The following is a 72,089-nucleotide window of genomic DNA, read 5'->3' as shown; positions in this document are numbered from 1 at the left end:
GTAGCATATAATCCTGTCAATCTGAAGAAAATGTTTTGTACATTTTAAAGCAAAGGAAAAACTTTTATACTCCATCCATCAAAAGTTACTTTTAATTTATTCAGTAGAATGCCATGGTTAATAAAAACCAAATTATTTTTTAATATCCTACAGCTTTGAGATGTGCCTAAAGCCTCAGCAGAGATATTTGCCTGATAATATGAAGTTCATGGTTTATTCAACCACAGCAGCTGTTGTAAATCCTAGGTTGTCATTTATTTTCCAGTTCTTGAAAAAGATTTATAATCTGATTTTAAATGCAACACATATTTAGCCCTCAGATCTCCAGGAAAAAGAGCCACATTGATACTTTACTAGACACAGAAAAAGAAGGAAGAAAATGTTAACAAAGCAACAAACTGAAAATAACTGGATTTTGTCATTTTTTCCTTTTAAATACTTCTTCTAAAGTCTTTAGTAAAAAGAGAACAAAAAAATCCTTAATCCTTACATGTCTTTCCTTTTCTCAGATTAGAATTTTCATGTATTTTCAGAAGTGAAGAAACATCTGTCTAAGAGGGCAGTCTTTCTTTAAGGTGGAAGGAAAGATTTAGTCTTACAAAAGAAATGTCTTGTCTAAAATAATAAATGTTAGTGCATGACTAATGTTAGAGGTCAAAATTTGGAACCAGTAAAACAAGTAGTATACCATGAGCAGACATTACAGTGGTTATGCATATCCATCACAGTGTGCTGCATACTAGATTATTTATCATTCTTTCAAGTCGTGGTACTGAGGTTTTAAAAGACCAGACACACTAATTTAAAAATAATAAGGTTTTACATATTTATTGACTGATCTATTCCATTAAAACCTTCTATTGAATCTAAGTAAATGAAAATTATAACATGCACAAACAAACTCCTCTTTAAAGGAGGTAAATTGTCCTCTTGAAATACTAGACAATGTGTAGAAACTGCACTGTTCTCCATGTGGAGAAGAGTTCAGTGCCAGGATCTCAATATTTAGTTCTGCACTATTAGCGTATATAAAACTCCAGCTGACAACTGAAATCAAACAAAATTTGGAGAACTGGAATTGCAAAGGAAATTTTTAATGAGAAGGAATATGGCAGGGCACTGAGGGCACCACCAGGCCTCGCTGTCCCAGCCTAGCCCCCCAGAGTTTCCACAGACCCTTCTCAGGGCCCATGACCCCAAATCAGCCCCTAGGTCCATCAGGCCCTGCCCCAGCGAGGCCACAGCAGGGACAGTCTCCATCTCCCCAGAGACCTTCCCTGCCCAGCCATGGGTCCTGCTAGCCTGGACCCACCTGCAATCCAATATTCCAGCACAACCTCAGCCCATCCCCATCCCCAGGGAGGTGCCTGATACCCAGGGCTTGTCTCTTTTCCTCCTCATCTGGTTTAATAGATGTAAATTAAAAAAAAAAAAAAAAAAGTTAGCCTTTCCATACCTACTATATTTTCCCCTAATAACCAGATGTATTTTTATGTTTAGCTTTAAAATGAATGAATCTCCATGTCCTGATCCATGTTAAACAGTATATAATTCTATTCTTTGTCTTAATGCATCCTCAGTACATCTTTTTTTCAGGATTGCTCTGCTTCACAAATACCACAAGATCATTTTTGTTATTTTACATTCATTAATGTTATCAGAAGGTTTTCTTTCTATTCAGCCTTTGATCTACATGAATCCCACAAAAATTTAGTTATTTAGTGGCATCCCCAGACTAAGGCCATAAAGTTACTGAGTTTAACCCCCCTTTACAGCCAGCATAAGGGGGGAACCAGGACCAGTCTTGCTCACTTAACATCTGAATAGCCTGTTGTGTGCTGGTGCTTCTTTCTGTTGACCATACAGGAAAAGTATTAACTAAAATTTAACTTAGAATACTTAGGGAGTATTTAACTAGAATTTATCTAGAATAAGTTAGGTACCTCCTCTAAGTGCCTGAATTTAGAGGGGCTAAAGCTTGTTCAACTCAATGACAATTTTACATGACAATTGCACGTGGAAATTTTTTTCATTCCTTTTAGATTAGGTCAGGACTATGTTTAAATGCAGAACATTCTTAACTAAAAGGAGGGGTATGAATACTATGGTTTCCGTTAGAGTAACTATACTGGTTTTAAAACTGTCTAGAGGAAATCAATGCAAATTCCATGTTCAAGAGGTCCACAGTATCCCACTTCTAAATTGAACACTGTTATGTGCTTTCCCAGCTTCTTTCATAACTTCCAGTGTGTCATTATTCTTTTCAATAATAGCAAAGAATCATTTTTTAAACTCATATTTAATTTGTTATAAAATTTGAAGTTCAATAATATTTAATACAAATGGAAAGGTGGTGACGACATTACATTGGAAAAATAAGATTTTGTCAAAATCAATAGAAAAATAGTGAGTGATGAGATATTTATGTGCATAATTAGAATTCCTCACCTTATAAGGTTTCAGAATATGCAGGGGTGTAAGAATGACAAAGGGAGACAGAAGCATTACTGTAAGAAATTAAAGTATTGCCTTACTATTCAAATGAGAGTGAGAAATCTCTTCTCTTGTAATCCCTTGGAATAGAGAAGCCTACAGAATAGTGGAGTAAAGTTAATACAGAGCACCAAAACTGTGCAAATAAACATGCCATATAATACAGTGAAAAATAATGAGGGGTAAAAAGAAGTGAACTCTAAATTTAATGCTGGTCTACATCCATCCCTTTACCACCTTTGCTTTCCTTCTTTGTAAAATTGATGGTCTTAGTCTGTTTTATTTTGTTTCTTTCGTCTCTAATGCCTAAACTAGATGTTTCTTTTCACTTAGGTTTTGTTCCACACTCATTCTGTCCAGGCTTTCTGCCCAGCACATATCACACAGTTTTGTTTTATTCTCTTAAGGGTTATGCTCCAATACCCAAATTTATTTTCATGGATTTCTTCTTGTTTTGTGGAGATTGCACTGTCATCTAGAAAAAGTAGAATAATAGAGGAAACAGTAGGAAATGTAAGCACATTATTGTCCTGGTTTCAGTCAGGACAGAGTTAATTTTTCATCCTAGTAGCTGGTAGGGTGCTATGTTTTGGATTAGGATGAGAAGAGCGCTGATAACATGCTGATGTTTTAATTGTTGCAGAGCAGTGCTTACACCAGGCCAAGGACTTTTCGGCTTCTCGCTCTGTCCTGCCAGCGAGCAGGCTGGGGGTGCAGCAGGAGCTGGGAGGGGACAGACCCAGGACAGCTGACCCAAACTGGCCAAAGGGGTATTCCATACCATCTGACGTCATGCTAAACAATATATAGGGGTGGCTGGCCGGGGTGGGGGGCCGGCTGCTCGGGGATAGGCTGGGCATCGGTCAGCGGGTGGTGAGCAATTGCATTGTGCATCACTTGTTTCTTACACATTATTATTATTAATACTATTATCATTATCACTATTATTATTATTATTGTTATTATTATATTCCTGTCTTAATAAACTGTCTTTATCTCAACTCACCGGCTTCACTTTCCCGTTTCTCTCCCCCATCCCAGAGAGGGAGGGGGGAGGGTGAGAGAATGGCTGTGTGGTGTTTAGCTGCCAGCCGGGTTAAACCACAACAATTATGTAACTCTTTAATCAATAATTTCACATGCATTATTTATTCTAATTCAAATGTATATATTTGCAAATAAGTCTCTATAGATGTTGGATTATTTTAAAATGTACTTTAATTTCTTTATGACACTGATATTTCATTTACCTTTTCCTCACATTTTGTAATATTTACGTGAGGATCTGTTTACAAAGTTTTGCTGTGCTTTTCCAGTGATTAGTCCTTGACATTATTGTCCTGCTCAATAATTAACCTTTCGTTTAGTAACAGCAAGTATAATTGAATTATCACACTGAACTATATAACATGCCAAGCCTGAAGCTGTTGGCTTTATTTCAGTTCAAATATAGCCAAGGTACTGAAGTAGATTTTCCCCCATATCCTCTTATTAGAATAATTGTAAGTGTCTTTTAAAAGGTACAAACTTAATGAACATTAATTAACTTATAATTTGAACAACTGATATTGTCATTAATATATTACAGATGTTATGGTTCATAACGAAACAGCAAACATCTAAGGAATTAAAAGGAACACAATTTTAATTAATTCCTACATATTGAGTAGATATTCAGTTGACTCAGCTTTAAAACATTGGTAACGTATGCTGTTTGTTTTTTGTCTATTCCGTTATAATTTATTGTTTTTTCTTTTTCCCTTGTAGGTTTCATGACACTCACTCATTTAAATGTCTGTTTTTAAGATTGTGCTCCTTAACTGTCCGTCAAGTTAATCTCTTAAACAATCTATTATGCTGAATTAGGTAACAGTTCTTGCTCCTTAAAGGAGTATTTAGTTCCAATCTTTTCATCTGTTTTATTCTATAACACTTAAGCTGTCATTCACAGTCCACACATGACTTCATGTCCTCCAGTAATCTGCTTCTACTTACATGATTTTCCCCATTCCAGTATTATGAATGAAATATCTTGTTTGAATGAGCCTATTAATTCAAATTTTAAAAATACAATTTATCACACCCACAAAAAGATACTATAATCCCTTCAAGCATTGGTTTGACTGCCACATAGCAGGAAACTAAGAAATATGTTGGATTAATGCTAATTACAAAACACATATTCCCAAATGGAACCTTCTTTTGGTGTGTAATGAAATTATCTTTTCAGTTCTCTGAGCCAATCCCAGTCATCTGAGTTACCTACTTTGCTCTTTTTGCCATGGTAAACTTCTTGTATATAAGTTTCTTGCTTAGTTGAACATCCACTGAGACCAGTCCTTACTTACTGACACAAAGCATGGGATTCATCTAACTAAACAGAAAGAAACAAACATTTGGAAGGGTTAATTCATCTCATCTTAGTATAGAAATCTGAATTAGGTCAGATGTTTCATAATCTATTTCTCCCATTCAATACGAAGGGATTACAAAGTGACCAGCTTTTATATAGGCTTGTTAGATGTAGAAATCTACAGTCAAATGACATTAATCTTATGCAAAGTAACAGATGATATATAAAACAAATTAACAGCAAACAACTTGATGGAAACATATGGCATTCTACAGCCATGGTTTTAGTTGTATTGGAATGACAGAGGAGATAAAGAGATTAGAGGAGGGGTAGAGATTGAGAGAGGAGGAGGACAAGAGAGAGAACGAGATTGAGAAGGGCAAGGATGCGGAAAATGGGTCACACATACTGACTGTAAGGAAGGTGAAAACGTGAAGGAAGTGACAGGAAAAAAATTAATACATATATATATAATCGAGAGCAAATCTAAAATAGACAGTACATGTCACTTGAATTACTCAAAAGTATTCTGCTTTGGCTAATTCCACAGTAGTATTTATCTGCTGGAATCTTTCCCACTGTGATGTGTGCTGACCCCAGTCAGCAGCTAAGAATCCACAAAGCAACTCACTCACTGTTCAGCAGGTAGGAACTCTAGCTGTTCACCAATAGCCAAAACACTGATGTGTTATAACACTGTTTTAGTTAGAAATGTGAAACACAGCACTATACTAGTTGCTGCAAAGAAAGCTATCCACATCTCTGACAGACCAAGTACACACAGAGATCTCCATAACATATTACTTTGGCCCTTATTTCCATTCACAGCATTTTGCAATGTAGGAAGGGGTGAAGCGTTACCTTAAAAACTTATGTGTCCGTAGAGAAAGCAGGGAACAGTTTTTGCCCTATCTATGTCATGTTGTCTGCCTTCTCCCATACAGAACATTTTTGACAGTGCACTTGCCTCTACTAGCAAGAGTTATGTTTTTAAGCATATTACCATTCTCATCTCCTCTACCCTTCCCTGAATCAAATATATATATGGCAGTAATGACCAACCAGTTTCCATACTGAAATACAGAGAAAGCCTTTAGTGCTTCAAATATAACTGTCATTATATAGTTATTGTTAACTGGGTATGCTTTCTATGTAAGCTTGGCTATAAACCAGGTACAATTTCATAGCTGAGTTATAAACCTTGGAAACTAAAAGCAGGCGTATCAGGTGCCTATAGAGGAAACTTTTCAGACTTGTACTTCCTCTCTCTATTTGCTATGCAATGCTCTGTGAAGGTCCTCAGCAATGCATCTCTGCTCCTAAACAATTCACTAGTAGCACAGCACTCCAAAATAATATTGTGCTCCACAATATTTTTTCAGTAGAAATGTAATCTACTTTGGAGCATGGGCATAATACTACCAATTGAATAAAAAGATACTGAGTGTTCCAATCCCCTTTTCTAGCTCTTTAAATCTCCAGTGGTCTTCGATGACCACCCTAAAACAAACAAACTAAAAATACACTTCCAGTAGGTTTTCCTTCTCTGCAAAAGTTTCATATATGCCTTCTTTGGATGTAAGTTACCCATTTTTTTCTTAAGATTTGTTTGGGTATTTAATATATGCTTTACTTTTAGACATCTATAAGTCTAGTGGACTTTGATAAATCACAGTTAACATTCAGGCTCTGCATCCAGTGCATAAAGAGTTAAATTAGTAAGAAAGGAGTTCACAAGACTCTGCGCATTATGAGAGTCACCTAAATGGGACAGTAGGGGTGGAATTCATCTGCCTTATGCCCAAGATATCCACCCATTATAATCACTAGAGAGAAATAGATGTGTTCAGAGGCTAATTCACCTGTCTTGTCTCAGTTGTTTGTCTTATGAGGATATGTATAACCCCCTAAAGATGACAGTTTGTCTCTTCTGAATTTAAAGGATGACTGGAATGACCAGCTAGCTTTTAGACAGTGAATCAGAACAGAAGATGCTTGGACTTAAGAATATACCTTACAGTACCCTCTGTCTATACACAGAACTCACAGCTTTAAGAGCAGGACCACAAGTGATTGATATCTCAATCCTTCCTTCTAAAAGGTGATTTATTTCATCCCAAATATTACAGGAGCAACTAGAAGTAATAATTCAATTCCATTGCTTAATCCTCTAAATATTTTGTCTTTTCATTTACATAAACACACACATATATACTGATCTGTTATTAAATATATAATGTAGCATAAAATTAAGAACTTGAATCCTGATATCACACTCAGGTTAAGAAAATGCTTCTTGAAAAGTAAAATAACCTTACCAAGATGAATCATAATAGATTTATAGCAGAATATCTTATAACAGATTACATACTCTGGTGGATAAAGTATTTTCAAACAAACAGTCCAAAGAGGAAGCTGGACTCCAAGCTCTGCAATTTTAAGTGGAAGTATTCCTTTTGCTGTGGCATATTTTGTACAAAACAAACCACTGGCCCAGAACAAAGAAAAAATTTGAATGAGAAGAAGACTGTCCTGGATGCTGTAGTAGTTGATCCCATTACTGGAATCTCCACTTGGCTCTTTTCATTGGATCTCTTTCAACAAAAGTCTGTTTTATTAGTGTCTGAGAGCATGGGACAGATCTGACTTGGCAGACAAGATATGCAAATGAGCAGGCTATAAATGTTACAGTATAGACAGACCTTTTCTGCACTTCTAGAAGTAAAATGTTTCTGGCACACTGAGATTCTGATATTAAAGCAGTGTTCTGAAGCAATAAATATTTTCAGAGTCAGAATTTAATGGGCATTGGGATGGAAGGGATAGTAATTTTGGACTAGAAAACCATGTAGAGATAATCTCATACAAGTTCCTATGTGGATTATTTATACTTAAATCCCATACAAGTCCCTAGGTGGATTTAGCCAGTAGGCCTTTTTCAAGATTAGACACATAGAGGCTTTGATGTGTATTGACTAACAGTTTATCCATTTCCATCTATAATATTCCTCAGAAGGAATAATTCCTTTTGAAGACAGGCACAAACAATTGTTCAGCCAGACTTTGACTAACAGCCAGGTTTCTGTAAGTTCTTTCTAAAAACATTTAAACAACTCAGGCCTCCAACTAGACACCTGGGAAATTGAGTACATGACTACACTGTCACATCTGTCACACCATAACAGAAAAATTTGTTGCACCACACTCTTCCTGCCTTGTTCTTTTCCTTCCACAACTAAGGGTGTCATTGCATCTGGTATATAAGAAGGGACCATTCATCTTTGCATTCAGACATCACCGGCAAGCCCCCCACAACCAGACCCGTACTTTCTAGACATCACGTCACATGATTTACACATATCTCACTGAAAAATAAGAACATACTTTTTGAAATACGTTATTCTACAGCTTCTTCTCATTAATCTATTCATTAATATACATTAAATGTCATCCTTAAATCAAGCAGATTGTTCCAGTTGGACTATTAAATTGCATTTAGAAAAACTGGACACTGGTCCAGTAGCTCAAGTGACTTGATGTAATTATTCCTGATTGACATCAGGATGACTGAAATTAAAGCCAGTCTAGGACATCAAATTTTAAAGGATGGTTTGCCAGGAGGACAGAACTCTATTGTTGGCAAGTTCTTCAAAAAAAAAAAAATCAAATAAACAATGCTGTTTGAGGGAAATTTCCTTACTAGCTAGTTTAAAGCATAATTAGATAATATAAGTAATCGGGACTGCTGTTTATATAAATACTTGAGTTTAAAATAGCATTTCACACTAATTATCTGCAGTTCAGGCTAAGAAATATCTTGGAAAAGAAACAGCTTTTCAGATGGTATAAGCTGTCATGGTCCATTAATATCAGTACAGATAACTCTGTATAGATTTCCAGATTCATAGCACTAACAAGCTTAATTCATTTTTTCTCAGTTCTCTAGCATGGATGGGTAGATTTGAGGTCACTAACTAGCATTGCCTTGTACTCTGTGTGAAGATGAGTTACAATGTACAATGAAATTACGCTGATAAAGAAGAGACATCACATAGCCTTTTGGGAAATTGTTTTGTCATGTCACCCAGATTTAATTAGGCAAAACTAGAAGAAGAAGAAGAAGAAGAAGAAAAAAAAAAAACAGCTGACATTGAAAACCATTCACACATTTCTAAGATTAGAATCCCATGTGACTTTATACTGAAAAAATTAGGAAGTCATCTCATACTTCATTATGATTCAATTTTAAGAAAACATTTTATTTTCTCACTTTAATTAGTTTAATAATTAAAGAGATATGAATCAATTCCTTGGTGTACGTGTGTTTGCAGCTCTACTATGATTCAGACTGTTCTGGTTCTGCAGTATATGTTACCAGTTGTGGGGTTCTTTTGGTGCTGTTTTTCCCTTTCTTTTTATGATTTAGATAAAACAACTGCAGATATAAGTGGCTAGTATCCTTTTTCTTTTTTTCTTCCCTTATGGAAAAAGGATATCACTGAGAACTTTATTTCAGTTCAGAACATTTGCATCTGTACTTAACTTTGGTTTCCATAACAGCCTGATTTCATTCATGTTAGCAGTGAAATTTAGTGTAGATAAATCTTTAGTGATGATAGCTGTACGCAAGAAAATCATTATATAGTGATGGGCTCTGAGGTGACTGCTGCCATACAGAGACAAGATCCCAAGGCATGGTTCTCTGAAATGATCAGCCTAGTGTTCAGTAACAAACAAAAATTCAGTTAAAACTTAGAAGCTACAAGGAAAGACAACAGACAACAAAGATAAAAGAAGTGCCACTAAAAATTCATGTTCCACTTGCTCATTCACGCTCTTTAATACTAGATGGAGTTCTTGTTCTTCTGTCTCAAAAAGGACATAATAAAATGGGAAAATGTTCAAATAGAAACTTGGAACTGAAAATCTGGGCTTTTAACTAGAAAAGTAAAAAATGGGGAAAGACAGAGAGACAAGTGATGGTAACAATGATTGATGATGATGAAATCTGTGAAGTCATGAATGACACAAAGAAGGTGAACTGTGAATGTCTGTTCATTGTCTTTACCCATCAAGAACTAGAGGGTTGTTTGACATGACTTTGCTAAGTTACATTCTCATGCAGAATCCTGAACATTTATATTAAAAAAAAAAAGAAAAAGAATGAAAAGAAACACAGGAAAACAATTTCAAAGGGAGTGATCTCATTAATAAACTGTACACTCTAGACAGAAGTAATTATCACAGTATAGTCAATGTCCTAGTAAATAATGGAATTTGACTTGTTTGAGAGCTATAATTCCTGAGTTCCTTCAAACACCTGCGAGACCCTCACTTTTTCTATTGAACTTATGGAATCCAGACAGATTCAGATCCAGATTTCAGATACTAAAGGGAATATGAAAATCTCATACATTAGGACTAAATTTTAGTGGAAATTATTTGCAAGATCTTTATTCCATTTCTTTATTCTATTTCTGAAGGAAAACATATTTTTCTTTTTCAGTCAAACATTGTGAAATTTAAAAAAAAAAAATCATATTGCACGGCTTGGCTTAAGGTGCCAGACACGAGGACATACTGGAAGAATAGTAAGATAAGGACATTCTGAAATGGTAAATTCTGGAAAACAGGCCATAACTTTGTAAGTGTTTTGCCTACCTTTTTTTTTCTTCTTTTACTGCTATTTCACAAGCAGTACATAGTGTCATGATTATGGTTCCAAGGCCAGCTGTCCATGCCACTGGGCCAGATGCTGAGAGTACTCAGTTTTACTCAAATCACAAAAATAGTTTCCAACAGAGAACTGTCTTTTTAATAACATAATATGTTTCATGTTATATGACCGCTATACGAGCTGTGAAGCCTTTTAGGAAATATTTTTTTTTTCATTTCATTTAAATATTTTCAAGAGGGAAGATAATGAAATAAAATTTACTAATCTGTGTCACTAAATGGAATTGTTTCTGCCATAAGCTACAGTAGTTACTGTTACAGGTAATGCAATAACAGCCACTCTCAGCTACAAACTGAAAAATAAACACTGCAGAGTGGTTCTGTTATAGGAACTGTCAGATCTTATTCATATTCAAACACTCTTGTGTTTTTTGTTTGTCAGAGTAAATGATCTGTGCTGAGTATCCAATGAAATTCACATACATAAATGAAGTTTCTAAAAAGACAAATTAACAATATTAAATAACATAATATTATTTAAGAACATACCCTTCTTATTTTTCAACATTTTAAAAAAATTTTATGGGAATCAATTTGTATAGCTATGCTAAGTGTGACCATTTTACTTTGCTATTTCCTTTGTTATATTACAACTTCTTCTAGAAAAAAAGAAATGAATGATTAAGATTCCTTGCTTGACATGGGAGGTTGGACCAGATAACCTTCAGAGGTCCCTTCCAATCTAAACCACTTTGGGATTCTGTGAATGCTATGTAAATTGTGTATTTGTGTCCATTTATATGATGCTTTGTATCAACTTTTTAAAAAATGTCACCCATATACTTACAGAACCTTTTCCACTTTTGTCCCTACCAATGCTTTGTAGTGATTCTTTTCTATTGCTTTTAAAAACTGCTTTGGAATTGGGTAATTCTGACCTGAGACTTGCTAAAGTTGGTGGCTATTTTGCAAGCTTTCCTTGCAAATTCTGCCAGTACTAGTCCATTCAGAGTGACAGCCCCAGAGGCTTCTTTGTATACTCAGATTCCAAGCTGTCCTCTCTATTTAAAACCAAAAGCAAATCAGAGATTCAGACATGGATAGCAAAAAATCCTGTTGACCTGATGTACTGTTTGAAGCTAAATGCATAATTTGCAGGAATGATCCATGTGTCAGTTTAACTGAATTTCATTAAACAGCCTTTGTAGGCTACCATGTGCTGTGCAGTTTGGAATAAGTCAAGTTATGCAAGTGTGCAAAGATTCTTTGTAACTGAATGGAGGCATGCTGTTTTTCTGCTCTTCCCACACTCTTCATGGGCTTAAATATTTAGGTTGATAACTTCAGTCTTGGCTTATCCAATGGTCTGCCTCTTCTGCTAAGTAGAACAAGCTCAAGCACTGGAATGCTGACCAGATCTACAACATTAAAAATCAGGTCACTCCTTTGTCCTTTCTGGGCTGCTCCAATGACCCTCCTGTTTCCAGGCAGGGCACAGTCTGGAGAAAGTTCTCAACACCACTTCCACATGGCATTTTGGAGGAGACTAGTCCAGCTTTGGTTCCCTCTACCCTCAATAGCTCTCACACACTATGCCAGAAAAAACTGGACCTGCAAACAGCCTGTTTGCCTTAATGCCACACAGATAGCAATGCTTAGTAACTGAACCCAGTCCTTAAAGTTAAGGAGTAGGATTTAGCTCACTTAAACGTAGGTTATTATGCCTTATATTTTCCCATATTTGACCACATATAAATAACTGAAGTCTATATTTCAGTTTAAATTAGCTGTAAGTTATATGAATTTCAGACAGTAGAATCATAACATCATAGAATGGTTTGGGTTGGAAGGGACCTTAAAGATCACCTATTTCAAATCCCCTTGCCATGGACAGGGAGACCTCCCACTAGACCAGGTTGCTCAAAACTCCATCAGCCTGGCCTTGAACACTTCCAGGGATGGGGAAATTATGGATATAAAATATAGATATATACATATATTAAAAAAAAAAAAGCTACAAAGATTTACTGTCCCCATATTAATATATTAGATTTTCACTTAAACTGTTCAATGGAAAGTCAAAGAATTTTGGTGATATAAAATTGCACAAGCCTAAATTCCGGTGATAAAAATTTAAGAAACACATAGCCAAGATCCCTAATAATTTATTTTTCAAGAGCATTAAAATCACTACAAATTTCAGAGGGAACAAAAAGTATGTTTCAGACAAATCTACCTGGAAGCTCCCTTATATGAATAAGTATAATACCCAATGACAGACCCACAATGTTAATAGGTGTATCACACATTAATCAAATTCTAAGTACATTCTTATGGTGTTGAATGAGTTATTCTATGAGAGATGAAAAAAATACATTTTGTTCAGGTTCTCACAGAAATGACAGAGTTAAGCAAGAAGCAATGAATTGCAGATTTGACAGAAATACCCACTGCGTATATCTGAAGATAATTTATCATTTAAATAATAGATTAGATGAATTTGAAAGGTCCTGGAAACCATTTCTGAAACAGAAGTGAAGGGGTTCACTTAATTCTAGATCCAACACTTAACTAATAGCATACATCTTAGGAGCTTGTGTAATATACACAGGTGCTATATGAGATAAAACAATTTTTTGATTTTTCATTAATTTATGACATCATATCTTTCAAAGTGTACATGAAGAAGCATTCAGAACAATTCAAAAAAGATGGCAGTAAAAATTATGTATCTTATCTTGCTAACACTTATTTGTGGCAATAATGTGTTATCTGCTCGCTACACAAAATGAATAATGAGAAATCTACCTCTAAATTGGAATTTAAAAATATTGATTTCCTTATAAATTATTATGGCAGCTATGATTACTCTGGTCAATTATTTCTAGCTGCAGCACCATTATTTTTATTAGGACCTTTGTTTTTGAAAATATTAATGCAAATTTTAAAACTGAACTTCTTTGTTCTTCTTTCAGGTTGGGGTCCTAACTGTATCTATTTAATTTATAATGCATATTTTCCACTGACTCTGATACTCCTGAACTGGATATAGGATTGTATTGTGTTAAACATTTTTTATTTCATTCAAAAATATTCTTTCATGCTATCTTAAGTCATTCTGGCCTCTCAAAAATTGTATCAGGAAACAGACCTTGAAGAACTTATTAATGTCTTATAAAAAGTAATGTAATCAACTTGAAAAAAAAAAAAATCATGCCATTTGGGCAGAATCACATTCTGCTGCACTGTGTACACAAAAGCATTATGCACTTGTGTTATCGTGTCACATCAAAAGCACAGTCTTTTTCCCAAGGTTAATGGGAAGTGAACTGTGGTTTCATAGGTATCGCTTGGTATTGCTTGCTCTTCTATTGATCTTTTCTGTTAAAACTGCACTTTCTTAAATGCATAAGATTAATTATGTTTGCAGGAATAAGCCTTTGTAAAATACAGCAATAGTGCTTTATTTGAGCCTTTACCAAGTTAGCTAGAAGCTGTGCCAATAAATTATTCTAACTAAACCCCAACTCTTTGGGTGAGGACAAATAAAGTGTGGGAGGTCTCAACTAGTTGGTTAGTAGTCCCTATCAAAACCTACCTTTTTTTATATGTGGTATAATCACTGGAATTAACTTATTGAGACTAAGGTATGTCCACACGTTAAGAGAAGGTACAGCGTTGAGAAAAATTCCACGGTGAGATGCAGCAAATATGCAAGGAATCTATTCCATGATAGTCCCCTTGGCAACATAACCTGCAACCTTAGATATTGGTGACACCAGGGGAGCTTGGTGTGCTGACTCTAAGAGAAATAGCACAGAAGGTGAGGCAGAGGGTAAACTCTGCTGACAGGCTCTGTGCTATCACCGCAGGGATGGGGAACTTGATGGTACTATGGAACTGATAGGCTGCATGGCCAGCCCTGAGTCTAATTGATAACAAAATCATGTCCTCTGGATGAACTTTGCTCATTATAATCTCATTATAATGCTAAAACATACCTCCATCCCAAAGGCTACCTGACTCCAAGATATGACTACCTTTCATTGAGCATGTGCTCTCAATTTCACTGAACCTATACCTTTAAGACAAAGTGAGAAAATTTTATAACAAAGGTATGTATGACTAAAGTGACTCATGCTCCACCTAAAAGTAAGGAAATAGTATAAAAAAGGCTCAAAAGAGGAAGAATTTTAGGGAAGAAACTATCTCAGACAAGTCAGAAGGACATCATTGACTTTTGGGATGTGCTTTGCAGACAGTGTTTGTCACCATCAATCCAAAAGAACCTCTACTCCTGTTGCTTCAATAAACTGCACCAGTCATTAATCTACTAGACTGAAGGTGTATTATGTTATTTATGCATCCATGCTCATGATAATTCAATATATTGAATGCAACTGGACTTATAGTGTTGAATTGGGCATCACTCAGAATCTAAGCCCAGCTGCCCCCAGCCCCTCTGATATGTGAGGACAAGCTGGAACACAAGGAGGTTTAGTTCCTGTCAAGCTTCTTTACCCTTTAATGTAGCAGCATGTTATCTCTTTTAACTTCAGTGAAATCCATCAAACATAAGCCTTATTTTTATTATCGTTAATGTTAAACTGTTAAATCTTATGTTCATTTTCAAAAGGCAAAATAAAAGTAACAACCTAGTTTGCCAGAGCATAGTTGTTCAATGAAGATTTCATATTGTCGATATTTTTATTTACATTCCTTCCATGTCTCTTTCATCTACCTGAGTATAGTCTCTTCTGATTTTATCAAGTTACCAAGCAATGGATTTTTATACCTCAGAAAATATACACTTCTTCTCAGAAACAGCATGAAGTTTATCTGGGAGCAGAAGTTCAGGTTCTGTTATCTCTTTGATAAAGCCTTCCTTGATCTGCTTAAAGTCACTCTTCTCAGTTTGTGTCCTAAGGTTAAAATCTGCAAACTAAAAAACCCATTTTACTTAAATGATTTCTCCCTCACTTCTGACTGCCTATAAATCCTCCTGAGGTATTTGCATTGATTAGCATGTCAATAAGTATTTCACATGTATATCATGCAAGTCTAATTGCCAATATCAGCATGCAAAAAGATACTACAAAGCAGAATGGATTTTCTTTTATATTTAGATTTACTTATAAGATTTCGCAACAATTTTAACCTTAAAGATTTTATGTGTGAAACTATACACTCAAATCATCCAGCTAGCCAGTCTATGTCATTTATAGCAGCATTTTCAGTCAGGACAGATGAATACTTTGGGGAGAGAGCAGGGATACTTATGCTAGCACAGAACCAATTAATTTGAATTTATTCTAGATAGAAAAAACATTTTTAAACTTTTTTATTTTTATACAGGAATATGCATAGATATTATAGTGCCATCTTGATTCTGACCTCTAGAATTTATTTTCAAAATCTAAGCAGAGCTTAACATAGATCTTGCTATGACTCTGTTTCTCTTTAGTAAGCTAATGGAAATAATCAATAGATCCATTTTTCCTCACATTTCACAGGATTTAAACTATATATTGAGCACATTTTCAAATTCCACTATGGATCATGTTTCCAGATTTGACTTTTCTTCAACACCCCCAGGGACGGTGACTCCACCACCTCCCTGGGCAACCCATTCCAATGCCTGACTACTCTTTCTGAGAAGAAATTGCTCCTAATCTCCAACCTAAACCTCCCCTGGCACAACTTGAGGCCATTCCCTCTAGTGCTATTACTAGTTATCTGACAGAAGAGGCCGACCCCAGCTCCCCACAACTTTCGTTCAGGTAGTTGGAGAGAGCAAGAAGGTCTCCCCTGAGCTTCCTCTTCTCCAGACTAAACCCCAGTTCCCTCAGCCACTCCTCACAGGACTTGTGCTCCAGGCTCTTCACCAGCTTTGTAGCCCTTCTCTGGACATGCTCAAGGGCCTTGATGGCTTTCTTGTAGTGAGGGGCCCAAAACTGAACCCAGTACTCGAGGTGTGGCCTCACCAGAGCAGAATACAGGGGGACGATCACCTCCCTGGTCCTGCTGGCTGCACTGTTCCTGATACAAGCTAGGATGCCACTGGCCTGGGCAAACTGCCGGCTCATGTTCACAAGAGCAACAATCAGTACCTCCAGATCCTTTTCCTCTGCACAGCTTTCCAGCCACTCTCCCCCAGGCCTGTAGCACTGCATGGGGTCATTGTGACCAAAGTGCAGGCCCCGGCACTTTGCCATGTTGAACCTCATCCCATTGGCCTCTGCCCATCAATCCAACCAGTCCATGTCCTTCTGCAGGGCCTTCCTATTCTCTGGCAGATCAACACTTCCCCTCAACTTGGTGCCATCTGCAAACTTACTGACGATGCACTCAATTCCCTCATGCAAATCATAAAGAAAGATATTAAAGAGAATGGGCCCCAACACCGACACCTGGGGAACACCATTGGTGACCGGTCACCAGATGGATTTTGCTCCATTCACCACTACTCTCCATGCCTGGCCATCCAGCCAGTTTTTAACCCAGCAAAGAGTGTACTTGTCCAAGCCATGGGCTGCCAGCTTCTCCTGAAGAATAATGTCAAAAAAATCTTTGGTTTGATCTCTAGTTTATCTGCTTCTTTTGCAATGCTTGCCTCTCTTTGTTTCCCTTTTTTACTTCCACCAGGTCCCTAAAAATTATTAAGATTTTATTTTTACACAGGGTTAGAAATAATTTATCATTCCTGAGATTAAATTCAACAACTTTGCTGTATTATGGCAAAGTATGGGTTCCTTTCATCTTCTTCTTTATTCAACAGCATGGTCTTGGAAAATAAGTTTAAGAGATGCCTTACATTTTAACAGCAAAATGCTTCGGGCTGTATTGAAAGCTTGTACAGTGACCTCCTGTGAGATACATGTCTCAGCTCAGCACTGAAAATGTTTCATTTGCATAGACATTTCACCTTATTGATTGCAGCAGAAAAGACAACAGATAATAAATATGATAAAAGTCAGTGCTGCTCAGATTAATACTTATTTTTACTCTGTATGAATGCTCAGTTGGAGCTTCTGTGATGGGACTGGTCTCTGAAAACATTTATGTCTCACAGACATTTTGTAGAAAATCTGCATGAAGTGATATAGAAAACCAAAGGAAGTCACAGCTTTATATTCATGACAGTGAGACAGCACTGTAATTTGAAAAAGTTTCCAAGAAAATTTGAATGTACTTTCCTTGATCTGACATCTTCAAAACTTTTCTGGTTACTGTATTTTACAGATATCCTGTGGCATGTCACATACATTTTTGGCATTTATCACAATCACATCTTTACATTTGCTGCAGGTTTTACAGCATTTAGCTAGATACAATGTGTTATCCTATGCCTTGCTGTCTTTTATTACCTTATCTAGCAGTTGAAAATGATGTCCTGTGCCTGCACACATAACAGGCTTTGAATCTTAGATTCAAAGGAGAAAACTTGGAGGATATTGGATAAACTGTAGTGTATTATATTGTATTGTATTTATTTAATGCATGTTATCACATTTGTCTCTAAGATTCTTAATGGCAGGAAAATAATGCTTCTTTAGTAACACTCTTCAGTGTTTCTGTTCCAGCAATTCATAATGCCAATTAAAGCCATAGACAAATGGACTTGGGTTCATCTGCCCTCATTTAAGCATCTGCAAATTGGATGCTTAAATCTGAGCTAGTCAGCTCAGATTTAGTTAGATAGTCAGCTCAGTCAGCCAGATTCTCCTTTCAGACAAATGAGAAAAATATTTACCTCCTAAAGGTGATTCATTCCTAAGGAATATTTAAGGTAGATCCCTTAGATCTCTGAGAAGTGTGTTGTTGTGGTTTAACCCGGCTGGCAGCTAAACACCACACAGCCGTTCGCTCACCCTCCCCCCTCCCTCTCTGGGATGGGGGAGAGAAACGGGAAAGTGAAGCCGGTGAGTTGAGATAAAGACAGTTTATTAAGACAGGAATATAATAATAACAATAATAATAATAGTGATAATGATAATAGTATTAATAATAATAATGTGTAAGAAACAAGTGATGCACAATGCAATTGCTCACCACCCGCTGACCGATGCCCAGCCTATCCCCGAGCAGCCGGCCCCCCACCCCGGCCAGCCACCCCTATATATTGTTTAGCATGACGTCAGATGGTATGGAATACCCCTTTGGCCAGTTTGGGTCAGCTGTCCTGGGTCTGTCCCCTCCCAGCTCCTGCTGCACCCCTAGCCTGCTCTCTGGCAGGACAGAGCGAGAAGCCGAAAAGTCCTTGGCCTGGTGTAAACACTGCTCTGCAACAGTTGAAACATCAGCATATTATCAGCGCTCTTCTCATCCTAATCCAAAACATAGCACCCTTCCAGCTACTAGGAGGAAAAATTAACTCTGTCCTAACTGGAACCAGGACAATTAGTTAGGCATGATTCGCCCTTGGTGAAACCATGTTGACTATCTCTAATCAACCCCTCAGCCTCCATACGTTTCAACACGGTTTCTATCAGGATCTGTTCCATGACCTTTCTGGGGGATGAAGTGAAATTAACTGGTTAATAGTTTCTAGGGTCTCATTTTTTATCCTTCTTTCAAATAGGTGTGATATTTCCTTTTTCTCCAGTCACTGTGGACTTGAGCTGACTGCCATGTTTTCTCAAATATGATGGACAATGGCTTGGCAACTGTGTCTGCTGGTACCATCAGTATCCTGGGATGCACCTCATCACATCCCATGACTTGAGTATGTTCGGATTCCTTGGATGGTCTCTAACGAAGTCTTCTCCCATGATGGGAGAGACTTCATTGACCCAGGTTCTGTCTTGAGGTCTTGGGAGTTTAGAGAAGACTGATCACCAGGGAAAACTGAGGCCAAAAAATTGTTGAGTACATCAGCTTTTTCCATGTCAGTCATTAGATCTCTCGATTTGTCTAGCAGGATTGGAGGGTGTATTCTCTTTGGTTCTCCTTTTCTGATCAACATACCTGTAGAAGTCCTTTTTTGTTATTTTTCACATTCCTCACAAGGTTCAGTTTCAGACTTGCCTTGGCTTTCTTAGTCCCATCCCCTACATGCCAAAGAAGCATTCCTATATTGTTCCCAAGATGTATGTCCCTGCTTCCACTGCCTATGCACTTTCTTCTTGCTCTTCAGTTCTACCAGGAGATGTTTACACAGCCATGCTGATCTCCTGCCTTCCTTGTCCGATATCTTGCACTTAGGAATTGAGAGATCTTGTGCTTGAAATTAAAAAAAAAAATAAAAAAAATCCTCGAACTCCCAATGTTTTTTCTGCTTCAAAGTCCTGGAAGAGAGTTTTCCATGGCACTGTATTCACCAGTTCCTTAAACAGGTGAAAGTTTGCTTTCTTAAAGTTAAAGGTTTTAACTTTGCTCTTTGTCTAGCTCATATCTCTGGAGATCATGAACTGTATTATGGCATCATTGCTGCAACCCAGGCTACCACCTAGACTAATGTCGCTATGAGGTCATCTGTGTTAGTGAGCAACAAGTCCAGTAAAGCTCCTCCTCTGTTTGTAGCATCTATCAACTGGATAAAGAAATTGTCTTCAGTACAATCTAAGAGGCTCCTAGACTGCTTGCTGCTTGCTGTGCTGCTTTTCAAGTAGATGTCAGGGTGGTTGAAGTTCCCCAGCAGGACCAATGCTTGTGAGCATGATACTTCCTGTAGTTGAAAAAAGAACAATTCATCAACATTCTCTCATTGATCAGGTGGCATGTGGCAAACACCTACCACAGTTTCCTTTGTTGGCTTGGCCTCTAATTATCACCCATAAGCTCTCTACATGCTCATTGCTATTTTTCAATGACAGCTCTATGCAGTCAATCCTTTACTTATATAGAGGGCAAATCTATTGCCTCTCCTTTCTTGCCTGACTCTTCTGAATATTTTATAGCCATCTACTGTAGCACTCCAGTTATGTGAGTCATTCCACCATGTTTCTGTCATAACAGTTATGTCATAATTTTCCAGATCCACAATGGCTTCCAGCTGCTCCTGTTTGTTACCCATGCTTTGTTTATTGGTATAGATGCACTTCTGTTGGGCCATTTATCCTGTCACATTTTGGGGGAAAGAAGTCTGAATTCCTTTGTGACATTTCTCAGGTGTTTCCCTGGTTTCCTACAGATCAGCAGTCCCTGAGTCTTTGCTATCACACAGTCTCTATGCCCTGAATCTAATACATCTGTGTATATTCATGACAGTCACAGAATCACAGAATCACAGAATCACAGAATTGTAGGGGTTGGAAGGGACCTCAAGAGATCATTGGGTCCAACCCCCCTGCCAAAGCAGGTTCCCTAGAGTAGGTTGCCCAGGTAGGCGTCCAGCTGGGCTTTGAATACCTCCACAGAAGGAGACTCCACAACCTCCCTGGGCAGCCTGTTCCAGTGCTCCGTCACCCTCACTGTGAAGAAGTTCTTTCACATGTTGGTGCAGAACTTCCTGTGATCCATTTTTTGACCATTGTCCCTTGCCCTATCCCCACAAACCACTGAAATTGGCCAAATCCCACTGTCTCCCACACTTAAGATATTTGTAAACACTGATAAGATCCCCTCTCAGTCTTCTCAAGACTGAACAGACCCAGTATTCTTTATTTAGACAGATTCTTTAATTACATTGCTCTACTGTATTTTAGTAGTTTATATTCAGACAGGCACTGCTTTATGATTATATAGATTTTAAGTATGAAATGCTCTCTTTATGCAAAGTGAGCAAAACTTATCCAGTTGACTAAAGAGATGCTTATAAGTCATCATGGTCAGTGAAATGGATTTTCTGGCCATCTGTGGGAGGAAATTTTAGAGTAATCTTTTATAACAATTTTTTAGTTTTTATTTTTATTTTTTCAAATAGAAGTTTTTTTCTTCAATGGAGACTATCTAGTCAATTGGTACATTTTGAAAAACATTTAAAGAAAAAGAAATTAAGATTACAAGGAAGATGTAGCACCTGCACTATGTAAGCAACTTTTAATTTCTATACTCTGGTGTCACTACCTTCAAACAGCAGTATTAAAAACAGATCAGAAACCTCTCTGAAGTGCTCTTCTGTGAAAGCTGAAGAAAATAGGTTTTCCATATCAAGATCCAGCTCCTTTCACATATGCTAAAGCATGGATGAACTGCAAAAAAATTCATACAGATTACATTAACTAAATTACTTGTATACAGGAGACAAAAAAGTTCTCACAATTGTTCGGTTACAATCAGTAAACCAGGAAGAAAAAAAAAGTATTAATTATTTTTAATTTTTTTCAAAATAGTAAATTTGAAAATAACAAGCATGCTGTTACAGCTAGAGCGCTAAAAAAGGGCAAAATCTAAATGAAAAAAGTCTCATCACAGCTATTAAAGTCAGAATAAGAACATAGCTGTAAATTTTAGGTCTGTAAACTCTTTATCATAAACTAATGTCTGGGATGAAGTTGGATTTGATGATCTTTATGGATCCCTTCCAACTTAGGATGTTCTATGATTCTATGAAGTTCAGCTCCAGGCCAAGACAGTCAGGTTTCTAAAGGATGTAGCACAAAGAAACACAATCCTTGGTGTCTTCACTTTATAAAATGTAGTTTTATTGGGAGTTTCTTTAGATTATAGGTATAGAATTTGTTTTTTGCTCTTCTGTATAGCTTTTCAGGGGATGTAGTTATAGATCTGATTTTGGTAATATGATTCTTTAGTTTGTATTACCAAAACCCATGCAACTATCTCTGGAAGTCTCCAGAATCCATGTTGGCTATGACCAATGACTGCATTGCCTTTCAAGTGCTTTTCAATAACTCCAAGAATAACCTTCTCTATAATTTTATTAGGCACTGAAGCGAGACTGACAAGCCTGTAATTACCAGGGTCTTCTTTCCTGCCCTTCTTGAAAATTGGTACTATGTTTGCCAGCTTCCAGTTCTCTGGGACCTCTAGAGATTCCCAAGACCGTTGAAAAATAATTCAGAGAGGTCTTGCAATGACATTAGCCAGCTCTTTGAGTACCCTGGGGTGAATCCCATCAGGCCTATAGACTTACAAACATACACATTTCGAGCAGCAAATCCTGCATGGGAGTTTATTGCTTCTGCAGTCACAGTCCTCCAGCTCAGGGCTCCAGGGGTCCCATGGCCCATCATAGATGTTGAAGACAGAGGCAAAGAAAGCATTAAATGTCTTTCCTTTGTCTACATCCCTATTTGTGAGGTGACCATCCTCATCAATCAGAAGACCAATGTTATCTCTGGTTCCCCTTTAGCTCTTAATATTTTTTTAAAAGACCTTTTTATTTTCTCCCACAGTACTGGCCAGCTTTAACTGTAATTGAGCTTTGATCATAAGAATTTTCTCCCTACTATAGCAAAAAACATTTCTGTGTATATCTTATACAGCATCTCTGTACATATATCTACATACAAGCACTCAGAGCAATCAGTGGAGATCTAAGGTTCAATTCTATCATTCAGACACAGACATTTAGCCCCATCTGGGATACACTGAGGTGTCCAAGATGTCTGCATGGATCTGACAAATACAGAAGAGAATTTACTGGAGTTGCCAGCAGCCTTCTGGGTTGCAGATGGAGGCCAGATGGGGTATTATATGCATCTCAAATGGTACTTAGTGCCACACATTGGTAACTGAATCCCATCCCAAAAGCAGTTCATTAGGAACTGAAAGGGGTGGCCATCTTTGGAAAGTGTTGAAACAAGTTTCACAAACACAGGTAGTTAAAGTCATTTGGAGTACTCTCAGGTACCCTTCCTGGCTCTTGGATAGTGCTACAGATGAGCACAGGACATACATAGAAATTTTGTCACACAAAATCCCCAACCATATGTCTTATACAGTGAGATACTGTGGGAATAGAAATGTTGTTTTTGCAGTGTTACATTGTATAGAAGGAAGGAATGTGGTATTGAGATATGCTTACAGTGATAAGAAAGCTCAGCAGGTGACCTCCTAAAATGCAGACAACCAGACTCCTTAGAGCAATCAGGTGAAAATCACTATGTTAAGTCAAGCCAGATAAGGGGAGAAAACATTACCATCTCAAAAACAGGCCGGAAACTGAAGGCCAGGCATTGTCTGTGAAGCATCAGATAGATTGTGAACCTGGATTACCCACTCCAGTGGGGAAACAGGGGAGGGTCCTGTCATCAAAAAGTATATAAACTGTGTTTTTGGAACTAGTAGGTGCGCTCTCCTGCTTGTGGGGCGCCCGCCATTGCAATCGCGAATAAATTACTACTTCACTGAGATCCTCGCCTGAGCCTAAGTTATTGGCTACGGAGTGTTTCTCACAGTTGCAATCAACGTCTCTTATTGGCTAATCTCTGGGCAGCAGCAGGTCTCTTTTGGAGCTGGCTGCAACTAGCTCTTATCTGATATGGGGCAGTTTCTGGCCCCTTCTCACAGAAGCCACCCCAGCGGTCACCTGATACCAAAACCTTGGCACATAAACCCAATACAGGACATTAAAGAATGACTGCAGCCCTTACCAACACAGACAGCAGACTAAACAATAATGTTAAATTCCAGCTATGAAATGAAAGGATATGTGTGAAAAAAACAAGCAGAATATAAATAACATGCTGTTTAAAGTTGTCAAGAGTTTATATGCATGCAGGAATGTACTGCCAATATGCTCAGAAACATTGAGTATTCTGTCTGACAAAAATATTGTAAGAGGTACATGTAATGGAAAAAATGTTTTAAAAATCACTTAGAAATCTAAACATGTAGACTGTATAACTAAAGGGATTCAATAAATATATCTTTGTGTTTAAATCTTTTTCTGAGATACAATCATAAACTAAGAGTAACATGTACAACCTCAGTGGAACAATTGCCAAAATTACAATTATTCTTACGTACCTTTTAGCAAAGCATGATTTTCTTCAATACTTTATGTTTTTCCTAGAATAGTATGCATAAATCATAATATTCTGTATTGCCATTAAGAATGAGTGGAATAAATCCATAATTTGGACAAATAAGTGATGTGATGTTTAAGTTCTCTATATTTAGACTTTATAGATTGTAAGACCTAATAGCCTTACTTTATGGCAAAGGCAAAATCTGCTTCATCATTTCTAAGTTACCAACATATGCTTTAAAAACAAATAAAAACATATTTTTTTCATCTCACCTGAACATGATTCAGCAGTATGCCCAGGTAGCCAAGAAGGCCAATGGCATCCTAGCTGTCAGGAATAGTGTAGCCAGCAGCACCAGGGAGGTGATTGTTCTCCCGTACTCTGCTCTGGTGAGGCCATACCTCAATTACTGTGTTCAGTTTTGGGCCCCTCACTACAAGAAGGACGTCGAGGCCCTGGAACGTGTCCTGAGAAGGATTACAAAGCTGGTCAAGGGTGTGTAACACAAGTCCTTGGAAGAACTATGAGTCCTATGAGCTGAGGGAATAGGGACTGTTTAGTCTGGAGAAGAGGAAGCTCAGGGGAGACCTTCTTGCTCTCTCCAACCACCTGAAAGAAAGTTGTGGGGAGCTGGGGTCGGCCTCTTCTGTCAGATAATTAGTGATAGCACTAGAGGGAATGGCCTCAAGTTGTGCCAGGGGAGGTTTAGGTTGGTGATTAGGAGAAATTTCTTCTCAGAAAGAGTAGTCAGGCATAGGAATGGGTTGCCCAGGGAGGTGGTGGAGTCACTGTTCCTGGGGGTGTTTAAGGAAAGGTTGGAAGTGGTACTTAGGGACATGGTTTAGTGGGTGATATTGATGGTAGGGAGATGGTTGGACCAGATGATCTTGGAGGTCTTCTCCAACCTTAATGATTCTATGATACTGTTAGATATATATATTAGAATATATATATATGTATATATATATATCCATAAAATCTAGAGAAAAACTTCTCTGAGACAAGATTCAAAATATGACTTACTTAATATGACTTAATTTAAATTTTTCTCCTTTTCTTTTCTTTTTTTTTTTCATTTGAAATTTTAATATGATGTTGTGAATAAGCAAAGTTTTCAGGCATTTTCCTTGGTAGCTTTGAAAAATTTGTCAAAGATTATTTGTTCTTTCTTGTACCATTAGACTAAAGAATTTGCTTTCCATAATTTGTCCAAATAAAGTGATCCCATGAAAGTGTGTGAGGCTTTACAAAAACATTTAAATTTCTACTGTTTTTCAAAGACTATCTAGTGTTCAAAACTTTGGAGGTCTATATTAAATCCAAGGGAATGACATGAACCTGTGTAAGGGGAGGTTAAGATTGGATATTAGGAAAAGGTTCTTCACTGAGAGGGTGATCAGGCTCTGGAACAGGCTCACGGGAAAGTTGTCAAGGCACCAAGCCTTCAGGAGCTCAGGAAGCATTTGGGCAATTAGTATGTATACATATATATATAGAGAGAGAGAGAGAGAGAGACTTAATCCTGTTAAACCCGTGGGACTTCTCCATAATCTTCTGAGACTTTGGAAGAAATCTTATAATGTCTGTCTTCGGTATCTGTAATATTCATACCATGCCCATACTATACCAATATTCATTCATACCCAGGAATAACATTTTTATAATCAGATGAAATCTGATTTTCTCCCCTTACTTTTGAAACATACCCACTCTTAGATGCAATTTCATATGGGTAAGAATGTCAAAATCTTGCCGTTGGCATTTCACAGTGCTAGTTTTGGATTTTTTATTATTATTCTGTGAATAAAAGAGGAAGAGGATGTGATGGTCTCTATTGCTTGTACAGACTGACAGGCAAGAATTTAAATTTTATTCAAAATCTAAGAACAAGAAATTAAGGTCTGATCCATTATTAGCACTACTTCTACCAAAGATGGAAAATTATGCTAGGATTTAAGGATTTACCAATAGTACAGTTGTGAGAAAGGAACCAAAACCAAGAAAGAAATCACTTTTCCGTTTAAATATTCCATTTTTATAGTATGTATGGCTTGAAAAAGCTAGGTCAGTAATTTGTTCATCCCTATCCCTTCTATTTTCATAGAATTATGGAATGGTTTGTGGGTTGGAAGGGACCAAGGGACCTTAAAGATCATCTAATTCAAACCCTCTTCCATGGGCAGGGACACCTTCCACTACACCAGGTTGCAGTATTTAAGCAAGATCATAATGTAATCATAGCATGGTTTAAATCCTTGGGTGCCTAGCTAAACCTACAGACATGTAATTCTATATTAAAGATTCCAAAATCCCAGTCTTGTTTCTCTGCATGCTCACAGATATTTATTTCTTTTGTAAGATATGTTATTCTCAACAAATTTAGTCTACATCTAAGCTTCCCCAAGAAGCTTGATCTGGAAGGTATTCTGTTGAATACAGCATTCTGTACACAGTGTTTAAACTGTTTTACCTCTTCAAAGGACTGATTTTTCTGCTTCCCGATAGGCATGCTCTGCCTATTGTGTATTTGGGTTTAGTGGGATAGCTAGCTGATTTAGTATGTGTATAAGCATGGTGGGTTTGTGCTTCTTTGCAGGACAGGGGAGAAAATATGATGAAAAAGACTGTGGATCTAAGTAAGGACAGGGAGATCACTCACTAATTACCATCATGGGCAAAACAGACTCAATTTGTGGAAGATTATTTTAATGTATTGCAATTAATAACAGAATAGGATAGTAAGAAATAAAAATAAAAATAACAGCAATTAAAAAAAAAAAAAGCTAAAAACTCCTCCTACCATCCTTCCGTTCTTCCTAGTTTAAACTTCACTCCCAAGTCTTCTACCTCTTCCCCACCCTGAGCAGCAAAGGGGAAATGGGGAATATGGGTTGCAGTCAATCCATAATGCTTCATCTTTGCCCATTCTCCTCACATTCGTCCCCTGCTCCAGTGTGGGTTCCTCCCAGAGGATACAGTCTCTCATGAACTGCTCCATTATCAGTCCCTCCCATGGGATGCAGTTCTTCAAGAACAGTTTCAATGTGGATGCTTTCTACGGGGTCTGTTCAGGAACAGACTGTTCCAGTGTGGGTCCCCCACAGGCCACAGTTCCTGACAGACAACTTGCTCAGGTGTGGGCTCCTCCCCACAGGTTGCTGTTCCTGCCAGGAACCTGCTCCTGCATTGGTTCCTTTCCACAAGCTGCAGATTCCTTGGATACATCCACCTCCCTTGGCATGGGCTCCTCCATGGACTGCATTGTGGATATCTGCTCCAATGTGGTCCTCCATGGGCTTCAGGGGGACAACCTCCTTCACTGTTGTCCTCTCCATAGGCTGCAGAGGAATCTGTTCTGGTGCCTGGAAAACCTTCTCCCACTCCTTCACTGACCATGTTGTCTGCAGAGTTGTTTCTCTTCCTTTTTTTTACTACTCCTCTCTCTCAGAGCTGCTGAACAGCATTTTTAACCCTTCCTTAAATATGTTATCACCAAGGCAGCACCATCATCACTCATTGGCTAAGCTTTGAGCAAGGCAGAACCAGTAGCATCTGACATGGGGGAAGCTTCTGGTCTCTTCTCACAGAAGCCAACCCTGCAGCCCATCCACCCCACACCATTACCAAAAATTTACCACATAAAACCAGTACAGCAAGTGATGATTTATTGAGCCAAAAGGAGTCAGGAAGAAAATACAAGACTGCTACTTTTGGTATGAGTAACTGGAAAACTGCATATAGGCTTCTCTCACTTCACCCAACACTGTTATAAAATCGTGGAGAATTCACTTTCAGTCCTTCTTGCTAAATAAGTGGTAACAAAAGACCTTAAATACTTCACAAAAGATATGAACCTTCTGTGAGTATCGTTGACTGGATGCATCAGACTACCTGCATATCTGTCTGTTATACTTTAAGATAAATATTTTTAATCTGAAAACAGCAATTATTTATATTTGATAGTAAATAACACCAGGAGGAATGTAAGGTGTTTGGCAGGAAGGATTACCCTAAATAGTGCCAGAAATTGCACTGATGTCTTAGAGGTGCCAGAAAAGAAAACCAGGAAGTGGCACCACAAAATGCCAATGATTTGCACTTAGGAGTGAGCTGGGATCTTGCAGAACACCCTTTTCTGCTGTAAAGTGTTGGCACACAGCAAGTCTTCTTTTAGGTGGTCAACAGATCTCCAAACATCAACACACAGAAATTAATAAACTAAACAGAAAAAGGAACCATCCTCTGGCCCTGAGACCGAGTGGTGTGGCATGGCCACCTTTACACAGCACAGCTACAGATATTTTCCAGGCCTCATGTAGGGCATTGGTGGCCACCAAACCTGGTTGTTATATTTTATCTATTTTTATCAGTTCAAAGTCTCTGTTAATAAAAAATAAATAAAAAAATGTACAGCTGGCACTGAAGTTGCATGATAGCTGCTACACCGAAAATCTGTAATGTGACATAAAAATATGTGGGGAGTTTGAGAATTCAAAGCCTTCTAAGATAGTGCTAGAGCGCTAAACAGAGCAGAGGGACAAAAACACTGGAGTCTTGTCTATAACATCTTTTGGGAGTGTTCCTTGGCATCCACTCTCTGCAATTTGTGTTCAGACAAAATTTGAGAGAATGCTGTTTGGCACAACCAAAACTGTACCAGTGATGACACTAAGAATGAAGCAGTCAAAGCAATCACAAGTTAGTGATGAAGAATGTGCTCTGGTCCTGATTTATTTTTTAATATAGTCAGCAAAGATTTATTTAAAATCACAAAAAGAAGCTGGTACGAGCTGCCCTATATCAGCTAGGAGAGTCCTTATGCCAAAGACAATAAAATTGCCAGTCTAGTGGGGATTTCAGGTTAAACCAAATGTTTGTTACTATACATTGGACATAATCAGAGTATGGATTGGATACATGGAGGTGGCTAGTGTAGGTATCAACACCCTGGCCTTTCTTCACAGTGTGTAAGTACACAGTTGTTTCAATACTAATAGGTGCCACAGATCCAAGATATCCCCTCATTCTCATAATGACATCCTCGATCTTGCTTTTTGTCATTATTATTTATTTATTTATTGGTACACTCGGTGCATGAAAGTAGTTTGCTCTGGATCACAGACTTAAATCTACCCTCTATAAATATGGTAAATTTAACACACACAAATTCATGCAGCAACGAAACAGAAGTTTTTGAGGGACTGTAAAATCTATCTAGATTTAAAGTACCTGTAGAGTTAGCTGGATGTTCCCTCCATTACAAACTAAATGGTCAGAAACAAATATATTTTCTCTACAGATTCTAACGTGGTGTTTGCAAAGACAAATCTTTTGAGCTTCCAAAGCTTTTAGCACTGACACAACAAATCCAAAAAGAGCTGATCCACAGCTCTAATACATGTTGATTCATCAGATGCTAAGCTGACAGCTGCAGCAGAAATGGCCTTTGATTTTAGTAGCTCTGTTAGGTTTTTTTGTGCAATGGGATTTCTGCTGACACATAGTAACATTTCTTAGATATGAGTTTTGTACCCCACTTAAAAGTTCATCCCTCTTTTTCAAAGCTGAAAGTACAGATTCTACAGATTCTATGGGCATTCTTTATCACTTTTCAGGTCTTTATTATCAAATGCTTTTCCACCTACAGTAACTGTCCCTGCAATTTGAAAAATTAAGTCTTTGCATTAGTCCAGCTTAAAGTATTGTACAATATTTTTTTCTCCCTGTTTAGTGTTCCCAGAAGAGTTCTCCTTATTAACTTCTTACCTCAGACTTCTCAGAATATCTTGCTCTGTTTGCTGTACCTCATCTTGATTTTCAACATTAGCAAGTAGCACATATTTCAGTGACAGTTTGGCCCAAGTGACTAAAATGGCTTCCTTTTCAGCTCAGCAACAACTGCTGAGTAATCAAATACTTTTGATTTGTTCTTTAGATTTCTCTTATACTTCTTCATAAGTTACAACCGTTGCTTTCCTCTGCCTCAATTCACCGACAGTTTCTCTAGACTAAGGGTCCTCTTCATATTTTCTCCTCCCTGAACTGGAAGGAACCTTAGTTTCCGTTTTCACCTACTTCATTAAGCACATCTAGTGTTTGTATTTTGAGCACTAGCATACAACAGCACAGAATTATAAACAGTTAATTTATTTTGCCAAAGGATAGGAATTGCTCAGGTAAGCCGTAGGAATAAAGACTATGGGGGCAACTAGCACTGCACAAGCAGGTCATCTGTACTGTTGCTTGAGATCACTTGTATTGAATCAAACTGCTAGCATTTTGGAACAAGCTATTTGGCCTTCCACCTTTTCTGATACAGCCTCAAGTAAGATGAAAATCATTCACCATCCAGCACTGTGCCTATCATAAATGAATGCTTAGATACACAATGTCCTAAAAGTCAGAAAAGTCACTTCCATTTAACAAATAATGACATGAGCTGTAACTTTACACAGAAGCAATACACACTGTTTTTCAAAACACCCCTCTATGTCATCTTCTTTGTTCTTTATCATTCCAGACTCCTCATGATTTTGGACCCTGATATGGTCCCATTTCTAATAGCTACCTTTCCTGTCATATGAGAGCAGTGCCCTGTTAAGACTGTGTGGGTATAACAAATCTCTCCCAAGAAAAGCAATTCTCAGCAGCAGAGAAGCTGCAAAGTCACAGCTGCCTTGCTGTTTGATAGCATGAAAGTTTTCCCTTTCTCTAGGAATAATCTCTTATTGGTTCTTAGTTCTCATGAACCACCATTTTTTTGTTGCACAGATCCTGAAAATTTTAGACCTTAGGAGCAATTCAGAATTAATTTGAATCCTGATTTAAATTTACACAACTGCAAAATAATGAAGCCCAAAATATTTGGCTTATGAAAGCAACAGCTGTATTGTACCAAGGTCCAACAATGTTCCTGATTTACACACATTTTATCTCAAAGCTGAAATACAAGTTTATGGATTGGTGGCCCTGCTTGAGCAGAATGGTAGGACCAGATGACTTCCAGAGGTCCCTTCCAACCTCAACTGTTCTGTGATTCTGGGATATACCTGTTTATTCTGGACCTATGTGGCTTGAGTATTAAAAAAGCTGTTTTAAATAAGAGTCAGTGACAAAAAATGTTCTAGAGAACACTAGATGGAAAGAAACTGGGAGCTCTGAACCTTCAAAGAAAAGAAAACTGTAGAAAACAATTTTGGAATTTATGGATTCTCCCCTGATTTTCTGTTTATTGACAATAAATAGTTGGTAAGACAGAATTTTCCTCAAGCTTTTGAGTGTGCTTTCTGACCAACACATGAGCTGCATATTATGTGTCCTCTCTATTGGAAAAGTTTCTGGAAGTGACTGGATTCTTTCAGAATCTATTTTTAAGCTTTATGGGAATTTGAACTTGTATTCATCCAGCTCTAACAGTACCAGGGGGACATCCCACAAGGCTTCTAAAATGTGTCACTTAGCTACAACACACAAAACTGAAGAACAAGATGTTTAAATCAATGCTAGTGTGGAAAAGGAGCAAGAGTTCAAAATGGTAATTGAGCATGGTTGTGTTAAACCATTTATACGAGAGGTAGTTCCTCCAGTTGGTTCCTATTCTCTCTCTCCAGTCAGATTTTACCTAAACTGGAGATAGGTTGCAGTTTAGAGTCATTAAGAGCCAAGAATAATCTGGGATGTGTGCAAATGCAGATAATTGTTATGCCGTTCCTGTGAAGTCTATAAAATAAAACAGTAAAAACTGTAGAACTTTAAATGCCATGACTTTGCCAGAACTTTAAATGGAGCCGAACTTTAAATGGACCCTTTCATTTTGATTCCAAAAAATGTAAGAGTTTCAGATTAAAATATCAAAATATTCTTTGAAATTCAAAGGATTTGTGATTAAAATTCATAGGTTTTAGAAATGTAGGGGTTTTTCCTTATTGTCTGTTTACAAGGTGTGCTGATCACATCAAGATTAATAAAGCAAAGATATTTCTTCAGATCACATCCATGTGTTATTTTAAATTGTAATTTTACCAGTGTTTTACCACTATTTTAACCATACTGTTTGTCCTATACATAGAGATATACCGTTCTTTCTTTACGCATTTTTTTTCACCAGATGATTTCTTTTCATTGTTTCTTCAGAGTTTAAGGAAGACATGACAGTTGCAGCATACTTTTTGTTCATACAAAATACATTCAGATATTCAGACTTTTCAGATAACTGGTTTATATGTAGAAAGAAAAAAGAAAAAAAAAAGCAAGATTTAAGGAAAAAAAAAAGAAAAGAAAAAGGAAAGGGAAAGGAAATGCATACTAAGTAGCCTTGCATCACACATGACATGAGCAGATAAAGAGAATACAGTGAAATGTTCTTCTAAAAGAGATTGAATTATAAGGTTTTTTTTATATTTCTAGTTATTTCTGAGAAAAACTTACTAGAAAGGAAAATTAACAGTAGGGAACAAAGGTTAACAGAACTCAGGCTGTTGTAATAACTATCCAAAAGTTAAAAGTCTGAATAGGAACAAAAATGTGTGGTTAGCCTATTCATGTGGTGGCAAAAATTTGAAAACCGCTGAAATTACTCTGAACCTTTGTGATGACTATTATGTTCTATCAACAAAAGTTACAGAGAAGACTTTTTAAATATTACAAAATATTTCCAAATCATTTATGCTCAGGTTTGAAAAAAATATGTAAGCACTGACAATCACAAAGGAATAAACTGAGATTATAGTGTATAGATCCACACAGCATATGTGCTTCTTCGTTCAGATGCACCACATTTCTAGAAGTCCACCTTTTAAAAATATAGCTACCATTTTGTGAGTAGCACAGATGCAAACTCTTAAAAAGAGGATAGGTCTATACTATATTATATTCATTTGTCTGAGTGTTTGCTTTCCAAACCCAAACTCTTTTTATCTCAGTTCTTAAACATGAGAAAAAGAAGAGGGTGGGTGTCTGGATACTTGCCCTCAGCACAGGCACCTGTTACTTTACAGTTTGAAGAGGACACAGTCAGGTACATTCACGCTCCCCAGCAGAGTCTCCCACTTTCTGATGCCTGTCCCCGTATCATCCCATCACTGACTGGGAAGCAAATCAAATTAGTTTTTATCTGAAAGAGCTTCCAGCAGCATCAAATATGGAAGAAGGGGTGTTTCATGCATGTGAGGACACACTGGCTGTATCTACAGTGGGAGGTAAGAAAAAAGCAAGGGAAGATCCGAAGCTAATCAATCGATTCCTATCCACATTGCTTAACTTTAGATCCCTGTAGACAAGCTTTGCCTTGGAGCAAGCCAGCCCGTAACAGTACCAGGCAGCAAGATAACATTCAGGCAGTTAGGACAGTCATGTGTCCAGCCCCTAACTGCTCTTTATTTAATGATATTTAATACCTCATGGAGAGCAGGTCAGAGAGGCAACCATTTGACTTTCTAACAGTGTAACTGAAGATCAGTCATAAGCAACTTTATTATTTGAGCTGGGCTGTATTACAATGCCTTTCTCTCCCCTTAAAGGCACAGTCCCACAGGAGCTGTTCTTCCTAGGATTAAACCATGTGTTTTTCCATACTTTCAGAGTACAGCCATTTACAAGTGCAGGTTTTGTAGAACTATGTCACTTCAATGAGTTTGTAACTAGTAGCAAAGACCAAAGGACCTATGTCTGAAGATATATATAAAGAAAAATAAGTTGATTCAAATTAGAGGAAGCTGAAGAGCTGGATCCCTAAACTCCTTCCATTAGACCTGGTTAATACTACAGTATAGAATTACTCATACTACAGTATAGAATTACTGTGGCTTTGAAAATTAAAAGTATCAAGATGTAGTTGAAATATACAGCTCTATTTGGTAGAAGGAAAGAAAATGTAGACATAGTCTGTTTTTATAACTTCATCTGTAATTTAAAATAGACAGAGAAGTGCTATGTATATTGGGTTTACACGACAAGGTTTTGGTAATGGGGTGGGGCTGTAGGGGTTGCCTTTGTGAAAACAGACCATGTTGGACATAGCCAGTTTCATATGGCTCAAAAGGGATTCCGTGTTGGCCAAAGCTGAACCAATAACTAATACTGGTGGCACCTCTGTGATAACATATTTAAGAAAGGGTTAAAAATGCTGTACAGAAGCAGCAGGTGGAGAAGAGTGAGAAAGCAGGACAGAAACAACCGTCAAGCCACCAAGATCCATGAAGAAAGAGCAGGAGAAGGACCCCTAGGTGCTAGTGCAGATTTCCTTGTCCATAATGCTTTGTCTGTGCCACTCCTTCATCGTCACCCTCTGATCCCACTCATTCCTTCTCAAACTGATCCTACATGGGCTTCCTACATATGGCAATTCTTCAAGAACTGCTCCAATATGGGTCAATACCACAGTGTGCAGTCCTACAGGAACAGACTTTTCCAGCATGGATCGCCCATGGGCAGCAGCTTCCACAGGGCTTCTTGCTCCACCATGGGCTCCTCTCCAGAGGCTGCAGCTCCGGCCTGGGGCCTGCTCCTGCGGGGGCTCTCCATGGGCCGCAGCCTCCTCCAGGCCACATCCACCTGCTCCACCGGGGGCTCCTCCACGGGCTGCAGCGTGGAGATCTGCTCCGTGTGGGACCCATGGGCTGCAGGGGGACAGCCTGCTCCACCAGGGGCCTCTCCACAGGCTACAGGGGAGCTTCTGCTGTGGTGCCTGGAGCACCTCCTGCCCTCCTTCTGCACTGAAGGAACGGCTGTGTCTGCACGGCTGTTTCTCTCACATTTTCTCATTCCTATCTCCCAGCTGCTGTTGCACAGCATTTTTTCCTTTCTTAAATACACTGTCACAGAGGTGCAACTACCTTGACTTGTTGTCTCAGCCTTGGCCAGCAGCAGGTCCTGTTTGGAACTGTCTGGAACTGTTTCTTATCTCACATGGGGCAGCTTCTGGACTCTTCTCACAGAGGTCACCACTGCAGCACCCCCTGCTACCAAAACTTTGCCACATAAACCCAATACATTGATCTAAGACACTGAATAAGATTTAGAATTTTGCCTTATAAATTCAAATAGAATATTTTTTTTTTGTGCACAACACTGCTTATATTCATGCATTCAGTAAAAAAGAAAATGTAAGTTATTACCCATTATTATAAAGATAAGAGCTTACAAAATTATTTATTTTCCATGAGCTACAACTGAAACTGTAATCATAGTTAATCACTTCACTATAGATTTTAAGGAAGGCTTCAATTTTGCTTACAGTGATGATCTCTTGAACATCAAAGAGGCTATTCTGATATATAAAAGTATTCATAGGCTTAAATGTTTTTAAGATTGAGGACTGAGTCGTATTTTTTTCAATAACAATTTTCCTTTTGTTTCTGTTTTACCATTTGCTTAGTTACAGCTATAAATATGATGTTTTAACTGCAATTTTTTGCTAATCTTTGCTTCTTTGTATTTGCTAGCAGCAAATATATTTTTTTAAAAGGGTTCTAATTTGACAAGAGGTGAGAATTCACAATTTCTTAAAAATATAATGGATTTTAATGCCTGTCCATGGAAAATATGACAGGAAAACAATTCAATTGCACCTCCATCCCAGATGAAAGCTGGGGGAGATGAAAAAATGTCATGCACATTATTAAACAGATTTCATCACTGCAGATTTAATGAAAGATGCACTACACTGAACCCTGGCATTTCATTACTTAAGAAAAAAATAAAAAAATAAAAAAATCTTCCATTAGGGAAATCAACAGGAGTGAGACAACCAATAATGCTGCAGCTTTAAAAAGTCTAGAGGAGTAAAATCATTTTTTTTCACTTAGTTATATGTGCACAATAATGGCTTTTACCAATGTTTTATTAATCTATGTTTGAAAAGAATTCATTTACCAAAGTGATAAGGACATTGATTGTTTTCTGTCAAGAGTAAAACCGTACAAAAATGAGAGAGAAATGCATAGATGAAAAATGGAAAAGACACCTTGGCTAGTACTCATAGAATGTATTGCTAAACAAAATATCATTTTGTTGGCCATGAATCAACTTTCTTGAACAGAAAACTCAGTTAAGGATATCTATGAAAGAAGAACTGGATTTGCTTTTGTTATGCATCTCTTTGTTCTTTTTTCCTGAGGTAATATACAGAAGAAAGAACACCGTTGTTCTATACTCTTAAACAATATTTGGTATGATTTTTCCTATTTTTAATAAAACAAATCAATCTCCAGCTGAAAACTTGAAACTGCTGTGTGCTCAATGCTTTTGCTAGCTGCTTCTGCAGCAAGTATTAGGTAAATCCATAGTAAATCCATAGAAGAAAATTTTTTATGATGTTAGAGAAATCCGTTGATGCCAGATAAATTTCATCACATGGAAACAAAATATAATTAAAATCTTGACACTTAACAGAAACAAAAAGGATATTTCAAGAGCAAGTAAACTATACATATTTGGAGAGAAAACAGCAAAAGATGAAAACATCATTGGTGTAAAACAGCAATGGAGACATTTAACCCCTGCATCTTCTAATGATATATCTAGTCTGAATAGTCTCAAATACAACTAGTGTATCAACCTTACTAAAGGTACAACACAAAAAATAAATAAAGCCAACTAAGAAAGCCAAAATGGTAACAAGACCAAAGAAAAATAGAAGTAAAAAGATTAAATTTTTTTCCAAAGCAGCAACATATGGAACCATATTAGACTCTGCAAGATTTAATTCAGTTGTGATAAAAAAAATAAATAAATCAAGCATTTAAATAGAAATGGTAAGTGAATCATAAATTTTCTGTAATTACTGTTAAATATTAGTGCAAAACAAATTTTGAATTTGTAATTTTATTTGAAATCACCTAGAAAGTTGAGATGTGGAAATCAAGTATGTAGCCTGTAATGGCTGGTATGTAATGTACTGTAATGTATGTAATGGAATTTCAAATCTATTCTTTCTTGCTTTCTCTGCTCACCTTCTGCCTTTCTAGCCTTATTAATCTTGAATTCTGTTTTGCACAATGTATCAGCTCAACTGAAGAGTTGAAAGGTTGCTCCATACGCACTAATTTATAGTCTAGTACTGGATACACTGCCAGGGAAGATGTGTCCTGAAATACATTCATGCTGAGGGCATCACCAAATTCAGCTCTCTAATTTTCACCTTCTTCAAATTTCTGACTAAATTAAGTAATCTGGACTATTATAAAAAAACTAAGTAAGAACACCACCAAAACTTTTCTTAAAATAGAAGACATGTTATTACTCAGATTCCAAGCAATAAGTTCTTGATTGCAATAAACAGTTACAAACCTGAATCCAGTCTTACATAGTTCTTAACTCAGTAGTAGTTAGGCATCTAAGAGATGAAGATGATTTCAAACATGCCTTTAACTTCACAGTTTCATTAGCTAAATTACAATAATTAAAAATAACCCTTCTACCAAAAGGTTGGGAAGAGTGCAGATGAATATCTGTGTTCTTAACTGTGGCTGTGGGTCTTGAACTTTTTGTTTAAAATGAAGATATCTATTTTTTCCACCTTTTATTTTCTTATTTATATCAAAAAGTCCTTCAAGTCATGGGGAAAAAACAAATGAACAAACAAAGAAAACAAACAAAAAAAATCATAAAGCACAGTGAGAACTACAATATTTGCCATTTGCCAGAGCTTTTACATGCTGTTACAAAAAATTTAGTTAACATTAATTGTAACTAGTCCATGACATGCAGACGTTGATTGATGAAATGAATGGTCAGTTCCTGGCTGATGCTAAATGAAGCAGTATGATTCATATATATCTATGTGACTACAGTACTAATGAATCTCAGGTCAAAGACGCATTGCTCCTACATGCTTAACAAATGCATATTGTTAACAGGGCAACCCAGGAATGTAAAGTATGTCTACTTCTACTATCTCTCCATAACAAACAGCCAGGGTGCCTGAAGAGTAGTAAATTGGTCACTTTTCCTGCTCCAACAAATCCCTTTTTAGCAATGATTCTTTAAGATAGCCCACTGAGCTCATTTTCTAGCTGCATCTTTTCCCATTTCCTCTGTTGGACTCTGACCAAAGGAATGGCCAGAATTTTACTGGGAACAGCTCTCCACTTCTGCAGAGATGGACTATGACAGTGCGGTTAACCGAAATACTTACTTTTACTTCAGTAATTTTAAAGCTCAAATCCATTCCTTATAAAAAAAGTAATACCAAGACATACCTACAAAGATCATAAGCACTAGCCTAGAAGATTTCACTTGCTTATTTTCAAGGGTAAGCAGCAATCCTTTTTGCTTATTTCCCCCCTAAGAGTCCTTATTCCCTGATAAAATGACAAAAGTATGAGACATTTCACACTTGCCATCTTTAACAGGAAAATAGATATTGCTGTCTATTTCATATTGTCCTTTTTCGTTTCCACTAGCCTTAACTTTCTTCAAGTTTAGGCACTTGACTACTACTTTCACCCATCAAGTCAGCCTTGACAGAAATATTTCCTGTGGCGCAGGTATTGAAATCACATAATCCAGTTGTTAATTTACCAATATCCTCTTAAAAGTAAAGCTGCTGGTTCCTAATACTTTTAGTAGGAAGCTGTTCCAGGATTTCATTCTTGTCTTCTCATAATTACAATCTTCTAATCTCCACTCTAAATGTATTAAGATGTTTTCAACTTTTTTCCTGAGCCATTGTTTAAGTAGGATTTTCTTCTCCACAGTATGTCTCAGATATACACAGACAGCAGTCTTCTTCTGTCTTCACTAAATAAGATACATTCTTTGACTTACTACTTCATACATGGTTTCTCCATTCTCCTTACAATTATAGAAATCGTTCCCTACATCTTTTCCAATAATTCCTCTTTCCCAAGGCCTCATGCCCATCCTAGTAAAAGTATAGTTGCATCTTGTGCTTTACACTTCCTTGAAAATGTCAGTAGTACATAACTCCATTGGAAATATTTTGCCTAATGTCATCTGTCTTCTACGAATCTTATAACATTGACAACTGGTCTAATTCCTTCTAGATTGTAGTAGATGTGAACTCTTGCCTGCCCTGCAGTCTTGGCTCTCCAAATGAAGGGACTGAAGAATCATTTGAAAAAATATATACTACTAATTTGGACTTTGCAGGTAAACCATTTTATGGCTGTGGAGTCATAGTCTGATGATAAATTAGAATACATTCAGCACATACCTTTGGATGCTTAAATCTGAGCTTTATTTTTTCTGTTTTTCTCTTGACAGCTGTGATCAAGAAATAAACCTGAATCAAGAATTAGATGAATCTCTGGAAAGTCTAATGAGATCTTAGTACATATGAGGAAAATTTTCTGTATAAAGTGTAGCATTGATACCATATGACAATGATAAAGTTGATATGTCTGAATAAGTAAATGCAACTAAGTAAAATCTAATTACAAGGTATTCTGTGTGTTTTCAATGTGTGTTTTCCGGTACTTTACTGGAATGCAAAGCTCTAAACCATAAAAAGTGAAGGAATCAGAGTCTCAGTATTAGTAGTAAAAAATAGAAAATTGTAACTATGTATATTTCATTTAAAAGACAACCTACACTTCCTGAAAAGTTCATTTGGGATCACAGCATTATCTGGGCAAATTAAATCAGTCTTGGCAGTTAATATAGCAAGAGTAACCAACATTATCAGTTCAATTTTAATTGAATTTTTCTGGAATTTCTATGTGGAAATAAAATCTTTACGGGGGGGGGGAAACAACAACAACAACAACAATAAAACATTAAACATAAAAAAATAAGTTTAGAATGCACTTTAAGGTTTTGTTTTCAAATTCCAGTGAACAGAGTGGGAAGTAATTATTTCTGCCTAACTATCTGTCTCCTAAGAATGCAAAATTGGTGACATCAGTTATTCAGTGAATTTCACATTTTTTACCTGTGACAAGATTCACAGTCTTTCCAGAAGCAGCCTTAATGGAGAGAGCAAGAAGCATGTACACTATAATTTTTCACTGCATTATAATAAAGTGAATGTTTTCTAAATGTCACAGTTTAAATTTCATGGGGTGTGAAATCTACTTTTGAAATGAAATTTAAAGCCTTTTTCCAAATAAGAAGTCTAATCTTATAGTCAAAAACACTTCATATTTCCTGACATTATTAACCTTGGAGGGCTGCCTGCAAGATGATAACACTATCTGACATATTAAAACTGACTTTGCTTTTATATAAATTATGTTACAGAATATTTAAAATAGATAAGGTTCCAAGAAAAATATTAATGTGCATATTTAGCAGTATTTTCATTTACTAATAATAAATCTAACTGCCCTTCATTTTAACATGTTAATATTAACACAAATACTAACAGATTACTTCTAAAGAAAACTATTTTTGGACTAATCATAGTGCTTAATGTCAAAAAAGATAACACTTCACAGTAATCTCAAGGAAACTCAACCTTAAATACACTCATTTGTTACTGAATATATAATACACGTTGCATTTTCTGTTGCAAAGAAAAGGAAAACGAAGATTTTTATCATATTCTAAATGGTTGTAATATCTCTCATATTTGTATAACAATCCATAATTAATTTATCCCTTATTGTGACAACTAAAAGCAGGGTGTGGGTTTGTTTTTTTTGTTGTTGTTTTTTGTTTTTTTATAGGCATTTTAAAGGAAAAAACAGAATTGAAAATTTCCACAAGCTTCAACTCCAAGTTTCTGAAGCCCAGCCTAGGAAAAAAATAATGAGAAACCCCAGATCTTGATAACAATATAAAATTATTTTGCCTTTTCTTCATTTTTTTGCTTTTGGACAACAACCTTGGTTCCATTTCCATTTTAACAGTGCGTTCTGGGAGCAGAACAGTAAGACAGACAGATGTATGAAAATAAAGATTATTGTATATCCTTTTATGTCAGCATAGCATTCTCCCCTGATGCGGAAAAAATGGTAAAGTCTTTGATCCCATGTTATTTAATGTTTTACTTTAGCATTAAGCAGCCATATAATCAAGGATAAGACAACTTGAGAAAATAAGCATGAAATATCAGTTGTGTTCATATATTTTTTAATGGAAAATTGCTGGAAAGTTAATAATAGTTCTCATAGGTATCAATAAAAATTTACTTCCAGTTGCAGAAACCAGACACTTAATTGGAAAAGAAATCTGATGTTTCTGACAGCAGCCTGAAAATTTAGAAAATATGAATTTTATTTCTGAACTCGGCATCCCTTTCTTACTACTCATATGCCTGTTAATTTGATCGTGATTTCATCTTCAGTGAATTCTACAAAATAGTTGCAAGAATTATCCTTGGCTGAGAGAGTTGTGCTTCACTTGTCCCCTTAGTCTTGTGAATCTTCTGGCTTTTCATTGTTTCTTGTAGGTAATGCATCTACCATGGTTTAGTTGAGGATAAAGCTGCGCCAAAGTCAGTATGTTGGAAACAGCTGATGCACTCAAAAAAAACTGATACCGCTGAATGGACTGTAACTCAGGTGCATCTCTTACCTTGGGTATAGTGGTATCTACTCCCACCAGAAGTTGATAAACCTCAGTAAAATCTTTTTTTCCCTCCCATACTAAGGGCACATGATGGCGCCAGTGACATCCTCATGATAGATCAGGACAGGAAGAACACAGCAGCACAGGGATCCTCAGCAGGGGTTTTCCTGGCTATCCCCAAAATCACACAGGTGAGTACACAATGACCTGCAGGCTGAGTATGAAAAGCAGTGAGTTGCTTGGTCCTGCTTTGCCAGTTATCCTGTAATTTCATGCTTGAGCTTAGTTGCGAAAATTTATTTTCACATATAAATTTTCATATATAAAAATGACAATGTGTAACTGTGTACTTTGACCGCTATTTATATGATGACATTGAATGACAGATTTTAGGTGCTCAAAACAAAACAAAACAAAACAAAAAAAGGTTCAGTGATAGCATAATAGAGATCTCATGCTTTCATGCACCTCATGCTTTCATGTACTGTAGATCTCAGTGAAGCTGAGTGCTGGTTGTCCCTGACTTCACAGAAACTGGCATGTGGTGACATGAGCTGAGCGTGAAGAGGCAAGGAGGAGAAAGTAAAAAGGTCTTTTAACCTTGATCATTGGGGGGGGAAGGGAAGGGGGATCTTCAATATGTAAATATTAAAGTCTCCATGAGTTAGTATTATGATGACAGCATGTAAATTATACTGTTCTTGTTATATATGATACTTTTCTCAAACTTCCCATGTGTTATATGTATGCACACACACATGCATATCTACAAATTCTTTTGAGAACCCCATTATATAACAAGGATGTGAGCTACTGCTGCTTGTGGACATCCATGTGCAATTACCAGCCCTACAAGAGCATGGTGAGACATCTCTGTGACAGTTCCTTATCCTACTTCAGAAATAATAATAATAATAATAAAAGCATACAATAATCTTTCTCAGCTATTTAAATATCACTGTCTTTGATATGAAGTAGGCAAGGAATGTTTACATGATCCCATGTACCAGCTTAAGTTTCTGGTATCTTCAGACATCTATGTCTAGAAGCATTCAAGAACAGGTTCAGCATAACTAGTGTCTTCAAAAAGTTGCATTTATGTATGATACCAGAGACTCTCTTTCTGGGAGAAAGACACATGTCCTGGTTCCAGTTAGGACAGAGTTAATTTTTCCTCATAGTAGCTGGTAGGGTGCTATGTTTTGGATTAGGATGAGAAGAGCGCTGATAACATGCTGATGTTTTAATTGTTGCAGAGCAGTGCTTACACCAGGCCAAGGACTTTTCGGCTTCTCGCTCTGTCCTGCCAGCGAGCAGGCTAGGGGTGCAGCAGGAGCTGGGAGGGGACAGACCCAGGACAGCTGACCCAAACTGGCCAAAGGGGTATTCCATACCATCTGACGTCATGCTAAACAATATATAGGGATGGCTAGCCGGGGTGGGGGGCCGGCTGCTCGGGGATAGGCTGGGCATCGGTCAGCGGGTGGTGAGCAATTGCATTGTGCATCACTTGTTTTCCTACACGTTATTATTATTAATACTATTATTATTATCACTATTATTATTATTATTGTTATTATTATATTCCTGTCTTAATAAACTGTCTTTATCTCAACTCACCGGCTTCACTTTCCTGTTTCTCTCCCCCATCCCAGAGAGGGAGGGGGGAGGGTGAGCGAACGGCTGTGTGGTGTTTAGCTGCCAGCCGGGTTAAACCACAACAACACACTTCTCAGAGATCTAAGGGATCTACCTTAAATATTCCTTAGGAATGAATCACCTTTAGGAGGTAAATATTTTTCTCATTTGTCTGAAAGGAGAATCTGGCTGACTGAGCTGACTATCTAACTAAATCTGAGCTGACTAGCTCAGATTTAAGCATCCAATTTGCAGATGCTTAAATGAGGGCAGATGAACCCAAGTCCATTTGTCTATGGCTTTAATTGGCATTATGAATTGCTGGAACAGAAACACTGAAGAGTGTTACTAAAGAAGCATTATTTTCCTGCCATTAAGAATCTTAGAGACAAATGTGATAACATGCATTAAATAAATACAATACAATATAATACACTACAGTTTATCCAATATCCTCCAAGTTTTCTCCTTTGAATCTAAGATTCAAAGCCTGTTATGTGTGCAGGCACAGGACATCATTTTCAACTGCTAGATAAGGTAATAAAAGACAGCAAGGCATAGGATAACACATTGTATCTAGCTAAATGCTGTAAAACCTGCAGCAAATGTAAAGATGTGATTGTGATAAATGCCAAAAATGTATGTGACATGCCACAGGATATCTGTAAAATACAGTAACCAGAAAAGTTTTGAAGATGTCAGATCAAGGAAAGTACATTCAAATTTTCTTGGAAACTTTTTCAAATTACAGTGCTGTCTCACTGTCATGAATATAAAGCTGTGACTTCCTTTGGTTTTCTATATCACTTCATGCAGATTTTCTACAAAATGTCTGTGAGACATAAATGTTTTCAGAGACCAGTCCCATCACAGAAGCTCCAACTGAGCATTCATACAGAGTAAAAATAAGTATTAATCTGAGCAGCACTGACTTTTATCATATTTATTATCTGTTGTCTTTTCTGCTGCAATCAATAAGGTGAAATGTCTATGCAAATGAAACATTTTCAGTGCTGAGCTGAGACATGTATCTCACAGGAGGTCACTGTACAAGCTTTCAATACAGCCCGAAGCATTTTGCTGTTAAAATGTAAGGCATCTCTTAAACTTATTTTCCAAGACCATGCTGTTGAATAAAGAAGAAGATGAAAGGAACCCATACTTTGCCATAATACAGCAAAGTTGTTGAATTTAATCTCAGGAATGATAAATTATTTCTAACCCTGTGTAAAAATAAAATCTTAATAATTTTTAGGGACCTGGTGGAAGTAAAAAAGGGAAACAAAGAGAGGCAAGCATTGCAAAAGAAGCAGATAAACTAGAGATCAAACCAAAGATTTTTTTAAAAAATCTTCAGAGAGAACTTTCTGCAGAAGAGAGAAAGAAAATATTTCTAGATTTATATTTAATAGGATGTGGCTCCATTTCCTCTTTCATATTATGATGAGTCAGAAAAACAACTTTTTATATCTTCTATGATCAATTTGTGATGAGAGGTCTTGCTTTCATTTAGCATGTTTTGTATTTAAAATCCTACTACTAAAATCATACCATGCTTCTGAATGTATAGGTATTAACATTACAGGTTAAAGCATTTTTCCATGTTCTTTGTTGAACACAAAAGATCCAGCAACACCCCTTAAGTTGCCAAATAACCACACTAAGCTAGATCCTCCAGAGGCTCACTCGGTTCCAATGAATTCTTATTGTATCACTTGAGGATACAATAAGAATATTTCAAGGTGTTTTTTGTTTTGTTTTTATTTCATGTTTTTCCATATAATCTGATCAGTAGTTTGACTGATGAAAACTGTTAGACCTTGTACCAGTGGACTGTTATAGATCTCAGAACAAAATCTTATTACTCAATTAATGTATTTTAAAGTGAGTAAAATAGAAAACAAATTAATTGTTATCCCTTATATTCTGGAACAATGCATTAAACTGTAAAAAAGCTGGAGTGACTTGTATTTTTGAAATCATGTCCTCAGTCAACTAAAATAAAGAATCAATTTTGTACTACCTAGAAGGCTCTACTTCCTGATCATATCAAGCCTGCAGCTCCTATGTTTCACATCTGTTTACACTGAAATAGAGGCATAGTCTTTTGCTGTGTGTTATTGTAAAGCCTGTCAAAATGAGACTATGAGCTCTGCTGCAGTCTCCAAGTGTTCTTGAAATGTATTTCAACATACTGTTGATCATAATCATTAATGACAATAATAATAGACAATAATTGATGCTAGCGAGATCTCTATACATATAAGAACTAAGTAAATGATTACAACCCACTCTCATAATTTAAAATAATGAGTGGTAAAAAATTACTAAAAATAACTGTAACCAAAAAGAAATCTCTAGAAGCAACTCTTAAAGAAATCCTATTGACAGGTTTGCTGAGACTTAAAATAAAACTCTTTTTAAACTCCAGATAGTTGAACTTAATGCCAAAGAAGATTTGTGTGCACTGAAGTCTGCAACAGATGCTTAATAATTAATGGATGTAAGTATCAAGAATTTAAGGGTCCCCTTACCACTATTATCATATTTTACACGGCAATTGAAAGAAATTAGCTGTCACCTTAAAACTTTTATAGAGCACCATTACAGCTTCCAAACTGAAGAATACTCTGCCGTCATATGTAAGTACCTCTTCTGATTTGTATTTTGCCGTCAATTACGTCTTGTGCCAAAAGACAGCGATGCCAGCTTCTCTGCAATATTGTGACTTCATTTAAGCATGCTTCTTCTATCTTGAATAAAGCTCAGAATTTAGAATAGATATGCTGAAATTCTAGCTTTATATAACTGCCAAAATTGCAGAAAGACTTTTGATTCCTACAGAGACTACTGCTTCTCATAGTAATGACGAGTTTGGTATGAATGCCCCAGCTAAGAGTACTAAGTAAAAAAAAAGTAGTTTTAGTTCTTTCTTTTCTCAGAGTAGTTTCTCGTCTGTTTCTTAGTGGAATGAACACTGACCAAACTAAGATTATGTTCTGCTCAAAACAGGGTTTGAGTAATGTTTAATAATAGCTATGGTTAAAAAATTAATAAAATTAAAATAAAATAAATAAAATAAAATAAAATAAAATAAAATAAAATAAAATTTAAATAAATAAAATAAAACAAAACAAAACAAAACAAAATAAAATAAAATAAAATAAAATAAAATAATAATAAAACAAAACAAAACAAAACAAAACATTTGCCTGAAATTCCTTTCCAACTATCTTCAGGCTCCTAAATGTAAGTGGGTAATCATTCCACGTTTCCTCCATTGTCAGTGGGGAGGAATTTCCATCGGCCAGTTCATATTTTACTTGGGCTATTGTCCATGGAGAGGTCATGCACCCTTTACAACCCAAAGTTACTTTTCTAAACTCAGGTAGACCAAATCCAGGTCTTAGAGAACACAGTTAACTGAATTAAAGATTTATTGCATGTATTTTTAACAGATAAGTATTTAGAATTAAAAATAAATAAATAAATAAATAAATAAATACAAAAGCACAAGTAAAAAGACTTTTTATAACGTATCCCCTATTTTTTTTCTGTGAACCTTAAGCATCATTTTAATAATTAAATCCTGATTTTTTTTTTAAGTAGTGAAAACAATCAAAAGCCCAGGCCAGTCAACAGAAAATGGTGACAAGAGGGACATATCCTCTTTCTAGCCCAGATTTTTCATTCCTATTTCAGTTTCTGCACTTCATCCACTAACCCTTTAACTGAAAACATACAGGACAAAAAAAAAAAAAAAAAAGCCATCTATCTGACTACAAGACCACAGTCCTTATTGCATTCTCAGTGATCCACAGTCCAGGTTTTTGTTTCCATCACTGAAACAGCTTCCACCAGGATGGGGAAAAATCTCCATCTCATCCTTGCAACACTTTATATTTTCTGTAACAGTGTGCAGAATGCAAGACTCTTACCACTCTCTGCAACCAGTACTCAATTTTTAGAACAGCATTTTTTTCTCAGCTATTCTGAAAGTCTTCACTGTCCTCTTCATCTCTTCCCACTTCATCCACACACAAAACTTGGATGAAACAGTTTTAATGTTGACAAAGAATTGGAAAGAGTTGTCTTCAAAGTTGATGTCTATTTTCATTCTTAGTATAAATACGATTGTCTTTCATTGTTTCAAACAACATTTAGATGAACATGTTTTATTTTTCTTTATTATTTAAACAAAAAAAAGTCTTTCTGAAAATACACATACTACTAGTATTATTCAGGTTTATGGTGAAGTCCTAGGGCTTGAACTATATGTGATTTTCATCTCATGTATACCCTTGAATTCATATCACATCCGCAACGTTAAAGCACAAGCACACAGTCCACTGTGAATGGTAGAGTAACCAAAGAGCTGGGCAGTTGGGGCTCACACTGACCTTAAATGGAAATCAAAGACTATTTCTATCTGCAATTTAGATAACTACACACAGTCAGCTAAATTGTCGATAATGAGTAGATATTCACTCAGCATAATTTCTGCTCAGCAGAACAGCAATGCAGAATACATCTAAAAATCAACCAACCAAGCAACCAAACAAACAAAAACCTAAATTTGGCTTTTCCAGACAATTATCTTCCTGCTTGAAGAATGACCATGAATAAAATACATTCATAAATTTAAATACTGTGAGCAGAATTAAATTAGCATGAGTCTCTGCAGTAAAACAGAGATTTCAAACCAGACGGACTAGATCCACAGGAATCTGGGTGTTTAATTTGATATAAATCACATAATTCCAAATTATTTTCATAATCTTCAATTAGTGCTGGCAGTAATATTTTAATATAAGAATACATATGGAGACACAGATAAACACAGGGTCTAACTGGAGTCAGGCAAATGAAAAATAAGACCATTGCACAGCAATCCAAAGTAAAAGAAGCAGAATGAAGATGTAAATAATGAACCACAATATTAATATTTATTTGAATAAAAATAAATATATACCAATTAGTATATCAAATCCTTTCTCTTTTGGGGTGCCCATTGATGCATTTGCCTTTGGCTGATCCTGAGAAATTTTCCCTTTCTGGGAGGCAAGTATAATCAGTCAATGTTTTTGAAAATGTTATCTTTAACTTTTTTGGCACGTTTTAATTCATCATTACTGAAAAGTGCTAATAGCTGAAGACATTCTGTTAGCTTAGCAAGAGATTGTATTAAGTTTGAGTGTTAATGAAACCTAGAATCCATAATTGAAAAATGAATAAAATCTGTTAAAAAAAACGTTTGTTATTCCCACCCTTTCTCAAGACAAATCTAAGGCCAGCTACTTGCAATCCTCACACAAGATGATGAGATGGAAATGTAAAATACAATTATTATTTTAGTTTGTTATCAAGGGCAGGAAAGGATCCAGTTATTCCACTATCGTTCAAGGAAATGTTCATCCTGTGAAGACCCCACGTACGTAGATGGCAGAGGTGCCAAGAAACAATGATGAAAGGCAACCCCTCAGCCTAAGTGGCTCATGAAGGAGTTTTAACATTATTATAGACATCATTTCCACTATGTGTTTTTTTTCTTTCTTTTTTTTTTTTCTGTTTCGTGGATGAATGAAAAGCCAGGAGTGCAGTGCTTTCCTAGTAATTAAATTTAAAATATTCTTTAGAAGCTGCAAGTCCTTAATTTAGCCTTTACAGGGCATAAAGACAATTTGGCATTCAAAATGTAACCCTTATTTTTCCTTACGCAAATCCATTTCTTGTCCCTTATTTTATATACTCATTTGAGAATGACTTTTGTTCTGTTTTACAGTACCATTTATAATGGGAGCATTGGGACTCAGATTCCTAGATCCTGTGATAATACAAATAATTAGCAGTAAGAAAAAAAAGAAAACAAAAAAAAAAAACTGATTTAGCTATTCCCTTTTTTTCTTATGAGGGACAAATAAGAGAATTGTTTCTTTGTTCATTAGCTGAAAGAACATAATTAGACTGAGATTCCAGAATCTAAAAGACCCTTTAATGGGAATAAGACACAAATGATCACAGAATTTGCTATTTTTGTTTACCTGGTATTGCAATACGTTGGTAATTGCTGGACAAATACATTCAACTAATATTAACTATTATCAAGAATCAGATCAAATGGAATCTTCTGTAATTTGCAAAGGAGGTAGGAATGGTAAAGAATTGAATCTATGAAAGGAGTAATAATGCAGTCTTTTTTATTCAATTTTTATCTAATTAGAGTAATGTAAGAAACAGTTTTGGATAGGATTCAGCACCACTACTTTAACAGATTTTGTTCTCAGTTGCAAGAGAAGAGTTCTCATCCATTCCACTCACAGTTGTAATTGTTATATAAAGTGGTCAGGCTGTTACCTAAACAACAGGAATTTTTCATGCATACATATTTCAGTATATATCTTTGATTCCCAGCAATAGCAATCACACAAACATGTATTGCCCTTGGCTAATGTGACAATACAATAATCTGATTAGCAAGGACAGAAGGAAAGATGAAAGGAAAAAAAAAGAGAGAAAACAGGATGCCTTTTCAAGGTAACATACTTGCTTGCTGCAGTAGAATTTTAAAGAGTTCTTTGAAGAATATTGGCACAGAAAGACTGCAGCTATTAATGAAATATAAATTGTATAGAGAACAGAATAGAAGTTCCTTCCAATTCCCATTATAACTCTACTGATTCCATCGCAAGATTATTAAATAGGCATCTTCCATTTATGTATTCACATACATGAGTTAAAATTTCTATCCATATGCTCTCATGAGACAGTGGTCCTTTACCTTTTTCCTTTTTCCAAAAGACTCTAATGTGCAGTAAACAGATTATTAAAAAAAAAAAAAAAAAAAAAAAGAATGCACAACCTCAGGAATTAAAGAATCATCAGATCACTCTAATTGTAAGGCATATTTTTAGGAATATTTTTAGGAATGTGCCTTCTCTAACATGTATCACTGCATGTCTGAGTATTGCTTTAAGTGCCAAAAGAAACACTCTCACACATAACATTTCTCTTCTTTGGAGAATCTGAAAGTACAAATATCCAATGGATATTAATTATTCAATACATTACCATAAGGCACTCAGGTATTGTGATGATAAGCACGATGTAAAAGCACGTATAAAAATAATAGAACAAACCACATTGTAAGAGTCTGACAAAGCTGAAAAAGATTAAAAGCTGCAGGACCATGCAAATATAAATATCCTTACTAGGAAAAAAAAATGTTCTTTAACCATTTTAGAAAATCTAAAGTCCATGTTTCTTTTGTTCTTTTGTGCCATTCACATTAGCACATTAGCACACTAACTTTTTTTTTTTTTTTGAATGGAGGGCTTTTAGGATACGTAAGAATTTGTGCCACCATGAAATCATCATAGGCTCAAGAAGGCATCTACAAAGTCTGCCATAACTCCCTTAGCTGCCAGTGAAAATACATGTGCAGTGCTTTAACCTGTTCTTTAAAATTCTTCCCATGTAACTCTATTTTAATCAATAGAGGTTCTGAACTGTTGTATAAAGCTACCAGAGGAAATGCAGCCAGGTTCAAATAACCTATTGCATGCTACATCTAGCATACTGCTTGTTGTATATGAAAGCAATTGCTCTTTTACAGAAATGTTTTTGCTCTTATTTAACTCCAGGAAAATGGAAACATAAGAAACAAACAAGTTTGACTTCAAGGTTAATGCAGTAGAAATTATTTAATTCCAAACCATTTTCTTCCTAACATGAGCTTTATTTTTATTATTATTTTCAGCATTGTAACAGCTTAGTGGTACTTAAAACAGAAATTTTTAGGAAGAAATTATATTTTTAACATGCAGATGCTCCTAAACATTAATATAGCTTTTTAGAAAATAGGATAACTCTTCTATTAAGATGGTAACAAAATTAAATTGTAAAGGAATATGTAGACTACGTCTGCCATCTATTGTAAGAATGAAATATTGCAGGTCTCCTGTTTGTCCAAAATTTAAATTAAAAAAAAATATATATAATAATTATTAGATTGTCTTTTACAATTTAGACCTACTTCTGTGATCTGGTCACAATTTATTTCGATACATGTGGATTAAAAGCAATTAAAATAATGGCATAGATATATTATCAAAATATCTAAAAGTCCACTGCCTGTAAAACAGATCAAATTTTCAATTTGTTGTGAATAGAAAAAAATGGGCATTCAAACAGTACAAAGAAAATTACCTTATAATATGAAAGGTTTTGGAATTGCTATTAGTGTGCAAGTAATCACTATAATCATCATACTGAAAATATGAACCATTGCACTTTTTCTTCAATTCTTGCATGTTCCTCTTAATATACAAATATAATGCTAGCTTTAAATCCCATTAGTACATCCAGCTTCCATAACAAGTGGACAAAGGTAATTTAAAATTTTATGGTAGTTTGGTAGTTGAGCAACCTTTACAGAATGTGTCTACACTGCTATCCATCCAAGGAGCAGCCCCAGAAAAGGTCTCATACACTGATTTCCTTATCATCCCTACCATTTTTTGTAGCTTTCTCCCCGTATCTGTCCAACTCCATACCTGCAAGCAATGCCTGGGCACAACTCTGAGGATAATTTCTTCATGGACTTCTATTCAGCTGAGCAGACTAGGCAGTGCTTAGTTCAGCTTTGTCATCTTACATTGCCTTGCAAAATTACCCAGCTGTTTCATCTTCACATACTCTCTCTATTGCTTAATGTCACAGCTTGCACATGCACTACATACATACGCTTTTATGTATTGTGAACTTGGTGAGATACGTACAAACAGCTCTTCCTTTGCTGCAGACACTCTGAACTGTGCAAAGATCAATGGCATAATTGCACTATACCAGGATATATCCACAGAAAAACACCTTAGACTGTGTATAGGGACAGTCTGCTTCAGAGGAGATTGGTCCAGGCAGTGCAGAGGTAAGTAGGTCTATAAGTCTTGAGGTCATGGATCTTTCTCTGACCCTCATGTTTAGCTACAGAAACTCAGCTTCTGTGAATTAAAGTGCTTCTAATGTGAACTGACTGCAGTGGCACACAGTCAGATTCTTTTACCTGGTTAGACTAGTAATAATATCACATGGGAAAAAGAGATGGTGTCAGTGTTGTGTTAGTAGAGCTTTCTTCTGAGCACAGGAAAAATTTTAGTACCTACCTAAGCAGATTTGAGGGATGTTCCCTGTTATATAACCATCAGTGAAGAAGCTTCTTCAGCAGTTAGCTTCTGAAGACTTCTCACTTTCAACTTTGGAAAAACAAGATGGCTTTCTTGAATTTTAAAGACCATGTTTCTATTATCCCATCTCAAGCAGAGCATTAAAATTAAATCACATCAGCCTGGAGTAAGACTGTGACAAGCTCTCACAGTAATACAGAAGAAGGACTGAAGTAATACAGTCCCTCTTGTCTGCAGAATTCCAAGGTAGACATCTTACCACACAACAGAAATTTTAAAGCTAGCCTTTTACAAATTAATGCCTGGAAAAGAGCATCTGCTATCTGAATTAAACTTAACACAGTACAGATACCAGTTGGTTTTGTGTGCTTTTCTTGTTTTTTTGTTTTTTGTTTTTTTAGTTTGTTTGTTTTGTTTTGTTTTGTTTTATCACAAAGAAAATCTTCCAATCTATTTCTACTCTGAAAGATATTTCACTCTTTCAAGATGTGACATATATATAGAGAGATTTATAAGGCATTTCTTAGGTACATAATAATCGTGAGTGGTTAGTGGTCTTTTATATTATTCTTTGTGTACATGGATGTCTCAGAAGTAAGCCCTCTACCTTGAAAAGGACAAAGTTTTTTAAAAAAGAGCAACTTCTACAGAATGTGTCATTTGAGAAATGTCAACTGTTTCAACATCATATAGAGAATATATATATTTTTATATACAAGTGTTCCAGTTTTATGCTCCTCGTTTTCGTCTTTTTAATATTGCTCAGAACTGCTTTTAAATAGGGAACACACAATGTGCCAGCTGGGGGGATTACATCAAGCAAAATTTAGTCTGTTCTTTTCTTCTGCTCTTGGTTAAATTTCAGTTCCCCCCTTCCAAGTCCAACTATCATGCTGGTCCTTTTTCAGGAAGCAATAGGAATTTCACTAAAGTATCAGTACAAACAAAGTTACTTTCATTACTTAGTTCAGTTCTCCCGGGAAGGAAAGAGACACTGAAGATTTTACCTTTGCTAACGCTATTGATAACAAGACAGGTCAACATGACAGGCTGCTTCCAGAGTTATCTGATGGTTTTATCCTCCAAGTCCTGTGTTTTCCACTCTTTTGGATCAGGGACTGATCCATTGCTGCCATTCCTTCATAGCTTAGATACACATCTTTTTATTTTCCATGGTGATGTGGGAACAGTAGTTACCTGGACTCAGAAAGTCATTTCAGGCCTGTCAGCACACATCTGTCCTACTTGCTTTCTCTTCTCAGGTACTCAGTGAAAATCCTAACCCCTATGACATACCACTGCAATCATTTCTGAAAAATAAAAATAAAAAGGCGGGCAGGAGGGAATATCATACTAATGACTAATGTACAACTGCCTACCTAAGACCCAATATGAAAAGAGAGTCTGAATTAATTTTGCATGACAAGAATCCCTCCCAAACATGACAGGAAGCTAGCTACATTACCCAAATAATGAGGATTCCAGCTGAGGTAAGTCAGGGGAACGCTTGGACTAGTATATGCATATACAATGCCTCATTTAACTTCTTGAACACACAGACATGCCCAAAAAGGCTCAGTGCTAATACAAGTACATTAGGAGATTTTGAGAATATTTGAAACCAATAAAATCATATTTTGCAATAGGTATACCTGTCCCAGAAATTCAGTATAGTCTCTAGGGGATTTACTACATTATTTTCTGAGCAGCAGAGCAAGTACATTATGGCTTCTAAAGATTTACTACCATAAAAATGCAGAAAGCAGTGACCTGTATAAATACATATGAGGCTGTTATCCAAGCTTTGTATTCAGAGGAATTTCTTTCTCTTTCCGTGTCCCTCTCCTTCTGGGGAAGGTGATTTGAATTGCAGATAGCATCCCTCACCATAATGCAACACTGCTAAACACTTCCATATTTCAGGTACTAGACACTAATTTTGACAGAAAACTGCTCTGCCAGAAGATGCAATATCTACAAAATACCTCCCCAGTTTCTTTATTTGCAGTTTGTTTCTACCTGTTCTTTCAGTCTTGGGAGAGTCCTTCCTTAACCACTGTGCTAGACCGAGAGGCACTGGGAGTTTTAATACTTATGGAGAGAGATGCTTTGAAAATCACAAATGAATACAGTTGAAACAGACAGTCTCACGGAGGGGAGTGCCTCACTCTCTTCACAGTTCAGGTGAAGAGAGAGTATGGGTGCAATTGCATGTGCCCAAAATTTTCCCTCCCTTCATGCACACAGAAAATATAAAGTCCTTTTCCAATTGAAAGCAAGCTTTTCATTGCTAACGTACCAAGAAGACTACACATCTCATTTGTTGTTGTTGTTTGTTTGTTTTTCCCAAACAATTATTCCCCCCAGAATGGTTAAAATGTAAGTGAATGTTTACGAAGGTCTTTGGGATATTCAGTAGCACATCTTGGTTTGAGTACAACCTACTCTTTGATTTTCATATTTTTCCATCCGAAGGCTGAGCATACAAACACCCTTTTTCACACATAGTTGCAGTATCTCCCTAAGGCAGGCAACTTTCTCACAAAACTGCTAAATTCTTATGAAGTAAAGGTGTTATACACCAGGAACAAGAACAAACTAATGCAATTTTCATTAAATGAAGTGTAGTTTGCAGTTATTTCAAGAATTACCAGAGTTCAGAACTATATAGTTATTTTTAAAAATCTTAAAAATACTGTCTGATATATATTTAAGAACTTGTCTTAAAGTCATAGAAATATAGCCCTTATACTAGCTGTGGTAGGAGGTAGAGAGGAAAGTTGCCTTTATTGTTTATCTTCCAAATATTGATGCAAGTCTTGACTTCTCTCTTTCTGACATCTTATGTGCATGTAACCTTGCTTCTAGTTTTGTCCCAGAAACCTATTCTTTATCACAACAGGGCTAAATTTGGCCCAGTATCTTGCTGCAAATCATGGCAAATAACTTTTAGAATAGCTGGTGAACTTCCAGGTATCTCTGTCTTGAGGGTTTTTCTTCCAAACTGAACATAAGACAGGTTAGCACAACAAGACAAATAATATATTATAAAGAAATGAGACTTAAAAAAATAAATAAATCAGGCTTCTAAAGCCTCCCTCACAGACTTGTGGTTTTAATATGCCACTTAAGATACAACTGAGAAAACTGCAAGAACCATGATCGGCCCACTGAGTGTCATGGCCTCGCAAAGGCAGGACTTTCATAATAAATTATCAGGCCTCAGGCTTACCACTAGAGAATGTAACAAAGACACAAATCCCTTGAAAATAAAAATGACTATTGTTACAATCACAAAGAATGGACCAATTCCCTCTGCTCTCTTTTCTCTAAGCCTTGGTCAGTGGAACATTCTTGTTCCTAGTTACAAGGGCAATACAGAAGAAATATTCACCTTACATTGCAGTATGATACTATAAAAAATAAAGTAAAAATCTGCACGCTTTACTCTATTTTTCATGTCTATTGATAAAGTAAGCCACACAGCTACTTTCTCACCTAGAATCCCTATGCGTATTTTATCATTCAGATTAAATGGAGCAAAACACAGACACACGTGAATCCTTGTTTCCCTCCTGCAAAAAGAATAAAGCTGCTTTGTGCTGCTCCTGTTGAGTAAAATAACGACTGAGTCTGTGAGTTCACCTCCTTCAGGATCCCTTCTTCCCCAGGAGTCACATGGGTGACACACATCTACTGCAGTTACTCACATATTGCAAACCATTCTCTCTTCCTTTGAGGATGACACTACAGGGAGCACCCAACTGATTATACACTCTTATTTTAGAACATGAACACTCTCAAAGAGAAAGTGAGTCCTCAAAAGACTGCCAGATTCATCATCTGGGGTTTACTAGCTGTGCTACAGAAGGTCTGCATTGCTTTTAAATTAGAAAATTATCCAGAAAATTCACAGCACAGGAAAAACAAAATGTGTTTTAAATGCCACAGGACAGGTTCTCCTGAATTCCCATGAATTTTGTAACACTCTCTACTATATCTGTAAAATATGGATTTTAGATGCTACCCACTAGCAACCAAAGCCATATAAAATGTGACCCTGCAATTATTTATGTCAGTAGCTATAAAACATCAGAGGGGGGAGGACAAGCAAGGGCATGTAGCCTGAGAAGAGTACTGGCAATTTGTCTGCATTTTTATTTTTTTAGGGATGGAAACAATACTGAAGAACTTATTAAAATAATAATGAAGAGTGATTAGCTCATACAACCAGTGGTGTTTTCTCTATATAGTTTTGATAAGCGCACAATTCATGGTAGTAGTTCTGCATTAGCACATATGCTACTTTTGATGGAAATGGAGACTAAAGGTGATGGATTCCACACTAGATCCATAAATCTGCCACATAAATGAGCCAAGTTCATAATAGTGGGTCAAGTTAATAATAGCATATTAAAAAGAAATATGCAGTCAGACATGGTCTGTCTCGGAATTAGTGTTTTGAAAAGTCTTTCCTTTGTCATTACTGATTAAAAGTCAGTAATGCCACATTTATGTTTTACTCACCCAAAAAAAAAAAAAATTCAAGTGAGCACAAATGTTAAATGTTACACAAAGAGTGCTGTTTTTGTTTTAGTTAAAACTCTTCAAATGCTTACACAGAGCAAATCAGAAAGAAAAAAAAAAAAAAGCATGTATCCTATCCTACAGCTGTGTCAAGGTATCACAAAAGAAATCATATTTATTACTATTTCACATAGCATGACAACAGTGCTGCCACTCCCACCTCTTCTTGTTGAGAACTGGTTCTTTATTATATTTCGCTTCCCTCTGGACCAACACACCTAGCCTAAGAAGCCAACAGCATAAACTGGTCACTGCAGGCTCTGTATAAAATCCAAACAGACAAGTACACAATTCTAGAGCACAATCTGACTTATTTTAGACCCATAAATTAGGATAAGATGAACTGCACTCTAAAAAGGGATCTAAGGTGACTAGATCAAATGTAGAAGTCTTCATCTAGTAAATGAATCCCACCCATGCTGTCTGCTCTGGAGGGCCCATCATCTTGACAGACTATGTGAGCAAAAGGCAAAAGCAGAAACACTGACATACTATAGCAGAGCTCTTAAAGCTCATTGCTCAATACAGTGAACACACTGTGTGCATGTTGTTGTTGTTGTTCCTTATGTACATAGTGTTCTTATTTTAAAGTAAAGGATCCCAACTTTAAAAGGTCCCAGATCTAAAGGTAAAGAAATAAGAAAATCTAATAACACAGAATTATCTGCAAAACTGTCCTATGCTCTAAAGCTGTCTTCATGCTTCATTGAAGAGCTTCTGCCTAGAATTTTGCTCCAAGCTGGCTCATTTCCCAGTACAGCTGTAGAGAAAGATTACAAATATGCTCACAATTTGTACTATCATTACCTCTCTGCAACCAGCACATTAAGGTTGCAATTTACCTGCTACTGTGAGACTCAGAACATCTCAGCAACTATTTTAGCAAACCACCTTAATCATGAACGTGATGGAGTGATAAGAAGTGAAGAAAGTCTGGAATGTGGGGTTTTGAGGGTCATTTTGAACTCAGGCTGAATGAGAGCATGACAGGAAGACTTAGAGTTGATGAAAGAATTATGTCTATTCGCGTGAGTGCAAAGCATAAGAGATATTCTCTATTAAAAGGTTTTTGGAGGATCAGAAATTATATTTGATGCTAACGTTGAGCTAATAGTTTTGTTGGTTAAATCTTCCTGAGAGATCCAGATGCTTCCAGTTTGTAGCAGAGATTCTCTGAAGGGAATAGAACAGCAGGGAGCATCTTGTGTGGTTTGCTGACTGCTTCTTTTTTTCTTTCTTTCTTTTCTTTTTTTTTGTCCTTCTTATTGGTTTTAGAAGTTTATTCCATTTTAGATTGTTTATTCATTTTATTCATTTTGAATAAGGTGATTTCAAAAGAAGTGGCTAATGTGCTTATTAGGAGATGTAGGTGCTATTGCTGGAGGATTTCTTTTTTGTGGTAATATTAAGAAAAACAACATTCCTCTGAGAGCAAAGCATAACACATTCTATAGTCTCCAGCAGCAAAATCATTACTGGTATTTTTAACTACACAGAAAATACATATCTTTGCATACAGTATTTCACATTTTGTGTTCCTGCATTCACCTCTTTGGGTATGCAGAGGACAGAGGAGTTTTTATCCAGTACTGAGAAAAGAGATCATATCAGCGCTCTTGCTGACATGGCACATGTCATACAGCAATCAAGTTATTTTCTCAGCCTGCATGATTCAAATATAGTGTTTCAATAGTACTTTAAAGGTGTTCAGTGGCATAAAAGAGGTTATGTTAATTAAATAACAAGCCTCTGCAAAAGGAGTTAATATACTTAGATCCTAATTCACCATGGAATTTTAAAAGGCAGTTAACTTTGGGCACACACTTGAATTTCAGTGGGACTGCTTGAGCACATTTGAAGTAATGTACCTCCTTCACTACCCTCATGACCTGGGACCTAAATGAATAAAGGACTATTATGCAACTGAATATACCAAAGTTATTACGCATTGTTATTTAATTGTTTTGGGTTTTGAAGAAAGCAAATATTCTGCTGATCTGTTCTATTCCCTGGATTCACAAAGTAATAGTGAAATACTATAGCTCTTCTAAAAAATCTAGAATCAGAGCTTTGCTCTAAGAATAGCAAAATACTGCAGGTGAATTTTCAAGAGAAAAAAAAAACAATGAGCTGAATTTTCATATTCATAAGGTGACGTCAGGAGATTTTAGCATTTAAAGTACACCACATTCTATCCAGATGCAAAACAGACAGTTTTAACTTTACCAGAAACTGTTGCTTATTTAAAATAGCTACAATTTAGGTATATATCTACATCTACAGACACATGCCACTAGGGCTTTCCTCTGACAAAAGCTCAGTACTTAGCCCATTCCTCAGACAATGCACCATGCACATTGGGAAACTATACTAGTACAGTCCAGTAGTTCACATACAAGCTCTGTTTCTGTGATACCAATAATCCCACTGCTAACACGAATTATTTTGGTGCTGTTTTAGTATCAGACAGTCCTCACTATAAGCATCAAAGAGTTAAGTTAGGTATTCAAGGCTTCAAAAACCTGTAATCTTACTGTTTGAACTCCTTACCCAGGCCCTACAAAAGCATGTCAGGCTGACCCATAGTAGTCAATTCTTATTGCCCTTATCTAAAATGATTCCCTGCTGTAGAACAGTCCTGTGCTGCATTGGGAATGGCAGGAAACTGAAAACAGACTCTTTTATAACAACAGGAGCTTCATTTATAGCGCACATATACTGTAAGAGCAGTCCTGGGTTTTCTATCAGCATGCCTGAGCCTAATTACACCTGCTGTATTCTCAAATCACCAGCCAAAGGCCTGGAGTAGTACTTCAGTGCCTTACTGAATTCAAAGAATAGCTGAGATGAAGCCTGCAGACAACTAATGTGCTCTAAGAACAATGCGACAGTCGTTTCGTGGGGCGAACTGAGGGATTTCAAGGGAGCTGCCACAGAGACTACACATTGTTGCAGAGCAAGAGGTACTGTTTTTTGTACTGCACTTCACTCTAACACTTACAGTTGAAAAGAAAGCTATTCAAACCCAAATAAAACACTAAGTCTCTTGGACTAATTTTTAACATCAGGGGATTTGTTTGTTTGTTTTCCAGCTGCTGGATTTTTTCTGTATATGCATCCATCATTTTTATACTTTGTAAATAATAGTTTCCTTCTGGTTTTCCTTCTTCCTTCAGTTTCCACTATTTTTTTTCTTTCTTTCTTTTGTTGTTTTTGTTGTTTTCCATTTTACATGTTCATTATGATTCTTTAAACACTCATTGCTCCTGCACGGCACAAGTGAAAATCAGGTGCAGCGCTGGTTTGCCCTCCTGAGTTATTTCTGCAGTCTGAAGCATCTGCTTCTTTTACATTTCACCTTTCTCATAATGCAGGGGTGGAAAGTCTCCAGCTCCTGGGCAACTTCTGATTCTTGAGATGTTCAAGCCAGAAGGCTTGCTACCAGTATAAGCAACATATCTTGCATGTGAAGGACAGTATCCTCTGTGAGACCAGAATGTCAATCCTGTCTGGGTTTGGAGGAGAAAAGGTCCCTTTCTTCATGTATTCATTGTCATCTGCAATGTCTCCTCAGTGGCATTCAGCTCCTGTGGGGTGTTTTAAGGCTCTCAGTCAAATAAAAATATTACTCTTAGTGTAAGGACAGCTGCAAGATCCTACTCTAATGTGTTCTTTTTACAACTCTACCTCTTGACAATATTCTAACAAAAGTGCTTGTTGTGGTGGATCAGACAAATGATTCATTTTGTCCACAGCTTCACTTGTATGATCTATTAAGCTGCTTCTCCATCACAATACTGCATAAAACACAACTGTAACTGTTGACTGAAATCTCTCCTCCACTGAATGAAATAACTATTGAAAATGCAAGGGAATAGAAATGTAGACCATATTGAAAGTCACTGACAAGCTACACCTAATTCCTGTTTTCATATGATATTGTAGACAAAGTGTAAGGTACTCAAGCCATTACAGGATATTTTATGTCAGCAAGGCACAGAAAATGGAGCAGATAGCATTTAAAATAAATTTGCAAGGGTTTTGCTGGGAGAACAGACTAATAAAATTAAACCTATATATATTAGAGAAGAAAAAAATTTGAAGGAGTTAAGGGCATCCTCATACAAGGTTTAAAAAAAAAATCAGGGGAAAAGGATCTCTCAGCTAAGGGAAAGGCTTGTCCTAGCTCTGAATCTGTTGTTCTGAGGTCATACTGAAGAGATGCCCTGTTCTTGGGCTGTGCAGCAACAATAAAACAAAATCTGTTCTCATCTGTCACTGGAATTACCCAGACTAAAGCACTTGCTGCCCTAAAGGGAATGGGAAGGGGATGGGGAGCCTTGCACATCAGAGCACACAAACAAACCCAGAAATATGTGCAATGCAGCAAAACAATAAACCTGAGACTCCCAGCTGCATCATTGGCAGTTTTAGACCAAAGTTAAAAGGAGCTTAATAACATGATCACATACTGGTTTGAGCACAAAACTCGGCTAGCTCGGACTTGAACCACTGAGGAGCAACTGAGGAAGGCAACCACTCATGCAGGCCATATTGTCTTGTGTCTGGTGCCACACAAGTAACCTTTCTATCACAGTTAGGCAGTATCCTGTTACGTCCTCCAGATAACTTAAAAGCTTACCCTGACATGAAACAACTTTAAAACATAAATATGCCTTTATGGATAATAGAATAATCAAACATTCTTGAACAAATTTTTAAAACTTACACAGGGATTGTGCTTTGGATAAAAATTAAGTGTGTCACATTTTAAGCTGTTCCCAAGAAATTCACACAGAAGCCATGCTGTAACCTCAGAGAGAAAATAAGAGTTCATTTTGCCTGTGCATGTAAAGTGCTAAAAAATAAAAACACTCAAGGAAACAAGTTTGAGCAGTGGTTCTCTCATCACCTGAACTGTTTAACTTTTAGTTACAGAGGTCACATTTAGATTATGCCAAGTAGCAGTCACTGGCACAGTGCCTGGGCACAGTTCAGGGGACAACACATGTCATCTGAATTCCCATTACATAGTCTGAACTAGACTACACCGGGCTTGGCTCCCTTCACACTCCAACACTATCTCAGCAGGATTTTCAGAGCCTGGAGCATCCCTGCTGGCCCTGATGCCACATTGAGAGTTTGCAAAATATATTCTCCGATTTATGCTATGAAAATACCAACCTGGTGGGATACCCTCATATTTTTTAAACAATTGAATAGGAAAAAAAATAAAATAAGAATAAAATTTAAAAAAAAAAAAAGGAATGAAAAATAAATAAATTAATGAATTAATTAATAGGACACACAATGATAACTATATCCTATGGACAAAAAAAAAAAAAAAAACAAGAATGGCATGAAGCCCAGAAGAGAAACAGAGCCAAGTTTGGTTGCAGCCAGGATGTAACACTTGGCTTCAAGGCCAGAAAATGGTCCCTTACCATGTTTTATTTAGCAGTATAGATGCAGTCTTTGAATCCGTCTAGCCCATCATCTTTTCCTCAGCAATAGCCAGTAGCAGATGTTAAGCAGAAAAGTGTATGAAAAACGTCCACAACACACCTTCCCAAATTATAACTATCCTCTGGTTCAGGTTTTCTAGATTTGGATGTTGAATCCAGACCACTATGTCTGATAGACAAATACATTCAATGCTCTTTTGGGGCTAACATACACTTTTGGTTTCCAGAATGTCTTGTCACAGATGAACCCTACAATTAAATTTTGCTCTTTATAGAAAATAAATAAATAAATAAAAACCTCTGTTTAAAATATACTGTGCAATTATTTAATTGAGTGACACCTTGGATTCTCCTTTCACTGAAGAGATTTTATCTACAAAGCTGCTTCTCTCTTTAAAACTATTAAAAACCTTTGTCTATACCTCTAATATTTATTATCTTTTCTGAGTTTATTGTGGGCCTTGTGTGTCTTTTTTAACTCCTGTGGAACTAGATGATCTTTAAATGTCCCTTCCACCCCAAGCCATTCTATGATTCTATGATTCTATGATTCTATGATTCTATGATTCTATGATTCTATGACTCTATGATTATTTTCCTTCCATTTTTAATAAGCTGAACAGCAAAGATCCAGGCAACTAATTATTACATTAAATATAACATCAAGGTACAATAAAAATATACACTTATCTGAAAACTATTTATTTTCCTCATGCTATTTATTTTCCTCATGCTGTTAACTTCATTGAATAAATAATGCTTACGTGCAAGAATAAAATGTGTTCTTTTGTGTGTTAAATAGTTTTGCTTCTATCTCTTTCAAGCCTATGATTCCATGTTGTGCTGATGCCTCAAAGTTGATTCTGCACTGCTTGCACCACAACTTTGTGGTTTATGACTAATCGACATAATATACAAACTTCTACTTACATAATACAAGAGTGGCTATGTACAACAACAATTACTTATCATTAGTAGCACAGCTGTACCTAAATACTTGTGTATATTACTGTATTGAGTTTACATGGCAAGGTTTTGATAGTGAGGGGCTCCAGGAGTGGCCTCTCTGAGCAGAGACCAGCATCTGCCCCACGTAAGGTATGAGCCAGCTCCAGCCAGGTCCAAAAGGGACCCGCTGCTGGCCAGAGCCAAGACAATAAGAGATGTTGGTTGTACCTCTGTGAGAGCAGATTTAAGAAACAAAACAACAACAACAACAACAAAACTGCTGTGCAACAGCAGCTGGGAGAGAGGAGTGAGAACCAGCCCTGCAGACAAGGTCAGTGCAGAAGGAGATCAGGAGGTGCTCCAGGCACCACAGCAGAAGCTCCCCTGCAGCCTGTGGAGAGGCCCCTGGTGGAGCAGGCTGTCCCCCTGCAGCCCATGGGTCCCACACGGAGCAGATCTCCACGCTGCAGCCCGTGGAGGAGCCCCCGGTGGAGGTGGCCTGGAGGAGGCTGCGGCCCATGGAGAGCCCCCTCAGGAGCAGGCCCTGGGCTGGAGCTGCAGCCTGTGGAGAGGAGCCCACCAGGAGCAGGGGGTCTCGGGGGAGCTGCCGTCTGTGGGGGACCCATGCTGGAGCAGTTTGCTCCTGGGGGATGGATGGACCCCGTGGTAGGGAGCCATGTGGGAGCAGTGCTTGAAGAGCTGCTGCCTGTGGGAAGCCCCCGCAGGATCAGTTTGGGAAGGACGGCATCCCGTGGGAGGGACCCCGCGTGGAGCAGGGGCAGAGAGTGACCGAGAAGGAGCAGCAGAGACGAAGTGCTATAGACTGAGCACAACCCACATTCCTATTTCCCTGCGCTGCTCGTGGGGAGGACGCAGAAGAGGGTGGATGGGGGAAAGGTGTTTTTAGTTTAGTTTCTCACTGCTCTACTCTGTTAGTAATAGGTGATAAATTACATTAATCTTCCTATGCTCAATCTGTTTTGCCCATGACTATAATTGTTGAGTGATCTCCCCATCCTTATCTCAACCCTTGAGCCCTTTCCATGGCATTTTCTCCCCCCTTTCCTTTGAGGAGGGGGAGTGAGAGAGTGGTTATGGTGGAGTTCAGCTGCCCAGCTGGGTAAAACCACCAGTATTACTCATAAGAATAATAGCAATAATTGGAAGACATATGAGGAGTGGCTGAAGTAACTTGGATTGTTCAGCCTGGAGAAGAGGAGACTGAGGGGAGGCCTCATGGCGGCCTACAGCTTCCTCATAAGGGTGAGTGGAGGAGCAGGTGCTGATCTCTGCTTTCTGGTGACCAGTGATAGGACCCGGGAATGTCTTGAAGCTGCAACAGGGGCAGTTCAGGCTGGATATCAGGAAAAGGTTCTTCACTGAGACGACGGTCAAGCACTGGAACAGGCTCTCCAGGGAAGTGGTCACGGCACTGAGTCTGCCAGAATTCAAGAAGTGTTTGGAAAACACTCTCAGACATATGGTCTGATTTTTGAGTGGTCCTTTGGGGACCCAGGAGTTGGACTCAATGATCCTTGTTGGTCCCTTCCAACTCAGATATTCTGTGATTCTATGATAACAAAGCATCAGCATTTTTTCACTTTTGCACTCATGCAAATAACTTGATAAGCAACAGAACAGTAACAAGCACTCCTTTTTCAAATCACTCTTGTTATATTTGGCCAAGACTGTATCAGATAAGCCTTTTGTTCAACATAATTTACTCCTAGATGGAAAAAAAATAGCAATATGTTAAAAAATAAATATTCAAGGAGAGTGTATGAAGCAGAGATTTTTATTTTAAATAGGTAGGAGGGGCAAAGAAAGGAATTTTATGTCATTTAATCAGCTTACCCTGGCTACTTCTTGTTTTTCTTTGACTTAAATTTTCATGTAGAAATACAATTTCAACAGCAAAAAAATAATAAAGTAGTCATATGTGACAATGATTTCCCAAACAGAGGGACAAGGAAGGCCCCAAGGACCTATACTGTTCATTCCTGACAGACACCAGTAATAAGATGTATTTAAAGTAACCAAACGGAGAGAGCATCCTACTATCTACTAGTCAAAACAAATTCATAATATATTTAATTACTTATTAAAACTTTTTCTTTATCCAACTCTATAGTTTTTTATTCTCAACCTATAATTCAAATGTAAAATAAAAAGGAAACTTTTAAGAAAAATCATAATTCAACTTTCATTTTATTTCTCTTCTACTGAATTACATTCCATCAAGTAATAACTATCTTCATCTGTACTTAATAACTCATTTTTCAAATTATACAAGTGCTTTCAGGTTTTGTGTATTGTGTTTCTGGGGTTTGATTCTATTCATTTTTAATATAACCATTTTACAGAGTCTCCAAAGAATAATTCAGACAAGGAATCAGCACAATAATGTGCCTTGCATTGAAAAGAGCTGATTTTTGGAAAGAGGGCCATTCTCTGAGATGTGAAAGATATCATTACTCTTATAGGATCGATTCAATTTAAAACTTCTGAAATTATTTATGAATTTTAAAGGGCCTTCCAAAGAAGTATTTGGAGATTTCAGAAAATGTTGGTGTTGTTAATAAGAAAAAATACCAACACTTTTTCATACTTTTTTTTTTCAGTACATTATCCTTGTGTAAATAGAACTATTAATTTCCATTTAAGAGTAGGTAAATATTCAGTATGATCAGTTAATAAGAGCAACACCTTTTGATGATTTCCTGAGTGATTTTATTGGATCTTATGTTGCAGAGAAAAAAAGATCTAGGAAAAAAAAATGTTTTTATGGTTCAGTCGTACCCCAGTCTTGTTTGTGTTATAGAAATGGACTCATCACTGAAAGTTGAGACCAGCTCTTGTTCTTGCTCATCATGTATTTCATAATGTTTTAAAAAATATTTTTTAAAAATGGATCAAGGCATGGTGGAATTCCAAGTGCTGAGGTCAACCTAGATGTGTCCAATAAATGCTAGGGTTTAGTTCAAAACATAAGGAGAAACCCTCTGTCGTTTTCTGAAGAGAAAATCACTGCATATCAGAGTATACTATCTACTCCTGGATAGCAGATGGAGTAGAGCCTGGACTGCTCCCAGACTAAGAACTGCAGGTGGAAACCTGCAGGATCTTGAGCTTCCATTCTGGGTCAGAATTTATATGTCACTAGATACATGCCATTTTTAGGTACACACCATTTGGATGAGCAGAAAATACAATGTATTAAAATCCTATTTTTGTTTAACTGACCTAAAGACTTACTTTTTTGTGCTCTTTGAAACACTGTAAATCTAATAATTCATCTTCCACTTCCTTCTAAGCACACATATGTATACCACTTTGGGATGGCAAATCATGTGCTGCTTGAGAGGTGGGGACACAAGTCTAAGATCAGGAATAAATTAATTTTAGTTTGCTTCTACCTGGTTGTGTAAAAACAATAAAAATAAAAAAATAAAGACATCATATTTTTCTTATTTGCTGAATCAAATCATCAAGTCCTAACTTTCACAGTTTTGCCCAGGTGAAATGATTTAATTATCTGACCTCAATTTGAAAATTTAATATTTACATACTGATATCAGGCATTTCAAAGCATAAATTAATATGTAAAAAAAAAAAAAATGTCCAGACATAATTACTATATTAAAAGACAGCAGGTAACAAGTTTTTAGAATGATTTTTGCTTAGAACACAGCAGAGGGTAAAATTATTTTCTCAGTTATCTTAAACCAACCTGTTATTATTATAACACACTTCTGAGTCACAGGCAAACTTATCAACAGCAGTAGTTTTTCACTAGATTTCCTCCACTTTTTCAGACCTATAAAAGTTAGCTCTACCTACTGCTGAGCATTAATCACAGTTAATATTGTGAACTTTTTCAAAATATACTTTTTCAAAGCTGAACTGTATTACTCAGTGGTAGAAGTGAGAAAATGTATCAAGAGAGATCTTTTATTCCCTTTTCTCACCTCTTCCTCATCTCTCCTCCTGCTTTCATCTCTCACCCTTCCTCTCCTCTGCCTCCAGGAAAGAAGCACACACAAAACTCCACAAATTCTTAATTAAATGGAGCTGTGGTTGATCAGAAATTATTTCAAAATTTAAAATTATTGAAAACTTTCAGATAACTAAATGCACCTACTTATGTATTTAGAGATTTCTGAAGCTGATCATTTAAATCTTTCAGAACTAAACCATCACATAAGGCAGGATGACTGATTCTTATGTTGGTGACTTATTCCACTTATTCCTCACGTTGATGATGGTAGCATACTTAGTATTCTTTACAAGTATATAAGAAAAGAGCATTCTTTACTAGAGCAGAAGAAAAGGAATGACCATTTGGCAAACTTAAGTGTTAAGTCATACAGTACTCATTTTGCAATATCTAAAAGGCTAAACCATCTGAAAATCTGAATTTTTCACTTTTTGTTTTGGACAAGTAAGCTGATGAAGATAATAGTTAAATTAATCTGGCTTGGGTAATCTTTATATATAAAGAGCTCTCATTTAGTTCGTTGCCAGCTCTGTAACAAATAAAAGCCACAAAATAAAAGAGGATAATAAGCAAATCAAGGTGTTTCCAAAGTCACCCACAGACTGTAGCATTGTGAATTTGCCCGGGATTAAGATTTGCCCATGTTAGCTGTGTTAAAAACTTAACTTGCCGTCCATGAACATAAAAACACTAAAGACATTAAATTTCCTAGTTATTAATAATGAAACTACCATTAACATCTTAAATGGAAAGAAAGCAGAATAAATTCCTTCCTCTGGAAGGAATTAACCACTTCTGAAGATGATTAAAGAAGTAGACATAAAGCTTTTTTATTAAAAACACTGAAATTGAACTTTTGATTAATGAAGTACAGCTCATGGTTATTGGCATGACTAACAAAAGACTGTAAATGAACAAAAATGGTAGCAGTAATGAAGACAAAGTAAACCTCAAAAACATTGGTTGAAAAGGAGCAAACACTACAGCTGGAAATTTAGGAAAGTATAACATCAATAAAAACCTCGAAAACAATTAGCACTTTCCCACTTTTCTTGTCCCTGAAAATGTGTGAAGTCCATTATCTTCATGTCATAGACAATGGGCAAAGTCATTAAGATATAAAACCAGTCAGTTATTGAACTTCAGTATGTGAACTCCTATTTTCACTGTAACTCTGCCGTTGACACAGTGACTATCCCTGAACAGCTTTCTGTGCTGCAGGTCCAGGTACAGTGTGCAGAATGATCTATGCCTTGCATGCCTTATAGCTATGGACACAGCTCTGCAATACCCATAACTAAGAAAAGCCCCACAAGGCACCCAGCAAAATCCATCTGAAGACATATGGATTTGTGCCATATTCATAGTTAGGTCTTTAGAAAAAAGACCCTACTCTGAGGCCATCTAGCCAGCATCATCCTCTACTTACTCTATACTGATGAATTGAACGACTATCACTGAGGTGTACACCAACCACTATGTAAGTACTTAGAAATACAGATTTTAAGTCTTAGAATAATACCAAAAACTGTGAGAATTAGTGGATTACTATTAGCTGCTATTGCTATGACAGAATTCAGCTGACATACTTTTTGAGACACAAAACAATTTGAGGAAATATTTTAAAAGCCATACACTAAGGAAAGATGGCCTACCACTTTTTACTGTTTTCAAAGCATAACTTTGTGTTTGCATACCATCTGCAAACATGGTATAATGCTTAACTTCATCTTTCAATACAAGTTGAAACCTCTCATTATGTTATTATTATTGTGAGGCCCTAGTTGCCTATCATTTTCTTCATTAATAGGCCTGGGGTATACAGATTAAAGATTCCTAAACATTTTAGGATGTGGAGAAGGATTACTGGATTTTCAGGGGATGTGTAATTTCTCTGGAGGCTTTCCACAATAACGTTGGTTGCGGTGCCAAGAGGTCTTGGTCAAGGTCAATCAATGCATCATAGACGAGACCTCGGAGACAAAAATGACTAACTACAGCATCTTCATTACAAAAGCTGGCTCCCGTTCACCTCATTCCTGAGGGTTGCTCAATCCCATATATCTTGTCAATGTACAGGGAAGGTGAAATATGACAGGAAAATCATGGACTCCTGCTGTGTTTATGGGGTGAGAAGACATCACAGTAGGAGACTCCAGCAGATACAAAAGCTTCTGGAAGTCGGTGGGTGTCATTTTCTACTCCATGAAACTTCAGTGCCATTCGTCGAGCAAAGCTTAAGATTCAGCAGGGTGGCACAGATCCATATGCCCAGATAGCCTGGCACAGGTGTTCCCAGACTATTCCCAGAAATTTTCTGCTCTCAGCCAATGTTTTCTGTGTCTATGCCTGAAACTGGCACTGGAAGACTCAGAATTGCAATGAGACTTGCAAATGATTCAGCTTAGTGAGCAACACTATTCTGCCAGTTTTTCCACTTAGAACAAAAATGTTAGCATTTACCATGTGTAATGCAAGAGTTATGCTATCATTTAATAAAACGCTTTGAGATTCACTAATGCAAACAACTATAGAAATGCATAAATTTATGTTAAGCTTACCAGCACAAATCTCAGAGGCATCAATAAGGAAGTAAAAGGCACACAGCACTGAAAAATAGTGTCACAAATGTAGCCATTTGTTATTTGAGCCATGTTATGAACTTTTGTTATTGTGTGCCTTAAACTTCAACTGTCATGAAAACAATAACAGGAGATGCAAGAGTCTCAGCTGAAAAGAAATATCTTTTTTTAGCTTGTGAAATTTTAGGTCTGAATACAGTATTTTTCTTCAGATTGCTGATGTGTAAATCTTCACAGTTAATCATTGTATGGTTACACATATTTAAAAAAAAAAAAAAAAAAGCCACTTCTGTTTCTGTAGAGTTCCTCCATACTTAAACATCTGGATGCACTTGCACACACACAGACAACATTACAAGTCCACAGAGACATTCTCTTACAGTACTAAACACACACACACAAAAAGAAAAAACAAATAATATTCTTCAAAGCATATGAACTTAGAGGACAAACTTCTTCCCTTAGGAAAATGTTTTCCCCACTGTACATGATAACCAAAAGATTTCCTGATTCGAGTATCTGAGATGGGGTAGATTTAATGGTAGAATAATGACTAAGCCTCAGGTTAAATTAAATATGACATTTCCTATGATCCCAGTTCTACACCTGCATAAGACTGAAACTTTGGCTGTGGAAGGAAAGTAAGTGCTCAACTGTTTTTGCATATGCCAAAAGGCAATCAGGTACAGTAGAGAAGTGTTCTTGTCAAATAATGTCATTTGGAATACCAAATTATAGAATCATATATGATTAATATATAAAATAAATAGAATATGAATGTTTGAATATATTCTATATGACTATATAGATGATTCTATAATTTTGTACTATGTCATAGATTTCAATAAATAAATAAATAAATTCATGGTCAGCATGTGACAGAAAGTGGGAATAAGATGTTATGGATTCTATTTCACTGTTGCTCTTAATTGAATGTAATGGTCACCTTAAAACAACTTTATTTCTCACTTGTATTAATCAGATATTCAACAAGTTCAACAATGACAGATTGCAGCTGGACTAGTTTGAGGAGCAAGACTTCATAGATAGACTATTGTCTATGACTAACTCTGAGAAATAACTTTAATTCTAACGACATCTTTTTCTTTGTCTTATTACAGCAAGACTGCAAAGCAAGTATCTGGGTTAAGCTAGAAAGCGGAAATATTACTTCCCTTCACAATTAATCTCATTATAATTTTTAGGGTTCTCAAGATTAAATAAAAGAATTAAAGTAATAAACCATGTAAATGGACATTAGAGAAATAAAACATTTTAAAGGTCAGAAAAGAGAGTGGAAATGTAAATGAAATTAACAATTTCTATTAAATAGAATTAAAAGTATTTAGCAATTAAAAGGGATGATTGTTGTAACTGGAGCAGCTGAAAGCAGTACAAGAACAGCTGTTCCTTAGCGTTAATTCTCAATTAGATTAATATTAACAGAGAATGCTTTTTTCATTTGCTTTCATGAAAATATTACGTGACTGCTAAATCATAAAAGCAATTGGAAACTAGCTATAATATTTTAATTAGCAATTCCATAATACCATAAAATTGCACAATAAAAATAATTTCTGAACATTTGTGCACTGGTTTGAAACATCAGATGGGTGGTTATTGTATTGCTATTCATTAGGCTGACTGAACATTAAACAGCTATAACTTCTAAAGAAATCATCATATCACAGAGGAAAAAAAAAATAAAAAATAAAAAAATAAAAAATAAAAAATAAAGCCTCCTGGAGAATTGTGAGTTGACTTAGTAGTATGCTTTCCTCCTTCATTCTTCCTATTCGAAGCAAGCCCTAACAATACAGTA

The 72,089-nt window shown here is 36.7% G+C and overlaps 1 long non-coding RNA gene across 1 annotated transcript; it reads left to right on the top strand.

Moving 5' to 3' along the window:
- Positions 1 to 18,137: 18,137 nt before the first annotated feature.
- LOC308184634 lies at positions 18,138 to 40,829 on the top strand. Its single transcript, XR_013942727.1, has 3 exons — positions 18,138 to 19,247; positions 39,402 to 39,507; positions 39,622 to 40,829. It is a non-coding gene; the product is annotated as an uncharacterized lncRNA (long non-coding RNA).
- Positions 40,830 to 72,089: the final 31,260 nt, after the last annotated feature.

Source organism: Anser brachyrhynchus (assembly GCF_964034855.1).
Source record: "Anser brachyrhynchus genome assembly, chromosome: 1".
Classification (NCBI taxonomy): Eukaryota; Metazoa; Chordata; class Aves; order Anseriformes; family Anatidae; genus Anser; species Anser brachyrhynchus.
Note: the sequence above shows the minus strand (reverse complement) of the source record. Positions and strands in the feature narration are given on the sequence as shown.